This window comes from Natrix helvetica (assembly GCF_964273705.1).
Source record: "Natrix helvetica genome assembly, chromosome: Z".
NCBI classification, from domain to species: domain Eukaryota; kingdom Metazoa; phylum Chordata; class Lepidosauria; order Squamata; family Natricidae; genus Natrix; species Natrix helvetica.
This window is the reverse complement of record NC_138554.1, coordinates 33,919,294-33,981,012: the sequence shown is the minus strand read 5'-3', so window position 1 is coordinate 33,981,012 and position 61,719 is coordinate 33,919,294. Positions and strand designations below refer to the sequence as shown.

The following is a 61,719-nucleotide window of genomic DNA, read 5'->3' as shown; positions in this document are numbered from 1 at the left end:
GATATAGATATAGATATAGATATAGATATAGATATAGATATAGATATAGATATAGATATAGATAGATAGATAGATAGATAGATAGATGATAGATAGATAGATAGATAGATAGATAGATACATAGATTTAAATTTAAATAAATAGTTCAATATTTACCTAAGTATGAAATATTTTGTTAGAAAAGTAAGTTACTTTTGTTATGATAATCACTTAAATATGTTTCAATTATGAAGAGCATGCAAATTATATACTAATAATGAAATGTTAGGGGCTAAAGTTAGGATCTTGATTTGCAAGACTTTTTTTTCTTTCTTTCTGGTTTTATTGAAATAATTAGTACATAATCACAAATCTTACTTGCAATGTTTCTATAGCCGATATTTCTACTTTCATTATATGCTAATATATTATAACTTTAATGATGAAAAATAGATCCAGATCTCTGAATGTTGTAGGTCCTTTGTCTTTATTATGTCTTCATTGAAAGTCCAACCTTTTATCTTAATATATAGGTTATTAAGTAATTAATGGATGGCATCTAACATGGAACATGATTTATCTGACAAATTAGAGAGATATCCCAAGATATTTGGAAGCTAAGTTCTACTAAAAATATGTATAATAGGAGATCTCAAGGGGAAATCTCCAACAAATATTGAAGCATCATAATCTTTCTCAGCATGTTTCTCTGGAGTTCAGTACTTTGGGTGTAATTGAGATATGGACCTCTATTAATCTGTGTTATATCTGGTTTTAATTGTTAAATTCCATAGGTTGGGGTGAATGGGAGTTGTTTTTACAATTATGAAAATAAACACAACTCCAAATAATCATACTGAGAAATCTTGACAATTGCTGGAAATTAAAATTTTAAAAGTTGATGGGGAAACAATGCTATTCTTTTGACTAAGTCTATGGTTATCAGAATGTGTTCCTAAATATACCATACAGGTAAGAGAAGTTCACGTTTGTTTGTTTGTTTGTTTTTTTCCCATCTTACTCACAAGGTGGCTCTGAGCAGTGTACAGACAAAAACATAAATGTCTAAATACCATATAAAATATGATGAATAAATAGAGTTACATGACAGAAGAATAGAATAAGTTAAATGTTAAATGTTAAAAAGTAGGAAAAGGACTGTCAATGCTGTCAACTCCATTGAAAGCCCAAGATAGTGGAAAACCCATCTAGAGGGAGGATATTCCAGAGGGTGGGGAGAAATGGTAGATGAGGTCCTCTTCCTGAACCATGGCAGTCAATCTACTAAATGCAAAGTACAAAATGTTCTGTGCTGACCATCAATGTTCTCAAACTTTTGGGTACAATGCAGTGTAACATAACTTCCTGTCACCAAGAAAGAAATAACATGCATTGTTTTGAAGTCTACATAATTTTCTTGTCTCTGAAAAAGAAAACAGAGAGAGAGAGACACACACACACACATTTATTAAGCTGCAGAAAATAAGAACTTTTAGATTGTGCAAATTTCCTTCTACTCCTTGTTAAATAACTATTTCTAATGTGTTTCTGATAGATTAAAAATCCATAAGTAAATCTGTATTATAATAGTGGAAAAGTAATATTATTGGTTGAATGACTTTTTAATGAAAGGTGGGGGAAAATATAAAATTTCATTTACATGCAACACTTATATTCAGTGAGTGAAGAGATAGAAGGAGAGTCTTAAATGTTTTTTTTCAACAAACAAACAAACCCGGCAGTATTTTTTCCATGAGAAAAAGAACAAAATATTTCACTTCTCATTGAAGAAGCTTCAACAGTTGTAATGGGTTGCTGGTGGTTGAATGGAACAATAGATACAGTCCAATAGATACAGTCCAGATTGTCTCCAGATCGAGACAACTATAATCTGGATGTCTGAGAATCTCCACAGAGGGAAAGGGAGAGGGAGAAGGGAGAGGAAGAAAGGAGACAGGGAGGGAGGGAAGGATAAACACCTGGTGGTTCGAAAATGTGTAATGGCTAGAAACATTTAACTAGTCAGAAGATTTATTATAATCTGTCATTTTCCATTAACTTTGAATATACAGGACATTCTTATCTAATTTGCATTGTGGATAAAAAAATAAAAAATATAACATAAAACATATGTACAGTATATGGAAATGTGTTTTTGTGAGATTAATAAAATGGTGTTGAAGTCCTTTTCTGAAAACAGTCCTGAATACTAATAAGAAATTTAGTGTTGTTTTTTTTTAAAAAATCCTAAAGTGGTTTTATAAATCTAAACTATTACACATAAATAAATGAAAAGATTCTACCATATATTTAAATTATTATCAAAGAAATGAATCTTTTTTAATGTAAACACTACTGTGGTCTAGTTATTAAGGTGTTAGATTAGGAGCAAGGACCAAATTCTTTAAATACACCAATGAGCTGAATAATCTTTTTCCAGTCAGTCTGTCTCAACCCTAGGAAAGCAGTTCCTAAAGCCTAGAGCCGAACCATTCTTTTAACAATAAACTGATAACTTAATATCTTATCACAAGCTATCTTCTGTTTTTCAGGATGATTTTGAAGGGAAATTTGATTATCTGTTCAAGAGTGAACTCCTTCATGCATTGTGAATATCATAATGTTAAAGTAACTTCCACAATAGTTTATTTTAACATTCTGTACAAGAAATTAAGTGGATAAAGAATTTGTGGGACATATGGTCATTCCAATGTTAAACGTTCCCTCTCAGCACAGGGATAGGACAGTTTGTTTGATAGGTTCCCTATTTCCATTCACAGGATTCTCTATCTAGTTCCAATGTATTTAATTTAATGTGTATAAACTTCTGAGAGCTATATGGAAAAAAACAGTTTATCTATGTATTGTATTTCTTTTTTTAACAGAACATGAAGTTCTTATTTCCATGATGATCAGAAATCAAACAAAAATTGCAGAATTTGTCCTTCTGGGATTTGGGGAATACAGTAAAGCACAGACACTTCTTTTCATGACCTTCTTAGTAATTTATGCAGTATCTGTAACTGGAAACAGTCTCATTGTGGCACTAGTTATCTTTGATCATCACCTTCATACACCCATGTACTTCTTCCTGGGGAACCTCTCCTTCTTGGAGGTTTGCTACAGCTCCAATATATTTCCAAGATTGCTTTTTGCTCTTCTTACAGGAAACAACATGATTTCCCTTAGAAGTTGCTTTACACAGTGGTATCTCTTTGGTTCCTTAGAGGCTACAGAATGTTGCTTACTTTGTGCAATGTCTTATGACCGATATCTAGCTATCTGTAAACCACTGCACTATGCAACAATAATGCAAACCCAAACTTGTATCCAATTAGTTGCTGCATCTTGGATCAATGGATTTATAACTATTGTGACATTATTTCATCTCATGTTACAACTAACATTTTGTAACTCAAATGAAATGGATCACTATTTTTGTGATTACTTCTCAGTTCTTAATCTTTCTTGCACTGACACTAGCTTGATAGAAATTATTGGTTTTATTATGGCTGTCCTATTCACACTTCCACCTTTTCTCCTAACTCTGATTTCTTACATATATATCATAGCTGCAGTATTGAAAATCCCTTCTATCACTGGAAGACAGAAGGCTTTTTCTACCTGTTCCTCTCACTTGGTTGTGGTTTCCATTTTTTATGGTTCACTCATGATTGTGTATATGCTACCAAAGAATGATGTCAATAGAGAAATGGAAAAAATTTCCTCTCTATTATACACAGTTGTGCCCCCTCTCACCAATCCTTTCATATACAGCCTAAGGAACAAGGAAGTCAAAGAGGCACTGAGAAATAATATTAGAAAGCTTGTGCAATGTAGAGAAAAGTCCCCAAAACTAATTAATATAACAAAGATATAATAAAAGGGGCATGTCACATAAGTCTCTTTTTTCAAACTTCTTAAGCTTGACAGAATAGAATAGAATAGAATAGAATGGGATGGGATGGGATGGGATGAAAGGACAGAGAAAGAAGAGAGGAGAAGAGAGGAAAGGAGAGGAGAAGAGAAGAGAAGAGAAGAGAAGAGAAGAGAAGAGAAGAGAAGAGAAGAGAAGAGAAGAGAAGAGAAGATACTTTATTTGGCCAAATGTGATCAGATGCACAAGGAATTTGTTTCCAGTACAGAACCTCTCAGTGTACATGCAAATCAATTGAAGAGTAATAATCATAATTCTGATATAAATAATAGGGGGTTATAGAGAAGATAAGAATGTTATTAATAATAATACATCCATACAACATGGAAGAATCTACTTAGACATAACATTTTATGTGTGGGTTAGGTGTTCAGCAAAGTGATGGCATGAGAGAAAAAAATGTCCCTGTGTCTAGTTGTTTTGACATGTAAGCCCTATAACAGCATCCCAAGGGGAGAAGTTCAAACAGATTATGTCTAAGATGTTGGTCTGTGGTTATTTTCTCAGCCCTTTTTCTGACTAATGCAATATGCAGGTCTTCTATGGAAGGCAGACTGTTTGCAATTATTTCTTCTGCAGTCCTAACTATCAGTTGGAGTCTGTAACTGTCCTGTTTAATTGTTGTACCACACCAGACAGTTATAGAAGTACAAATGACTGATTCAATAATTCCTGTGTAGAACTGTATTAACAGCTCCTGAGACAGCTGACAGGGCAACACCTCACATGCCCAAACAAATGGCTCCTCATGTCACCTCTGGCACGCATGCTGTAGGTTCCCCAACACAGGCCTACGGGGTCCTGGAAGGCTCTATGTGGCAATGGGCTTAACAGTATCCATCTCTACACTGTAATATCCCAGTAGAAATTTAAAATCACTGTTCCCACCTTGACTATATATGATTATCACATAGACATAATGGGAATCTTCCTGTAGTCTAATGAAGCTAATCAGTTGTAATTTCTCTTTGTTCATGCTTATTATTAAATAATAATTTTCCATTCCTGCATAGGTTTAATAGTATATTTGTGTATATCTACATAATATGTTACATTTGTTTATCTGTATTCCTTCTAACATACTTTATTTGTTTTGCATCATGAATGTATTTGCAGAGCAGTTTTTCCTAATATAAATTATCCTTGGTAATTTAATATATATCATTATTATGTTTTGAGACTTCTACAACATAAATACCTTTTTTATTTAGATAGTTTTGGAGAGCTTCTCAAATTAATGCATACTATACATAGTGTTTTTCACCCAGCCAGAAGCTTCACATTGTGGGTTTGCATGAACAAGCCTTTTATCTTTTTTGAGATTGAAAATTCTGGATTCAAAAGCAGATTCAAACTATGTGAGTCAACATTAAAAGCCAAAACCTTTTTAAAGGTATTTTATGATTTCAAATTCAATCTGATTTTTTAAAAAAATCCACAATCCAAAATGGGGAATTATTAGAAAACAAATCATCTTTTGTTTTGTTACATGAGATTAAAATAGCAGGGAGAATGAATCCTTTAGACTTTAGCCTATTAACCTTTAGATATTAACTCTGTCAAGTTTTCACAGTTTCATTACATTTTAATTGCTATTGCTATTGCATTCCTCTGCAGACATGCAAACTTTCAATATATCTTTCATGAAAAATGAATGAACAGTACATTAGCTTGAAATCATACCATGTTTCCCCGAAAATAAGACAGGATCTTATTTTCTTTTTACACACAAAATATGGCTTGGGCCTTATTATGATGGGAGGGTTTATTGTTTTGAGGTTGCTGGGCAGCTGCTCTCTTGTGAGCGGGCTCCCAAAGAGCCGGGCACAGCCTCATGGGTGAATTGCTGTGTTGTGCTGTTGCAGCAGCGCAATACAACAGCCATGAAGTGACCACACTCACAAGCAGCCACTTGGCAAACCACCTTTCCAGCCAGGCACAGAGCCATTCACTGACCTAGGGGTATTGCCAAGCACCTGTTTGCCACCACCCGGAGTGGGGGGTTGCGCGAGCAGCTGTTCCGCTCTCACTCATGTGCCTCCCAGCCTCATGATGCCCTGGCCCAGCTCTCCCTGAAGAGCCAGCACACCTCCACTGATGCTGCCGCTGTCACCGCCATCACCATCCCAGCATGGCTTTTATGGCGACTTCCAAACCGATGGCCGCTCTGGGCGTATGCTCTATGGTTGTACGCTCTGCCGACAGCCAGCCCACAACCATAGAGCATATGCCCAGAGTGGCCACTGCCGGAAGACTCAGTTTGGAAGCTGCCGAAAAAGCCATGCTGGGATGGCGGCAGCGGAAGTGCCCTGGCTCTGCAGGGAGAGCTGGGCCAGGGCATCGTGAGGCTGGGAGGTGCACGAGCGGGAGCAGAACAGCTGCTCGCACAACCCCCTTCTCCAGCCGTGCAGAGCGCCATTCACTGGCATTTCAAAGGCTCCAAGCCGCACGTGGCTTGGTGATACCCCTAGGTCAGTGAATGGCACTCTGCATGACTGGAAAGGGGGTTTGCTGGGTGGCTGCTGTGCCTGGCTCTTTGGGAGCCTGCTCGCAAGAAAGCAACCACCCAGCAAACCCCCTCTTCAGCTGGGCACAGTGCCGCTCACCAACCTAGTGGTATCCCAAAGGCATCAAGCAACGCAATCACATCCCCCCCGTTCCCACCGCTTGGCACCTTTGGGATACCCCTAGGTTGGTGAGCGGCGCTCTGTCTGATCGGAGATGGAGGGTTGTCCAGGGAGCTTATTTGCGGGGGAGGGCTTATATTTTTGCCCACCAGAAAAATGTGGCATGGCCTTATTATCAGGACATGTCATATTTTCAGGGAAACACGGTAAGTCTCCCATCATCACAGTGGAGGAAAAAAGCATAATTCATCCTGTTTATGTTTAGTTTTTGTGAAAATCCTGGAAGGATCTCACAATGCAGTTTAAAATATATTGGTTATTCATAAAACTCTGAAAAGAAACAGATTGCTTGCCTAATAGATTCAAGATCTACTGTGTCTTTACTGTTGGGATAAAACAAAACACCCATTTTAGAGATTTTTTAAAAATGTGAATGGCAATTAATTCTTATTTCCTAAATGGCAGGTCATACAATGTGATTATCAGAATCTGATAATCCTGAAAAGAAGGAATGCCATTTTTTAAATAGTTCTCCCATAAACTTTTAAAAACAGTTTAGGGGCAAATTGTCTATTATTCGTCCATTTAGCTTTCTCCTCTTAATTATGCTGATGCATGTGCTTTAATTATATCCCTGGGATTTGTTTATTTTTTATCACTCTTAGCTGGCAGGCTAGGAGTTCTGGATATAACTAGCCAATAAAATGAATAGGCTGTAACAGCCATACGTTTTGCAGTTTTGTTTATCATTTATTTTTATCACTCACATTTATGAACTGTTTGCTTCATTTGCAGCAAAAAAAAAAAAAAAAAAAGGTTAGAACTGTTTTTCAGCTATTCTGGCCAAATATATGAATTACAGAGGCCTTAGGTTTGCATAGTGTTTAAGGGATTTTCCCATAAGGGCTTTGAAAAATGCACAATGATGTAATATTTTACTTCCATTTTAAGCTATGGTTTGTTTCCCATCAAGTTCATACTTGTTTGTTTTCAAAATAGATATATGTTGGCTGCATAGCTATCTAACTTCTCTTTAGTAAAAACCAACATTCTTGGATAGTAATGTTATTCAAGTATCACTAATTTATACTTTTAGGTTAAATTTTATCACTTCTAGATAATAATATTTCTTATTGGTAGCAATTCTTCTGCATCGAAAAATAAAAACAAAAAGCCCAGAAGAAATTATTTTAAATTAAAAAAACTAATGAAAATAAAAGGCAGATTGGTTCACATCTTTATATATTAACATCAGGTAGTACATATATATTCTGAATAAGATAAGAAGGAGGAGTTCAACAGAAAATATCAAGCAGCGACAGAATGGTAACTATCATTATATAAACTTTGCTTGTTATTTGGAAATAATTAAAGAACTGGTATTTCAAACAAGAATGTTCTGTAGAATATATTTCCAAATATATAGCTAGCAATTGCTTCAGTTACTTCAGCAACAACCACAAGTATGGTGTTATTAGTGTCATTTTAAAATTGGCAGATTAACATGGCACATAAATATTTAAATAAAGATAGCTACATAGGTGCTGTAATGGTATGTGGGAATGGCCTTGGAAGACAAGAGGAAGATTAGGCAACATTCAGGCAAAAGATATATCCATTTGAAAATGCAAAGGGAAGCATTCCAGAAGAGATCTTCCTTCATGTTCCAGACGGCGAAATGAAAGTACAGGAGGAGTACATTCAAACTTGCAACCATGATCTTAACCTTTCAAGGTAATCCAGATGCATAACCATGAATACTATCTGAAACATTAATGTAAGGTTATATTAAAAAGAATCTTGCTTCGGATAATGCTTTGCATGATGTTTGTCTAGTCTGCAGCTCTTCTCCTTAGGTCATTCCCACATACCATTTCAGGTGTCCAACTATTAAAACAATTAATTTAAGTAATTATACTTTTGATATTCTGATATATCACTATTAGAATATAATACAGAGAAACCAAAAACCTATTCATTATTATATTTTGGGCTTTGGAATTATATAATTTATGCACCAGCTTTGCCACTGAATATCTATTTTATCCTACACATTATAAACAATGTACAACATGTAGTTTTTAATGTTTTTTGACTTGTTGAAATATTTTCTTCTGTTTAATATATTTGTGTATGAAAATGTGAAAGTCTGATTATATGTCTAAATATTATTCAAAATAATAGAAAGCAGAAATGTTTTAAGCAGCATATAAACAATAATTTTTTTCCAAAAAAGTGTTTTATGTTCTTATAATAATGTGTCATAATGAAACATATCTATGCTTCTTTTTAAAATACAGTACAAAAATAAATATTCGTGCACATAGTTGTGTTCAGAACAGTACTAGTTGAAAAGACACTAAACTGTTTTTATTTACATTAGATTAATTTATAGATTCACATTCTATCCTTCAAAATAATATATGAAAAATAGAGTTTTTGATTAGTTCCATGTTTTGCATCACAAATTCATTTAAATACAAGTATCAGGAAAAGCAAAATATACATTTTTCATAAACATAAATATTTTGTGAGTATAACCAAATGAAATACAGAGACATAACATCTTCCAGCTATCCCCGTCGATCCTATTATTATAGATTTATCATCAAATATGGGGAAAAGTGTATCAGTCAAATGATAGATAACACATTAAACAGTTTGATGTTGGTCAAAATAAGAACAAACTAAGGAAAAAGCTTAAATATGATTATGACAATATCTTTAGTATGTGCATTTTCTTTCTTTTTCTGCTTTTAAATAGGACATGGATTTCCTAGTTGCCACGATGCTGGAGAATCAAACAAAGATAGATGAATTCATTCTGCTTGGATTTCATGAATTCTATGAATTTCAAACATTTCTTTTTCTGAGTTTCCTAGTAATTTACATTGTAACCATGATTGGAAACTTTCTCATTGTTATGCTAGTCATCTTTGATGAACATCTTAAAGTGCCTATGTATTTCTTCCTAGGAAGCCTTTCTTTTCTTGAAATTTGTTATAGTTCCAATATATTCCCAAGGATGCTTTTAGCTCTCATAACTGGAAATGGAATAATTTCTTTCAGCAATTGTTTTATGCAGTGGTATCTGTGTAGTTCTTTGGTAGCTACAGAATGCTGCTTACTGTGTGTGATGTCTTATGACAGATATCTAGCAATCTGTAAACCACTTCATTATTTGACAACCATGAATTCTCAGACTTGTATTCATTTAACAGCTTCATCTTGGATCAATGGATTTGCTGTATTTTCAATATTGCTCATTTTGATGTTACAGCAATTAAAGTTTTGCAGATCTAATGAAATAAATCATTATTTCTGTGACTATTTTGCCCTTCTAAGCATTTCCTGTAGTACAACTTGGTTATTGGAAATTATGAGTTATATTGTAGCTGCTGTCTTCACACTTCCTCCTTTTCTCTTAACACTCTTATCCTATGTATATATTATAGGCGCTGTCTTAAAAATCCCCTCTGTCATTGGAAGGCAGAAAGCTTTTTCCACCTGCTCTTCACATCTGGTTGTGGTTTCTATTTTCTATGGATCTCTCATGATTGCTTACATGCTGCCAAGAACTGAAAAAGCAGATCTGCCAAAATTTTCTTCTTTTTTATACATAGCTTTGCCTCCACTAGCAAACCCGTTTATATACAGTCTAAGAAATAAGGAGGTCAAAGAGGCCCTAAGAAAGAAAATTGGTAGACTGATACTGTACAAGTCAACCTCCATTTAGGAAAAGAAAATGCTACATCTGGGAAAGATTTGATAATTTTCAGGTTTTCTTAAAAAAACATTATTGATTTGTAGATTAAAATCACAATATTATATTTCTGAAACCCCATCAGGTCCACCTGTATAAAAAAATCTTTACTTAGATGAATATATTAAGATGTTTATACCTATTCCAAACAATACCGATAAAACTAGAGAAAAAATTCTTTGAAAGTATGAACAAAACAGTGGGGAAATATGTATGGCAAGGGAAAAAGCAAGAATTAATATAAAAATGTTACAAGATGCAAGGATTTGAGGTGGATTTGGATTATCAAACTGGGAATTGTACAATCAAGCGGCGGGTCTAGCTTGGATGAAAGAATGGATTTTATTGAGAACTACAAGATTATTGACCCTGGAGATGCATGATTTGCAATTGGGTTGGCATACTTTTTTGTGATATGATAAAAGTAGGGAATATGGCTTATTAACAATATGGGAAAGAGTGAAAGGGAAACATTATTTAGAAATACCAATGTGACTTTTAACAATGGAAGCATTGACACATCCAAATATTAGTAGTATGAAAAATATTATTAGATACAAAGATCTCTTAACAGAAAGAGGGGAATTTAAAAAAACAAGAATATGAAAAACAAGGGATTGATATAGGTTGGTTTTCACAATTGCAAATCCAATAAAGATATGAAAAAGATAAAAGGGAGTATGTTTTTAACTTAGGAAGCTCGGAGTTGGATAAGATACTTATGGCAATGGGAGAAATAATAATCAAGGAATTATATAGCTACCTATCAAGAACTATGTTAGAAGAAGTGGTAAAAGATACAATATTAACTTGAGCAAATAATTTTGGCCATATGATTGAACTAGAAAAGTGGCAACAACTATGGGAAAGAAATTATAAACTAACCATGTCAACAGCTTACAAAGAAAAGTTATATAAAATGTTTTACAGGTGGCATATGTCACCGGGAAAACTAGCTAAGAGTTTAAAGACAAATCAGCAAAATGTTGGAAATGTCAACAAGCAATAGGTTCATACTACCACATGTGGTGGACATGTGCAGAAGTAAGTAAATATTGGACTAAAATAAGAGTATGTTTAAAGAAAATGTTACAACAAGAAAGAATTTAGACCAGATATATTTTTTACTAGGTATTATTCCAGAGAAATTCAAGAAAGAGGTTATCTATTTGATTATACATGTTAACTACACCAGCGAGAATTGTATTTGCCCAAAATTGGAAATTAAATAAGCTACCAACAGACGAAGAGATAATAAAAAAAGATATCAGATTGTGCAGAGATGAATAGGTTGACAATGAAAATAAAGGATAAAGAGGAATCGGAGTACTTCAAGACATGGAGAAGGTTTTATGACTGGCTAGAGAGAGCAAACTAGGAAAGAGTAGGGAGAAGATAAAGTACCCAGATGACACATTATTAAATGGAAGGGGGGGAAGAAGGGGAAAAGAAAAAAGAAAATATTAAACATATAAGTATATACAAGAATGAGATATAAAGGGGGGGGAACATACCTAGAGTAGACTAGTGAAGGTAAGGGAATAAGAAATGGTGCTAAATTATATTTGGGCTAACAGAAATACCATCCCAAGGAAACATAAACTGAGTTTTGAAATATACACCAACAATAATAGAAAAAGAAAGGGAGAGAGGAGGAGAGAAAGAAAGGAGGATGGGGGAAAGAAGAAAGGTAAGGAGAGGAGGATGGAAGGGGGAGAAAGAGAAGGAGAGAGGGTAAGAATGGGAATAGGAAGAGCAGGAGTAGGAGAAAGGGAAGGGAAGAAGGGAGGAGAAGAAGAGGAGGAAGGAAGAGAGTTAAGAAGGGAGGATGGGAGAAAAGAAAGGGAAAACAAGGAGGTGTTACAAAAGGAGGAAGGGATGGTAAATAAAGCAACCCAAACTGTATATTGTAACCTATTAAATGAAATAATAAATGTATAAGAATGATAAATGTAAAGAAGAATAACAATTATGTGAATGTACACTTAAAATGGTATGTAAGAGAATAAAAAAATAAAAATTCTTTGAAAAAAAGATCTTTACTTAATGCCAAAATAGCTAAGTTCTTTATTGAGTACACATTTATCCCATCTTAATGTAGAAGTATACTCAAAGCAGAGCCTCTGAGAATAATCTAACTACATAGGATGGAATGTACATTATGCATCACAATATTTGCATTGCAATATTGCAAGGCAGTTTTTGTATTTGTATGTCTTATTCAACTTCTATATATACGAAGGCAGTGAGGTGCAGTGAGGTTTATGGCTGGTGAGGCACTGATGTCATCACAATCAGATTTACAAACATTAAAATCCTACAAATTATCTTATCCAATATTTGATTGGCAGCAGTTAAAGGGTTATGTTTAAGGGCTCATATCAGCATTCTTTACACATACTGTAGCACACAAAAAGCACATTTGCCCTCAGAGCAGATGTTGGGGAGGGGGAAAGGAGGGAAAGGGTCCACTCCCTCTCCCTCAGACCTCCAGGAAGGAAGGAATGGAAGGAAGGGGGAGGGAAAGGAAAGGAAATGGGAAAGAAGAAAAAGGAGAAAGGAAAGGAAAGGAGAAAGGAAAGGATAAAGAAGGGAGGGAAAGGAAAGGAAAGGGAAAAGAAAATAGAAGGGAAAGGAAATAAGGAAAGGAAAGGAGAAAGGAAAGGAGAAAGGAAAGGAAAAGAGAAAGGAAAAGAGAAAGGAAAGGAGAAAGGAAAGGAGAAAGGAAAAGAAAGGGGAAAGGAAATGGCAAAGAAGAAAGGAAAGGATGAAGAAAGGAGGGAAAAGGAAGGGAAGGGAAAAGAAAAAAAGAAGGAAAAGGGAATGAGAAAGGAAAGGAAAAGAAAGGAAAGGAGAAAGGAAAGGAAAAGAGAAAGGAAAGGAGAAAGGAAAGGAAAAGAGAAAGAAAAAGAAAAAGAAAAAGGAAAGGAAATAGAAAATAAGGAAAGGAAAAAGGAAAGGAAATGGCAAAGAAGAAAGTAAAGGATGAAGAAAGGAGGAAAAGGGAAGGGAAGGGAAAAGAAAAAAAGAAGGGAAAGGAAATAAAGAAAGGAAAAGAGAAAGGAAAAGAGAAAGAAAAGGAAAAGGAAAGGAAGAGAAGGACAGAAAGGGAAAGGAAAGAGTGGAATGGATTGGTACTGCTCAAAAATCAAGTCTCAAGATCCCGTTGACACTTTGGCTCAGGCAGTCCAATTCCACGCTGCTTCCCTCTCTCCACAAAGCGAAGGGAGAAGTCGAAGCAATGCCTGAGAAACGCCGGATGTACAGAGAAATGCAGGCTACAATCAGCGAATCACATTTTCCCAGGAACCAATGAAGCCCCAGAGGACCAATGGGAATTCTCCCTTTGGTAGTGTCATCAGTCTCCGGGCAGTCTTCCTTTACTTCAGGAGAGAGTTGGAGGCAGAAGAACTGCGTGCCTCTCCTACCTCGGGATTTTTTAGGCTTTTAACCCTCACTTGACTCTGCTCGAGCGATCATAAAACACCTTAGAATTCAGATTAGATTAACTGAGGTACACAGTTCTCCTGCCTCATAGTAGAGGGCACTTTTTAGAGGCTTTTTTAAACAGACAGTCATTCACAGTGAGGCAGCAGCTAACTAGCCTCACTTCAGCACTCGCCTTTTTCCTTTTACATTTTTTTTTCCTTTTCATAATGACAGTGGTGAGGCTGTGCCTCCCCTGCCTCCCCTGGCTGCAGTTCACTGCACGAAGAAGCTTTTTAAAAGTAAGTGGGTGGTTGATGAAACTGCTTCTGAGTGATGCTTCACATGTTAATTTTCCAAATATTTATTCCAAAATAAATATACATGCATGATTATTGTTGTGAGGAAAATAGGAATAAGGAGCATTATGGAACCCAAATAGCACTCATGAATGTACAATGGAATACAAAAGAGAAAATAAATAAATAAATCTTTCAAATAGTGTTTGCTTCTTTGTTTGTTTGTTGGTTTGTAACACTGACTAATTAAAAGGATCAAGTAATTTAGCCAGCCACATGCAGTTCCATTAATATAAATTACAACATTCAGTTTCATTAAAAAATCTTTTTTAATTAGTAATATTGTAGTATTGTACATGTCTGAAGGCTATTCCTGTTGATAAGAATCAATCCTTGAAGCACCCAAGAGGAGCAATAAGCATGATCTTTCCCCTTCTCATTGGGCTTTACTGTTAAAATAGAAAGCAAATCAATGAAGTGCAGTGTCTTCCATTCCCAAAGAAGCCTCTGATCTAGAACGGTATCATAGTTGATAGTTACGGAAGTTGCTAAGAGTTCAAGGTACCCAAGGAAAGATGCACTGCCTCTATCTCAGTTCTGCCAATGATTATTTAAGTATAAGCAGTGCTGTCTCTGTACTGAATGCCATTGATTATATGGACCCTACTAGTTCTGATTTCAATATAATGCCACTGGATGCTAGAAAATGAGTGTGCAATGTTTTCTATAAAATTTGCTTTAGTTTTTCCTCCCTAACATTTTTTTAATTTTATGAATGTTTGTATATATTTGTCCAAAGTAAAAATTGGAAATATAGAAAGCTGATGCTTCTTAGATCACAAGGTTGCTTAAGGGGCATGCATAAGTGCACCAGTGTGCCTACTGCCCCTGTCCTAATATTTGCTTGAATTCATATTCATTTTATGTATTCATAATCATGTTTATACATATCTAATCAAATTCATGCTTGATGAAATAAATAAAAAATAGATTTTAAAAAATAATAAACATATCTCTGTTTATAAAAAAAAGATATGAAAATAAGATTTATGGCCTAATACTACATGGGAGAGGAACAGAGTTTTCTTCAAATACTTTGTTATGAAAGGTAGAAGAAATTTTTCAGGAAGAACAGCAGTATTAACATGATGAATTGAAACAGTAGGCACCATATTAACTTTTCTCTTGTGGGATAATTAATGACCTCTTGAGAAAGAGAGAGAGAGAAAGACAGAGAGAGAGAGAGAGCAAGTTATGATTCTGTAAACTCCCAATCACCAGAAAGACAAATATTCAAAAAGTGTGGACATAAATAAGGAAATGCTGCAACAGTCATTCTGAATCATAAAGATGCCCTTCTTGTTATATCACAGAGGTGAGCCTCTTTGTATTTCATAATTTTTTTTCTGACAATCTTCAGTGAAAAAAAATGTAATCATTTTTTTAAAAATGGGTTTCTTGATTAAAAAGTTCATGTGGCGTTGAGGACAATGGTTTGCCTTTTATTCATACAGTATATTTACAGCTCTAGTAAAATAAAATAAAAGAGTGTTTGCATTGCAAAAAGCAATACTCACTTGCCCTTTAACATAAAATCATTATTGCACAAGTAATCATGAAGAAAAAAAAGAATTGATTACCAGTCCCCTTTTCAGACGAAATATATTCACTATTGTTTTATCCTATTTCTCTTTTCCCCCCAGGATGAAGTAGAAGATCTGTTTATTCAAATGATATGCATTTGTTAAAAATAAATGGCCTGAAGAAATTAGATGAATATAACAGAATTTATAATTTTGGGGTTTGGAAACTTTGGACAATGGCAGTCTATTCTTTTCTTTACTTTCCTAGTATTTTATATTGTAGCCATGGCTGGGAATATTCTCATTGTAATTTTAGTTGCTGTTGATCAGCATCTTCATACACCCATGTACTTTTTCCTGGGTAATTTGTCATGCCTGGAAACTTGCTATATTTCAAATATTTTACCCAAGATGATGGTTGGCTTTTTGACTGATGAAAATACCATTTCATTCAATGGTTGTTTTTTGCAATTTTTTTGTTTTGGTTTGCTAGTGGCTACTGAATGTTATCTCCTGTCTGTAATGTCATATGATCGATATTTAGCAATTTGCAAACCATTGCATTATGCAACAAATATGAATGCTCGAATTTGTATCCAGCTAGCAGCTTTTTCATGGATAAATGGCCTTATAGCTGCTTTGATCCTTTTAAGTTTAATGCTACAACTTACATTCTGTGGTCAAAATGAAATTAATCATTACTTTTGTGACACACTTCCTTTAATAAAACTTTCCTGTAGTGATACCAACTTAGTAGAATTTACAAGTTTTATCTTTACCTTTGTATTTACTCTACCTCCCTTTATCCTTACTGTGACTTCCTACATATACATCATAATTACTATCTTGAGAATCCCTTCCACTATTGGGAGGAAAAAAGCCTTTTCCACTTGCTCATCTCATCTGATAGTAGTTTCTATGTTTTATGGAGCAATCATGATTGTATATTTGTTACCAAAATCTGAAGCACTTAGTGAGGTTAGCAAAATATTTTCTTTGTTATATACAGTCCTTCCCCCTGTTGCAAATCCTCTCATTTACAGCCTGAGAAATAAGGAGGTGAAGGATGCCATGAAGAAGATATCAAAAAAGTTTATATCTTGCAGGTTTTACAGAGGAAAATTGTGAAGATTAAAAGCAAGAAAATTGCTAAGAATTTTACTTTAAATCTTTGAACTTTCTGCCTTCTTCATATGATAATTCATTAAATATTTATTCAAATATGTCCGAGCTGTTAGTTAATATTTCAATTAAATCCTTGTGGATTATTTCAGTAATTTGATGACAGATCATACTGACTAGTACGAGACAAGTATTGAAAATGTTGTTATGTATAGCCTTTGATCTCTCCTATACACTTTGTTTTTATTTTCAACAATCATTATATTGTTTGGATCTTTGTGAATGGTATCAGTTTCACCTGATAGTACTTTAACATTTTACTTAAAGCATTTATTTTGTAAGGATTTTATTCAGCTATAAAATCAGCTACCAAATGTTTACATTATTTTTGTACCTATACTATTGTTTTTTCTCCCTCTCTTCACATATATGGATCAAACAGGACATATCCCACATTGGTGCAGCCATCATTATCCTCAACTTCGTGAAAGTGAACAGAGCAGATCTGGCTAATTGATAGATTTATTAGTTTTTATGCATAATTAGTAAGCTGTATGCATGTCCTCTAGACTGTAAATTGCAGGATTGAATAAAGAAGGAATCTATTCTCTGAGGTAATGAAAAAGCAGGTTTTCATTCTAATTTTTCTACCTATGTTCATGTGTTGGTTTTATACCATTAAATTGAAAGATATACTCATTAAAAGGAATAGCACTATGGAGTTGTATAGCAATAGCATTTAGTATTAACATATTTCCCCCAACAATCTAGTTCCTCATTTTACTGACCTTGGATGGATGGAAGGCTGAGTCAACCTTGAGCCTGGTGAGATTTGAACTGCCAAATTGCAGTCAGTCAGGAGAAGTAGCCTGCAGTACTGCATTCTAACCACTGCACTACTGTGGCTCATTATGAAGCAAAGTATGCTATTATTTTTGATCTTGATACATTCAGATATACCTGATTTCCTGTCCACAGAAATCTAGTGGTGAAAATTGAAAAACACTAGCATAGACATTCATTTTCCCCTCATTTAATATTTGTATGAAAAGTAATATTTGAAGTAACCTGACAGGTGCTAATGTGTCAGAAAAGAGATGGACAAAACTGTACTTTTGGCTTCCTGTTATTTATCTTTTACCTAAATTCCCTAACAACTTATCTCACTGATTTAATTTGTATCCACTTCAGTGTACCGGTGTACTCTTTTACGCTGAGGACATTACTATTATCTGATACATTTCAGTTGGCCTTAGTCAATCACTTTGTTAGCAACTGCAAAGAATAATGTTGGGTGATTAACTATAAAAAACTACCATAGTGGTTTGCTTAAAAAGATTTTTAAAAGGTGGACAGTTACAGAAAATAAAATTGATCATGTTAAATGTTTTAAACATTTGTGAGTGGCCCACATGCTGTTGGAACTTGGAAATTTCATAATTATATAAACCTAAGCATTAAGGAACTCAATAATAATAATAATAATAATAATAATAATAATAATAATAATAATAATAATAATAATAATAATAATAATAATAATAATAATAATAATAATAATAATAATAATAATAAGTAGATGAGGCCCACTGTTCAAATCTATCGAGATCTTTGAACATATATTCTGGAATATTTACCATACCTTATGAATTCAGTGTCATCAGTAAATTTGATGAGTTACCCTTCAATCCCCTCATCTAAATCAGAAGATATGATGAAGATATTGAATAGAGACTAAGACAGAGTCTTGGGGTATCCTATTGCATACTTCCTTTTATGTAGATGCAATTCCATTAAGGACTACACGTTGAATGTGGTTAGTCAGCCAGTTACTACTCTGACTGATGGTAATACTGCCTTCTTATAGAAGTAGTGGGTTGTAGTCTACATTATCAAATTCCTTGCTGATGTTCAAGTAAATCATGTCCAGAACATTTTGCTGGTCTACTAATTTAGATATGTTGTCAAAGAATGCAAGAATGTGGTTATTGAAAGGTGAAAAAAGGTAGAAATCTGTACCTTACATACAGCTCTTGAAAGGAAAATAGATGTATAACTAATAAATTAACCCTCCAAGTAATATTTTTTAGTATGTTTGAAATACAGACATATGAAATAGGCCACAACAACTTGTTAATCTGATCACATTCAAATATTTAACCCTAACTAAGGATTAAGATTCTGTTTCACAAGAAAAATATGAATAATTAACTTGCAAAAAATAAATTTCTGGTGATAGTAATAAAAATAATAATTTAAGAAATTACTTCTTCCCATATATACATACATTCATGCATGCATGCATTTACACATACACTGTATGTACATTAAAAGAAAAAAAAACAAGAAAGAATATTTCAATGCAGTAATATGACAAATCTCCCTAACCTATGACATATTTAAAAGGCCATATTTTTGAAGATTGTCTAAAAAGCAGCAGGGTCTGGGTAAAATGGACTTCAAGAAAATGGTATTCCAGAGAATGAGAACAGTAGAGAGATTTCAATGTTCCAAGGTACCACGTATTATATTTGGCTGCAAATGTTTAGTTGAAATCTATACCATATCTTTGATATCCAATGCTACCTTATAGTATGTACTAAAGTAATCTAGATCTTGGTCTCAGAAAAACAATTTGTTTTCTCCTCAATCTTTCTATCTCCTCTACATCAGCTCTGCACTGATTCACTGAGATATGAAGACCTGTTAAAGTGAGATGGCCAATGGTTGAACTCTTTTTACAGCAATGGAACCAATTGGCTATCCCTCCCAGTTACATCTCCAGTTTCACTCATATTCAGACAGCACTGTTGAACATACACAAGTCTGAGAGTGAGATTGCATACCTAAATTTGATGGATGAATAAATAAATAAAATAATATCTTTTCTATATCCAATGTGGAATATTATTTTATTTTAATAATAAGCCACAAAAATCTGAAGGAGGCATTGCACAAACATCATTATGATCATCATGGTAATATCACAAAGCACACCGCCAATCATAAGAACACAGAGACAAAGTAAAAAATAACAACAAGTTGGGGAAGTACAAAGCAAGGATATTCCATGAGTCAAAGGAAATGACAAATCATTTTGACATTTTACCTCTTGAAAAGCCTTTTTTTTAAAAGTTTATGCCAAAAGGAGATGGTCTGGGGTCAAGCACAGCCTGGGTTAAATGATATTCAAGAAGACAAGAGCAGTGAAAGAAAAGAGATAACTGTAGGATTCTTAACATCAGCATTTATCTTTGGATGTAAAAGTATATTGGGAATTAAATTAAATATACCATGACCTGGATAATACCTCCAAGTTTATGTTATATTCTAAAGTAATATTTAACTGGATTTTAGAGGATCAATTATTAATTTGTTTTGCTGTGTGCCTGTTCCTTACTCATTTGATGAGATAAATGGAGATTGTTAGATACCAGAAACATTGGTAATGGTTTACACCAAGGTCCTCTGTTCCGGTGGGAACAGAGATTCAGTCTGATTGGTCGAAGGGTCTGACAGCTTCCTATAAAAGGGCTGCTGTCAGACAGAACCTTCACTGGATTGTACATAGTTGACTTGTGCTAATAAAGAGCTGTTTGTTACTCTGAAGCCTGAATGTCCCTTCATTCACTTGATCTAACAGAGATGCATAAAGGTAATGGGAATGATGGGTGAACCATTTTACAACAATGGAATCAACTCAATATCTTTTTTTCTGGCTCTCCAATTTCACACATATCTAGGCAGTACTGCAGAACACATATTAATCTCCTTATATGAACTTTTACTTCCTAAATTATATTTTTTTTCTTTTTGTTGTTAATTCTTCTACTAAGATCAAAGACATTAGAGACTCATAATTGCCATTTTTTTTCCCTTGATCATGCAGCCTTTATTGCTTTGCAATCAATTAAGAATATCAGAAAATATTGGGGAATTATTTATAAGCTGATGCTTAGAACATTAATAACTTAAAAGTGATGGACAGTAAAAATGTTTTTCACGGGCTCATGAGAAAATCATCTTTCATTTGTAAGTCAATTCTGATAGGATTTAAATGCAATTCATTAGTGAGTTTTACCTCACTGTGTTTTAGAATAAAACCAAAGGAAGTAAATGAAGATATATAAAGTGAGATAACAAAGACAGACATAGGCAAAAGAGATAGGATGGAGATATGGAAATAGAGCTTTTGTCTCCCTCAAACAAACGACATAGGCACAAAGAAATATTGTATCAATGGTATCATTGCAGTGATAGCTAATTGCATCACCCTATTTTACAATTATTATAAACTCTTGTTTCAATTTTATGTTTTCGTGTTTACATGTATTACAAGATTTTTTTCCCCTGTATTGCTATGAGATGTATTTGAAAATAACAAAAAAGGATATCTATGTGCAGTCTGGTTTGCTGAAATTGCTTACATATATACCAGTAACTCCCCTTGTTCTCCAGTGCATTTTACAACAACAGTCTTTCTATGAGTGCTAAAAAAAACAAAAAAGTCATAATTTTTAACTCAGTGTCTTGGGTAGGATCCCAATTAATAAATTTAAGCAGAAAATACTTAAGATCAAAATTATTTTTATAAGCATTTTGCTTTGAATAGGGCATTAATTTAGCTAAATTTCATCTTCCCATATATATGGATTTACCTATTTCTCCTTTAACTATATTTCCCATTCTTTCAGGACTATCATCTACCATATCTATCATCAGAAACCATACAAAGATAAAAGAATTTATCCTGTTGGGATTTCAAGAATTATCTAAACTGCGGATTCTTTTTTTCTTGACCTTTTTAACTATTTACATTTTGACCATAATGGGAAACATTCTTGTTCTTGTGTTGATTATCTTGGATCCACATCTTAAAAGCCCTATGTATTTTTTTCTGGGGAACCTGTCCTTTCTGGAGGCTTGCTACAGTTCAAATATATTTCCAAGGATGATCTCAGCTCTCTTGACTGGGAACAGGAGAATTTCCTTCAACAGTTGTTTTACACAACTCTATTTCTTTGGTTCATTGTTATCTTCAGAATGCTGTTTACTTTGTGTGATGTCTTATGATAGATATTTAGCAATCTGTAAACCATTGCATTATGCAACCATCATGAAAAGCTGGACATGTATCCAACTAGTAGCTGTGTCTTGGATCAATGGATTTGTGGCTTTGATGGTACTCCTCATTTTGATGTTGCAGTTAAACTTCTGTAACTCCAATGAGATTGATCATTACTTCTGTGAATATTTTCCCATTCTAAAACTCTCCTGCAGTGATATTAGCCTGGTGCAAAATTTGAGCTTCCTGGTGGCTTCTGTATTCACATTTCCTCCTTTTCTTCTGACACTTACATCTTACATTTATATTATTATTGCCATCTTAAACATTCCCTCTACTAATGGGAGGCAAAAGGCTTTTTCTACATGTTCATCTCACTTGATTGTAGTTTTTGTTTTCTATGGATCTCTAATTATTGTATATATGACACCAAAGGCTAAAATTGGGAGGGAGATACAAAAAATATCCTCTTTGTTATACACAGTTTTGCCTCCCCTGCTCAACCCTTTTATATACAGTCTGAGAAATAAGGAAGTCAAGGGTGCGCTAAGAAAAAATCTCTGCAGGAATTTTCATTTACTTTCAAAGAAAATCAGAGGAAAGTTGCTTATGTAAAAAAAAGCAGAAGACTGAAGGAGGACATAGTGGAGGATGAAAGAAGGATTAAATACTTGATTCATTTTCTGAATATATATAGACAAGCTTTTCAAATTAACAGCTGTCAGGCCTGCAGTCATATTCTTTTTTTAGGATCTTTGGCCTGCCACATTTCTATTATTTCACTATGCTGTTTGATTATAGTATAGTAATTTGCAGTAGCGAATAGAAAGGAGTAGAGTTGTGGAACATGTTGTTGTAATTCCTTTCTAGAAGCCAAGGTCATCTTTTGTCTCCGCACCTCTCTACCTAACCGGAACCAGATGGGTGGAGATGCCAGCATGGCCAAAGAAGATTGGACCATGTGATGGATTTATGAGTGTGGGGATAAGATCATGAACTTTAAACTGGGTGGAATCCCAGGAAGTTTTCAGATTTCAGATTTGGGATTCCACAGTTTGGTGCCAACATGTCTGTCTTATTAAATTGGAACTTTAAGGATAGCTCTGCCTTGGACTCTAATTTAATTCTGCATGATATTTGGAACGCTGACATTATCCCAAATTCCAAGCTGGGGGAGGAAACTAATTCACTGCACGGAGGGAGAATTAAAGTCCCAGATCAACTTGGGCAACTAAACGTGAGTGCATGATCCCCCTCCTTCCCTCCAGCTTGGAAGCAAGGCTTGGGAAAAAAACTGGAGTAGAGATTTTGACTCCTTCGAAACAGCAATAAATGAAATGACCCATTACCCTGCAAGTGAGTTAAAGACAGATTCCCTATAAAAATGGTAAATTCAATCCAAGCCAGCAAGAAGGGATTTGGCCAGCATCTTTCACTTGCCAACCACTGGAAATTGGACTGCAGCTTGTGAATGAAGCACCACCAAAATGGGCTTTCTTCCCAGAGTATGGATGGAAAAGATTCCAGTGGTCAACTCCTTGGCCATCAGCATGGGAAAATCCATCAAGCCAGCAGAGAGGGCCTTGGCCCATAACTCCTCCAAGCCAGCAGAGGTGGCCTTGGCACACAACACCACCCCTGCCAACCATTTTTGGTTGAATTGTAACCTGTGAATCAGGAACTCCTGGGATAGGTCTTAACCCAGGTCATGGATGGAAGGGATGACAGTGGGCACCTACCCTCTCTCAACAGGTGGCACCATGGCAGATAACTGGGCAGTGGCCAACTGAGGGATTGACCTCCCCACCAGTTCCAGTCTCTCCTGCAATGCCCCAACAGGTTCTTACCCCACCTTCCTACTGAGAAGAGTTCTCATCAATGGAAGAAGGGATGAATGAGGGGAAGGCTGCAGGATGACTGGCAGGACAATGTGCAATGCAATGCCCCAGTAGGTTCTTACCCCACCTTCTTACAGACAAAGATTCTCAACAATGGAAGAATGGGTTACCAAGGGGGAAGCTACAGGATGGATAGTGGAACAATATGATGAGGCGGTTCCTAAGTTTAGAGATGTAACAAGGTTCCTTTCCTTGTGGGGGCCAATAAAATGCCACCATTGCTTTCAACTTGGCCACAGAGCATCACAGTGCTTGGCTCCAGTCCCAATGCCACAAACATGTGCACCAACTGCCACAGCAGTAAAGAGAAGGCCCCAGATGCCACCAGAAAAGAGTCATCTGGGCGAACAATCTCTGGAAGAGGATCCCCTACCTAAGGTGATGAAAAGTCCTACCAATGGGGAGACCTTGGAGGAGGAAAATGCTGAAGATGACCCAATGGTGAATGCACCCATCTGCCCCTTCACCTTCCAAGTCAACCTCCAAGTACCTGAGATGGGGATGGAAGGGGAAGTTGAAGCAGTTGTGGACACTCGTTGCACTCGATGTTTAATCAGCATGTCGATTGTCAAGCAATTAGGCATAGCACAAGACCTCTAGCCTGTCCCATTTGGGTTGAGCAGGTAGATGGAACCCTAATTGGAGGGGCCCCAGCCATGCTAATAATTGAACTGGTGAAGTTACAAGTGGGCCACCACTATGAGATTTTCAGATTCATTGTGGCTCCAGAGATGCCGAAAAAAATAATCTTGGGGCTTGCATGGCTTCACAAGTGGAAGCCTACAATAAAGTGGAAAGATGGTGGTAGGAAATTGATGATTGTGTTTGGCCGCAACCACCGGTGGAGGAAAAGGGCCAGTCAGGGATGATTGAACCCAAGAGCCCAGAACCTGCAGCACCAGCAGCAGAGATCAAAACCCCAGGGGTCCAACAAGTACAAAAAAACTGGTGAGGGGATGTTTTGTCGAGAAAACCGCAGTACGACAGTAACCAAAGCCAGGATAAGCTGATGACAGCTATGAAATTGGTGCTCCCAATAGACCAGTGGCTCAACAATAACCAGGAAATCCTAATGATGGAAAATGGATTATCCAATCTGTACGTCCCTGTGAGTTTGAGGCTGAAAGTTCTACAGCAAAGCCATGAGGTGGAACTAGGAGGTCACTTTGGATTCCTAAAAATGCTCCACCTTGCCAGGCATCAATTTTGGTGGCCAAAGATGTAATCGGAGGTGGAAGATGATGTAAAAAGCTGTACTACTTGATGAAACCACTACCAGAGAAGTCCCCTGGATTGCTACAACGAATGGCCAGCCCTAACCGACCATGAGAAGAGGTCGCAATGGACTTCATTGTCAAACTCCCAGACAGCAGTGGGAACAGAGTAATCTGGACAGTTATTGATTTGGTTTCCAAGCAGGGACATTTCATTGTTTGTTCAGGATTGCCATGAGCAAAGAAATTAATGAAAATGTTCATGAAACACATTTATTGCCTGCACGGAGTCCCCAAGAGGATCATTTCAGACCACGGAGTCCAGTTCACAGCCAGGTTCTGGAGAGTGGTCCTGAGATCCACTGGGTCCACACAAGAACAGAGCTCAGAGGTTCATCCCAGCATGAACTGCGCAAATCCAATGCGGTGGTGGAACAAAACATCCGGTGTTATGTGGACTATCAGTAAGACAACTGGTCGGACTTGCTACCCTTCGCCGAAGTGGCGTACAACAATGAGGTCCACAGCAGCATGGGATTAATGGCTTTCCAGATTACCAGAGGCATGGAATTTGTTGCTATGCCTGACCTGCCTAGAGAAACTCCCTCCTTCATGTCTCTGAATGAATGGATTGGGATGGGAAAAATGAAGGATGGGAAAATACGAAGAAGGCTCTAGCAGATATGGCAGAAGCCTACAAGAAGCATGCTGATAAACATCGCTCGCTCCAAAACCCCTTTTGTGTGGGGGACAAAATTTTTGTATCTACCAAATAAATGAGATTAAGAATGCCTAGCAAGGAATTTGGTCCAAAATTTCTAGGTCCATTCCCAATAGTGAAGATACTTAACCCAGTTACAGTTCAACTCAGTCTTTCCCAGATGTCTGGGAAAAATTGACCGAGAATTTCATTGGAGCTTGTTGAAACCAGTAATTGGGTCTAACAGAAGAGCATCCACCCAAGCTAAATCTTCTCCTGTAGTGATAGAAGGGGAAACACAATTGGAGGTGGAAAAAACCGTAAACTCCAGGCTGAATAGGAGTCGCTTGCAGTACTTAGTGCATTGGAAGGGTTACCCTTTGTCTGAAGCTACTTGGGTGAAAAGTTGGAACCTAAAAGTGGAGAAGTTAGTAAAACAATTCCATGAGAAGTTTCCTGATAAGGCAAAGGGTCCCCCTGGGGGGGGGGGAGATGTGGTTAATTTTGTTATGTTAACTTTTATGTTATTCTCTTTTCAGGAAACATTTTTCTTCTGAGGAGAGGCTGCCTGTCAGACCTGCAGTCATGTTCCTTTTTTAGGATCTTTGGCCTGCCACACTTTGTATTATTTCACTATGCTGTTTCATTAGTGTAGTAATTGGGAGGGGGGAATAGAAAGGAGTGGAGTTGTGGAACATGTTGTTGTAATTCCTTTCTAGAAGCCAAGGTCATCTTTTGTCTCCACACCTCTACACCTAACCAGAACCAGCTGGGTGGAGATGCCAGCATGGCCAAAGAAGATTGGACCATGTGATGGATTTATAGGTGTGGGGATAAGATCATGAATTTTAAACTGGGTGGAGTCCCAGGAAGTTCTCAGATTTCAGATTTGGGATTCCACAGTTCTTTGCCAACATGTCTGTCTTATTAAGTTGGAACTTTAAGGATAGCTCTGCCTTGGATTCTGATTTAATTCTGCATGATATTTGGAACGCTGACACAGGCTGGAAGTGTTACATTATTAAAATATATCATGTTGTAATATATTGTAAATTATTAAAATGCATTACATTGTAAATTAGAACTAATTTTAGTATGCCTGAAACTACTTCCAATGAGATTATGATTTGATGCCCAGAATCATACAATAAATGTCACAATAAATATCAGACAGGAAAAATCTCATTTAATTTTTCAGAACATGGGAAGCTTATTGGCCAGCAGAAAGAGACGTTTATGAACACAAATACCATTTTGAACAAATAAGATTATGTAGCATTAGAAAATGACTGTAAAAATAAGTCTATTTTAATTTTGCTTTAAAAACTCTTCCCCTTTTAAATCTGTGTTATTTTGAATTGCAGGCCAGCTATTGGAAGATAGTCTATAGGACTATCTGCTCTTGCTCACCAGACTCCCAGCCTCAGGATACATAGCCCAGCTCTCATTACGGAGCCAGTACACCTCCGCCACCACTGCCATCCCAGCCTGGCTTTTTCTGAGGCTTCCAACCTGAGTCTTTCGGCAGTGGCCGCTCTGGGCGCATGCTCTATGGTTGTGGGCCAGCTGCCTGCAAAGTGTACAACCATAGACCATGCGCCCAGAGCGGCCACTGCTCAAAGACTCGGGTTGGAAGCCATGGAAAAAGCCAGGCTGGGATGGCAGTGGTGGCAGCGGCAGAGGTTCCCTGGCTCCTTAATGAGAACTAGGCCATGCATTGTGAAGCTGGGAGGTGGGTGAGCAAGAGCAGAACAGCTGCTCATGCACCCCCCCTTCAGCCATGCAGAGCGCAGCGGCAGAGGTGCTCTGGCTCTGTTATGAGAGCTGGGCCATGCATCATGAGGTTGGGAGGTGGGTGAGCGAGAGCCGCTCATGCAACCCCCCCTCTTCAGCCATGCAGAACGCCATTCACTGGCATTTGGAAGCTGCGGGAGCCAGGTGGCAGTGAACAGGTGCTCACGCGGCTTGGCAATACCCCTAGGTCAGTGTATGCTGCTGTGCCCATCTGCAAAAGGGGTTTGCTGGGTGGCTGCTTGTGAGCTTGGTCGCTTCATGGCTGTTGTGTTGCGCTGCTGCCAATAAGGAAGTCAAGGGTGCTCTAAGAAAACATATCTGCAGGAATTTTCATTTACTTTCAAAGAAAATCAGAGGAAAGTTGCTTATGTAAAAAAGGTAGAAGACTGAAGGAGGACATAGTGGAGGATGAAAGAAAGATTAAATACTTGATTCATTTTCTGAACATATATAGACAAGCTTTTCAAATTAACAGCTGTCAGGACTGCAGTCATATTCCTTTTTTAGGATCTTTGGCCTGCCACACTTTCTATTATTTCACTATGCTGTTTGATTAGTATAGTAATTGGGAGTAGGGAATAGAAAGGAGTAGAGTTGTGGAACGTGTTGTTGTAATTCCTTTCTAGAAGCCAAGGTCATCTTTTGTCTGCGCACCTCTGTACCTAACCGGAACCAGCTGGGTGGAGATGCCAGCATGGCCAAAGAAGATTGGACCATGTGATGGATTTACGAGTGTGGGGATAAATCATGAACTTTAAACTGGGTGGAATCCCAGGAAGTTTTCAGATTTCAGATTTGGGATTCCACAGTTCAGTGCCAACATGTCTGTTTTATTAAATTGGAACTTTAAGGATAGCTCTGCCTTGGATTCTGATTTAATTCTGCATGATATTTGGAACGCTGACACAGGCTGGAAGTGTTACATTATTAAAATATATCGTGTTGTAATATATTGTAAATTATTAAAATGCATTACATTGTAAATTAGAACTAATTTTAGTATGCCTGAAACTACTTCCAATGCGATTATGATTTGATGCCCAGAATCATACAATAAATGTGACAATAAATATTAGACAGGAAAAATCTCATTTAATTTTTCAGAACATGGGAAGATTATTGGCCAGCAGAAAGAGAAGTTTATGAACACAAATACCATTCTGAACAAATAAGATTATGTAGCATTAGAAAATGACTGTAAAAAATAAGTCTATTTTAATTTTGTTTTAAAAACTCTTCCCCTTTTAAATCTGTGTTATTTTGAATTGCAGGCTAGTTATTGGAAGATAGTCTATAGGAAATGAAAATGAATATTGTTTTATCTTAATAGTAGAGAGTCTGGTAGCGTAGAGATTGGAAGGATATCTTTTTTTCTTCACATTTTTAAATAGATTGAAGTTCTCGACTATTATTATATTTATGTATACATGTAATATTTTTATATTTCTATTATTTAATGTTCTCTATATTCAAACAAGCATTTTACCATTGCTTTGCTATACCATGGTGGCACAGTGGTTAGAATGCAGTATTGAATGCAGTATTGAATGCAGAGTTTGATTATGACCAGCACAAGGTTGACTCAGTCTTCCATTGTTATTTTTCACTCAGCCTAACATCGTTATATGTTATTTCACTTTACAAAGTCTTGATATGTAGTTTTTAACCTATCTTGAAAGTTTCACATACATTAGTCACTAAATGTTGGATTAACTGTGATGGAGTCCCAAATAAATTTGACCAGATGATTTTCAAGAAGCATTCCAACGAATATTGGGGGATAAATATACCTAATATGAAGATATTACTGTGTTTTTATGTATATGTGGCTTGGGGTTGCCGGGCTGCTGATCTCTTGTGAGCAGGCTCCTAAAAAGCCGGGCACAGCCTCATGGGCGAATGGCTGTGTTGCGCTGTTGCAGCAGCACAACACAACAGCCGTGAAGCGACCATGCTCATGAGCAGCCACCCGGCAAATCTCCTTTGCAGCTGGGCATAGCACCATTCACTAGGGGTATTGCCAAGCCACGTGAGCACCTGTTTGCTGCCCCCAGCTCCCGCGGCTTGGCACCTTCCAAATGCCAGTGAATGGTGCTCTGCATGGCTGGAGAGGGGGGTTGGGTGAGTGGCTGTTCCGCTCTTGCTCACCAGCCTCCCAGCTTCAGGATGCATAGCCCAGCCCTCATTATGGAGCCAGTACACCTCTGCCACTGCCGCCATCCCAGCCTGGCTTTTTCTGCGGCTTCCAACCCAAGTGTTTCGGCAGTGGCTGCTCTGGGCACGTGCTCTATGGTTGTGGGCCAGCTGCCTGCAAAGTGTACAAACATAGAGCATGCGCCCAGAGCGGCCACTGCCGAAAGATGCAGGTTGGAAGCCATGGAAAAAGCCAGGCTGGGATGGCGGCGGTGGCAGCGGCAGAGGTTCCCTGGCTCCTTAATGAGAACTAGGCCATGCATTGTGAAGCTGGGAGGTGGGTGACCGAGAGCAGAATAGCTGCTCGTGCAACCCCCATCTCCAGCCATGCAGAGCGCGGTGGCAGAAGTTCTCTGGCTCTGTTATGAGAGCTGGGCCATGCGTTGTGAGGCTGGGAGATGGGTGAATGAGAGCGGAACAGCTGCTCATGCAATCCCCTCTCCAGCCATGCAGAGCGCCATTCACTGGCATTTGGAAGCTGCGGGAGCCAGGTGGTGGTGAACAGGTGCTCACGCGGCTTGGCAATACCCCTAGGTCAGTGTATGCTGCTGTGCCCATCTGCAAAGGGGGTCTGCCGGGTGGCTGCTTGTGAGCATGGTCACTTCATGGCTGTTGACAGTGCAACACAGCCATTCGCCCATGAGGCTGTGCCTGGTCTTTGGTTGCCAGCTCGTAAGAGAGCAGCTGCCCAGCAATCCCCCTCTTCAGCTGGGCACAATGCTGCTCACCAATCTAGCGGTATCCCGAAGGCGCCAAGCAACACAATCACCTTTGCTTCCCCCATGTTCCCGTGGCTTGGCATTTTCGGGATACTGCTAGGTTGGTGAGCGGCACTCTGCCTGGACGGAGGGGAGGGGTTGTCCATGGGGCTTATATGCCTGGGAGCTTATATTTTTGCCCACCAGAAAAATGTGGCATGACTGTATTATGATGACATGTCATATTTTTGGGGAAATAAGGTAGATAGATAGATAGATAGATAGATAGATAGATAGATAGATAGATAGATAGATAGATGATAGATAGATAGATAGATAGATAGATAGATAGATAGATAGATAGATGATATACATATAGATATCACAGAGAGAGCACATGGTGATTATATATATGTACACTCATACATATACACACACATGTACACACACATACATATACATACATACATACATACATACATACATACATACATATGTAAAGGTAAAGATTCCCCTTGCACATATGTGCTACTCATTTCCAACTCTAGGGGGCGGTGCTCATCTCAGTTTCAAAGCTGAAGAGCCCGTGCTGTCCGAAGACCTCTCCATGGTCATGTGGCCGGCATGACTAAATGCTGAAGGTGCACAGAACACTGTGATCTTCTCACCAAAGGTGGTTCCTATTTTTCTACTTTCATTTTTACATGCTTTCAAACTGCTAGGTTGGCAGAAGTTGGGACAAATAACGGGAGCTCACTCTGTTACACGGCACTAGGGATTCAAACCTCCGAACTGCTGATCTTTCTGATTGACAGGCTCAGTGTCTTAGCCACTGAGCTACCATACACACACACACACACACACACACACACACACACACACACAGTATCTGTCTGTCTGTCTGTCTGTCTGTCTATGCCACATATATATATCAGTTTCAGTACAATATATGCAGTATTTGTATCTTCTTTACTTGATACAGTGAAAGGAAATGGCATAATTGAGAAAAACAAAGCAAAACAAAATTGCAGCCTTACAGTTTCTGATTGGAATCAGCTACTATCAAATCCAAATTTGCCAGTGATATTTCCCTGCCTACTTTCCATATAATAATATATAAAAATATAATAATACATATGCCTTTTGTCCCTATCCTACCGTCCCAATTTATTTGTACTCATTTCCCTTGTTTATGTCCATGTCCATGTTTATACTTATACCTGTTATCTTGTACATGTTTGACAAACTAAATAAAATAAAATAACAAGGGACAACATGAAAAAACTAGAATATAGTATTTCTTTTAAAAGTTTAAACATATTTCAAAAGTATCCAATTATTTGAAAAGCCAATTAAGTCATGTATCTAGAAAAGCATTTTCCATGATACTGAACAGAAGCAATGAGCACCTGGTTAACACTTCGCCTCTGGGGTATTTAACGTCATTAAAAAGATATTGTAAGTTATAATTTCCTGAGCTCATATAATCACCCATAAAAGTGAATGCTCATAAAATGAAGGTGTGAACAATGGCACTGTCATCTTTATTCTGGATCATGATGATGTCCTTGATCTGATATCACACAGGTAATCACCTTCTTTTCTCATAACTCTTTTTGAAATGAATTGGTGTAAACAATGAGTTTATCAATGAAAACTAATACCATGTTGAAAGAAAATCAAATAGCATTGAATATATTGTCATCCATGAAATTCAGCTACTTGGTGACTTAGTAAATTAAAACAAAATAGTATGCTTTGCAAAAGTCAGAAATAATTGCAAAATGATCCAAATTTCTGGCTGGGAAACAGTGTGCCTTCAAAACTAAAGATGAAGAAATGTTGCACTTGAAACTACTCAGGATTGTCCGGTTGAATTTTGGCTGTTCCTTCCTGTCCAGAACCTGCCAGACTCCAGGCATTGGGATAAGATCTTGATAGTATTACAAGTATCAAGATCAAGACAAATAGATGAGCCAAACTTTATTTATTTATACAAGCAGGTGTCTATCAATGTTTTATATTTTGAGTTGTTACTTATTCACTCAGAACTAGAGAAACTGCTTTCTGAATGCAATTCTTTTAATATGAAGTAGAAGAGTAGATAGCATATTCATGACCTGGAAAAGAAATCCATGTATGATAATTGTCATGATTATCTTAAAGTTACCAGTCCCTGTATTAAAAAGAACTGATGTTTATTTTATAATATACAAATTTTGCTTATTTTTCTCTCTTCCCCATCCCCCCATTTCCACACCAAAGATGCATGAGATGATCTATGCTTTCCCTGCTGTATGCATATTTCAATGATAGAAGAATGAACATAACGATGAATGTCACAGAATTTATCATGTTGGGGTTTGGAAACCTTGGACAATGGCAATCTCTCCTCTTCTTTGTTTTCCTAGTGGTTTATATTGTAACCATGGCTGGGAATGTGCTCATTGTGACTTTAATTGCAGTTGATCAACATCTTCATACACCCATGTACTTCTTCCTGGGAAATTTGTCGTGCTTAGAGACTTGCTTCATCTCAAATATTGTACCCAAAATGATGGCTGGCTTATTGACTGATAAAACCACAATTTCTTTCAGCAACTGCTTTGTACAATTCTTCTTCTTTAGCTACCTCATGGCAACTGAATGTTATCTCCTATCTGCAATGTCATACGATCGATATTTAGCAATATGCAAACCTTTGCATTATACAAAAAGTATGACTACTCGAATCTGTATCCAGCTAGCAGCTTCTTCATGGATAAGTAGCCTTATAGCTGGTTTCATCCTCTTGAGGGTAATGTTGCAGCTTACATTCTGTGGTCCAAATGAAATGGATCATTATTTTTGTGATACATATCCAATTTTGAAACTTTCCTGTAGTGACATCAGCTTTGTAGAACTTATAAGTGTTATCCTTGCTTTTGTTTTTACTCTACCACCTTTTCTCCTCACCTTGACTTCCTATATATACATTATATCTACTATCTTGAAAATACCTTCTGCTATTGGGAGGAAAAAGGCTTTTTCCACTTGCTCATCTCATCTGATAATGGTTTCTCTGTTTTATGGAACCATCATGATTGTGTATACGTTACCAAAGGGTAAAATACTTAGTGATGTCAACAAATTTTTTTCTTTGTTGTACACAGTTTTAAACCCTCTTGCCAATCCTTTCATATATTCCCTGAGAAATAATGAAGTAAAGGATGCCATCAAGAGATTAGCAAGAAAACTTATGTCCCCAAAAATACATTAAGGTAGCTATTATGATTTATAAAAATCAATTGGGAAATGATGAAAAATCATGTTATTGTTCTATTGATATATATTTATTATACTCTGTACCTACAGTATACAGATAAACCTTTTACTATTTGTTGGTTCAATTTATATTTTACCTTTCTTACAGCCCTTCAAGAGAGTTTATAAACTAAAATAGTTTTTTTTTATTAAAAAAAACCTGCTGAAATGAAGGAAAAAACCTGACCATTTCAGTCATACATTAAACAGAAGTGCTAAGCTATATTTTCAATAGTGTTTGTCCTTCAAATAATTTGGCCTTACTTTTATAATAATAAACATTTTATATAAATACATGTAACTATGCTTTGCCATTGCATATTTATTGAAATCAATGCACTATGTTTATGTTTACTGCAATACATATACACACACACACATACCCTTCCTAGTCAGATTAGATGAAACACTATTCAGGCAACTGGTCATTGCCTGAGCACTGTCTACATAAACATCCAGGTTTTTTTAATAATCTTAAATTCAATACTTAGTTACCTAATTAATTAAAAATAAAATATCTATACATCCTCAAAATATTCTAGTTTCACATGACGTTTTAGCAAGATTTGAAACTAGTTACATGAGCTTCAAAGGTTTTCTTTAGTTTCTCTATAGTGGAAAGGTTGCAGTAGCTCAATGTCAAATCAAATGAAATCAAATCAAGTTACTTCAAATCAATTTTGAGGTTGTTAATGAGTACAGATATTCCAATATAAAACCAGGAGACAGAGAGAAAGAGTGGTGGGGGGGGGAGAGATCTCTCACAAACATAAAGGTTTTATACATATAGGAAATTTGCAATTATCAGACTTAGATATACCGAAGTAAATTCTGAGGTGCAGATGTTTATCTTATTCTGTGTCAGTGCAAAGTCTTCAAAGAAATTCTCTAGCAATGACCATGGCAGTAGATAAAGCAGGGAGAGGTTGTGATTTTTTAAAAAATTTACTCTAGATGAAATAACTATAATAAAGTTATGAAACTTTATTATAGTTATTTCATCTAGAGTAAATTTTAAAAAAAATCACAACCTCTCCCTGCCTTATCTACTTGACCTATTAAATTTTGCAGGACAAGCATGCTCTGGATCTTGTAGCAGGTTTCTGCTGTCTGGGGAAACCCAGAAAGACAACTTCTTCTATCATGTCACACGGCCTCTGCAACATTATTTTCTGGGAGATTAGATTTAGCTCCACTGGCTTTCTGTAAGGCATCAAATACCTGGTTATGTATTAAGTCTTGGTCTAGGTTTGTTGCTGAGCCTGTATTCTGATTTTGTTAATTTTCTTTTATATTGGATGTTGTCTGTTATTTATTATTTTGTGATGAGGTTTGTTAGCCAGAGTCATATATTTGAGACGAGGAACAAGATAAATTGAATATGTAAAATGGCACCTCCAACCAAGCATAACAAAAACAGAAACAATCATATTCCACCCAGCAATAGGTTGGCAAGTTACCAGCTTTAGGTGAAGTTTCAGATCCATATTTTACAATGTTTCTTGCTTATTACAATAGCATGTGGTACAATAATATATGATCACTATGTTGCTATTTGCCACCCTTTACACTACAAGGTGTTCATGGAGTGGACTGTGTTTGTGATGTAATCGCTGCTGGTTGCTGGTAAACATTATTGTCAGGGAATTGTGCAGAAAATGTCCACATGAAGGCAGAGACACTAACACAAGCTTGTAATTTTATATGAATGCATACATTTAACATTCAAATTTAGCAAAGAAGATAGTCAGGAACACAAGAGCATCATGGGGTAAATCAAACAGCACACAGAAGAAAAAAGGCTCCCTCTTTACTCCCACAGCAACCCAGCATAGTATAGATTGCCTCATGCATGAGACAGCACTCTTCAACCAATCAACTACAACTGTGTGTTCTGGTCTATTGTACACTTTAATGTTCCAGCTACTAAATTAAATATCAAGATTTGGTATTTAATTTAACAACAATGATTCTATTGCAGATCTTTTTATCACTCCAATATCATTGGGCAGTTTTACTGTGATATCCCATAGCTCCTTAAGATAACCAATACTGCTACATATGTAAATAACATACTAATGTATGTCCTTGGTGATAGATTGGCTTGTACGTGTTTTCTATTATATTTTCCCTATCTAAAACAATTTTCATGCATTCATTAGAATATTTTTGTACTGAAATTTCAAATAATGCTTTTTGGCTGAATTGAATCAATCAGTTCCATGTTATTTATCTCTCCTTAAGTCATTTTGTGGGAGTTTACTTTCATCAACATGTCAATGATACCCAATTGTATTTTTTGACCCCAGGATAAAAAATGAAGTTGTCAAGATTTTGATTATGAAGGCTGGCTGATTTGGATGGTGAGCTCATAGGAACTCTGTCCTGTGAAGGCCAAGTAGCTGTCAGCATTTGTACCATTCAGATTTGGAGACATTGAATTTTTGACCTTGTATGGAGTGGCCGCATCTCATTCAAGAGAGTCACACATTACTTTTTGTGGGAGGGGTTTTCCTGGATTCAAAGTTACTAGTTGATGAGCAGATTGTGTTTGTGACAGGGAAGGCCTTGACACAACTGGTGACCTTTCGTACCCTTTCTTAGATTGGGAGTGGGGCTTCAGGCAGTCACTCATACCCTAGTCCAGGTATCAGCAACCTTAAACACTCAAAGAGCCGCAAAGTTCCTAACCGGGATGAAAGAGCCACATGCAGGAACGAAAGAGCCACATGCAGCTCCAGAGCCATGGGTTGCTGACTCCTGTCCTAGTTATCTCATGGTTTGACTACTGCAATACATTCTACATAGGCTACCCTTGAAGACCACCTGTAAACTTCAGCTGCTCCAGAAGTTGGTGGCACAAGCATTAATGGGTTTACATCCCAATGTAACACCTCTTCTTTGCAAGATGCAGTGGTTGGCAATTTGTTACAAGCTACAATTCAAAGTGTTGCTTATTACCCATGAAGCATTCCTTGGTATAAGGCCTGGTTATTTGATGAACAAGTGTCCTTCATACATCAGCCATCAAATTCAATCCTGCAGGGTTGGCATACTCCAGGTTCAGTTCAGTTCAGGCATCTATTTGAGTCTCTGGAGGAATGCTTTACTTTATAATTTAAATATTTTTATTGATTTTATTGTATTTTTTGATCATGTTATAATTATGGTTGGTTACATAGTAAAACAAATCTCCTAAAATCCATTTAAAGAAATATTTTCACCTGAATCTTACAAGTTGCTTCATTGGCCAAGGAATGTGTTTATCTTGCAAATGTTAGAAACAGTGGAGACTTTTTCTGATAGAATTTCTATCTCTAAAGTGGAAAACATTATCATTATTATTTTTATACAGGTCTCCAAAACATTTAACATTCTCACACATCAATTAAATTATAAAGTTAAAAGTTGGCAACTATAATGAAGCAAAGTTGTTCATTTTCTCTCACCAAATCCTGGATAAAAAAGTAGGTTTTCATGGGCCTTCTAAACAACAGCAAAGTTGAGGCCATTGGAACTTGGGATACCTCATTCCAGTAGGGAAAACACACCTACCGAGAAAGCATACCTTCAGAGACTCAAATAGATGCCTGAACTGAACCAAACTGAACTGAACGTGGAGTATGCCAACCCTGCAGGATTGAATTTGATGGCTGGAGATGCATTTGGCTCTTTCATCTCTTCACTGCAGCTCCCTGTTGCCAGTTGGCACCACAATTTATAGGGCTTTCAGTTAGGAAAAGTAGAGGAAAAAGGATGCTAGCAGGAGACTCTATGGTGGGGGAACCGGACTTCTGGCCAGCTCCAGAATTGCACAGGGGGCTTCCGGTTAGGATCTTTGTGGCTCTTTGAGTGCTTAAGGTTGCCAATCCCTGGACTAGGACATGAGTGATTGTCTGAAGTCTCTCTCCCAATTTAAGAAAGGATACGAAAGATCACCAGTTGTGTCAAGGCCTTCCCTGTCACAAACACAATCTGCTCATCAACTAGTAACTTTGAATCCAGGAAGATCCCCCCCCCCCAAAAAAAAAAGTAATGTGTGCCTCTCTTGAATGAGATGTGGCCACTCCATACAAGGTCAAAAATTCAATGTCTCCAAATCCGGATGGTACAGAGGCTTCCCTGAAGGCTCCAGAGGATGAAAAATGACCCTATGAGCAAATCAGAAGTGACTTCTGGTTTGTCCATTGGTTCATTTTTCATCCTCCGGAGCCTTCAGGGAAGCCTCCTGCAGGTCCCTGAAGGCTCTGGAGGACTAAAAAAAGCCTTATGAGCAAACCAGAACTCATTTCCCAAACTTCAGGTTTGTCCATAGGGCCAGTTTTTTGCATTCTAGACATTTCAGGGAAGCTTCTGAAGCCTCCAGATGTCCTCCGGGGGTGGTGGGGGAGGCTGTTTTCGCTCTCCCCAGACTCCTCTAAAACTTCTGGAGCCTGGAGAGGGCAAAAAATGGCTTTAAAAAGGCTGAATTCAGCTGGCCAGCATGTGCATGTGTGCTGGCCAGCATACAGGGCAACATCTTGCATGCCCTAACAAATGGCTCCACCTGCCTCCTGTGGCACGCATGCCATGGGTTCACCAACCCAGACCTATAGAGAAGTTTTGTTACATGTAAAAATCTACTTCAGATTCTCAACTGCCCATAATCAGTTTGCTCTAACTTCTAATCTATTACATATCACCATACTATAATTTCCTTGACCTAATGGCCTAAATTGGAAATATTATCTGACTTAACAAAGTGTCAGAAAACATCAGCCCTTAGGTTCTGCTAAATTTTGTATATTAAAATATTTCAACTTAAATATTGAAATCTGAAATTTGTCTGTCACATAACTTTATCTGCGCCTCAGGGACTTATGCACATAGTTCAGACACAAATTTGGTACCAGGCTGCATCATTATCACCAAGGCCTTTGAGTTTGATAAAATAATAATTAGTCCTCTTGTGTTTGCCTTAAGCCGCTAGAGGATTTTACATCACTTTCCCTCCCAAAGAGAAAAAAATATTTCATCTTTGTAATTACCTATGTTGAACTTTTTAATTAGCCACACCGCTGCCTATTAACAACTCCACTATGTATGAAGCATCTCATTAGCCTAATTGCCTAAAATTGCCTTGAAAAACCATAACATTAGTTTTTTAATGAACCAGCTTTAGATGACCAGAAAAAGCTTTTTACTTCTAAAGAAAATTACTGAGGAGTTTTCTAATGTGTTGTGAGAACAAATTGACTTTAAAACAATTAATTTCCATGCAATGATTTGTATGCAGAATAAATTTTTAAAAATGTACTAAATTCAATCACATTTCCCTTGTATAACACCAAATATTACTATTTGTTGAGCAGAGTCCCTTTCGGGAGAAGGGGCGGTCTATAAGCGATAATAATAATAATAATAATAATAATAATAATAATAATAATAATAATAATAATAATAATAATAATAATAATAATAATAATAATAATAATAACTATTATTATTCATCCTACTCAGCAAATAATAACATTTGGTGTTATTAGTTGCTATGGAATAATTTTATTTGATTTTAATTTATAAATAATTATTGTTCACTCAAAAACACTCAAGGAAATGGTGAATGCTAAAAAGACTGTCTGCGGACAGTGTCAATCCAGAAGTGGGTTCCAGTGGAAGTTAAATCTCTACATTTGCACATAGATTATTTTCTGAGATTTCTATACATTTTTTCTCCAGAACTTTAATGTATGATTTTATACGTTGATTATGAAACACTAGAATTTTGAGTATCTTGTTTTTCACAGAGGCAATATCTCCCACTTCTTCCATAGTCAAAAGGGGACAAATTGAATCTCAACAACAGTTACAGCTGTAATTGTTACAGCTAAAGAAGTTGACCTACTCATATGTATCCATGTATAGTATACAACTTGGCCTCTACACAAATGTGAGGGCTTTTGAAACCATTTAATCAGATTTTCTTAGGATTTTGTTTGGTATCTCCTAATCCAGTGATGGTGAACCTATGGAATGCATACCCAAAATTGCACATGGAGTCAGGTTGCCTGGTACACATGATGTCAGCCATTCCTATTCTGGATTTCTGGCATACATGCACATATGCCAATTAGCTGGCCTTTGTGCATGTGGCAGTGCTGAAAACCTGGTTTTCTGTTTTTCAGTATGAGCATGCGCTTCCGATCAGCTAACCAGAAAACTTGCCAGCCTGTATGTATGCGCATGACAGAAACCAGAAGTAATTTTTTAGTGCACACATGCCCCTTGGCAACTCCTCTTCTTGGTTGTGGCATCGATGAATGTACATGCATGTGAAGTGCTCCCTTTTTTGCACTTGGGGCCCTGTACACACAATCTCTTCTCAGCACTCGAAAAGGTTTGCTGTCCTAATGCATTCTCAACATAGTATTCAGGCCTGAAGCTAACATGCCAAGTATTAAGGTTCAGGCTTAGTCTAGAGTTTTACTCAGCACTTGTTTGACTCTAAAGGTCTGATGTCTCTGCTTGTTTCAATTATCTCATTGGCACAGTGTTATTGTACAGAACTTTGACTTCTCTCCTGAATATTTAGGACAGGGGTGTCAAACTCAATTTCATTGAGTGCTGCATTAAAGTTATGTTGGACTTTGGGGGAGTGGGGTAGGCGTGGCCAAGGTGGACATGGCCAGTTGAACATCATTTGTTGTTGGGGGCACCTGTGGTGGCTTGAGCATCTGCCAGTGAAAACAGGCTCCTGAGCTCCATTTTCAGCTGCAACGGATTCCTGTAACCCTCTGCCAGCAAAAATGGAGTTCAGGAGGATTACACAAGGTCCTTGCAAGCTCCATTTTCATCTGCAGTGGCCTCCTGCAACCCTAGGCTGGTCCTTCACTATTTCCACAGCAGCCCTGAGGGCCTGATCTAAGCATCTTGAGTTTGACACCCTGATTTATGCAGTTAACCCTAGAGAATCAGAATTAATTGCCTAAATGACATCACCAATTCCCCTGAATTCTATCACCAAATGTTAACAGTCATCACCTTCTACAGCAAGGTATCTGTAAAACTACAAGTTAATACTAAGCAAATATAGATGGGTCTTTTCCAGGGTCTGCTTTGATGCTCTCACATTAGCTTTACTGGTGAGAGATTTCATGGAATTCCTTATTTGACAGATTTGCTCCTGTGAGAGTCAGAGTTAGAAACTCTTGTTAATATCTCAAATGGACATCTTTTTTATAATATCACAAAACATGCTATAATCATCCCAATCATTTACAAATATATAAGCCATATATTTTATAGTCATTATTTTTAGAGAAGCTAACTCCATAATCATATACCAAGTGGCCAAATATTTTCACCAAGTTATACAATTGTGCAAAACATTTAATTAGATGTGTTGACTTATTATTTTTCCCTTTCCCAGTAACAAATACAAATAAATACAATAGAAGAGTTGGAAGGCACCTTGGAGGTCTTCTAGTCCAACCCCTTGCCTAGGCAGGAAACCCTATAAAATTCCAGAGAAACGGCTATCCAATATCTTCTTAAAGATTTCCAGTATTGCGACATTCACAACTTCTGGAGGCAAGCTGTTCCACTGATTAATTGTTCTAACTGTCAAGAAATTTCTCCTCAGTTCTAAGTTGCTTATCTCCTTGATAAGTTTCCACTCATTGCTTCTTGTTTTACACTCAGGTGCATTGGTGAATAGTTTGATTCCCTCTTCTTTGTGGAAATCCCTGAGATATTGGAACACTGCTATCATGTCTCCCCCAGTCCTTCTTTTCTTTAAACTAGACATACCCAGTTCCTGCAACTGTTCTTCATTTGTTTTAGTCTCCAGTCCCCTAATCATCTTTGTTGCTCTTCTCTGCGATCTTTCTAGAGTCTCCACATCTTTTCTACATCGTGGTGACCAAAACTGAATGCAGTATTCCAAGTGTGGCCTTACCAAGGCAATATAAAGTGGTATTAACATGTAATGTGATCTTGGTTCTATCCCTCTGTTGATGTAGCCTAGAATTGTGTTGGCTTTTTTGGCAGCTGCTGCACACTGCTGGCTCATATTTAAATGGTTGTCCACTAGGACTCCAAGATTCCTCTCACAGTTACTACTATTTTGGGGCAAGGTACCACCTATACTGTACCTGTGCATTCCATTTTTGTTGCCTAAATGTAGAACCTTACTCTTTTCACCATTGAATTTCATTTTATTAGATAGTGCCCAATGTTCAAGTTTGTCAAGATCTTTCTGTATCTTAAGCCTATCTTCTTGAGTGTTGGCTATTCCTGCCAGCTTGGTGTCATCTACAAATTTGACGAGTCCCCCATTTATTCCCTCATCCAAATCATGAAGATGTTGAAGTGTACTGGGCCCAAAACAGAGACTTGGGGTACTCCACTGCATACTTCCCTCCATGTAGATGCAGTTCCATTGAGGACCAGACAGTGAGTGTGGTTGGTCAACCAGTTACGAATCCATCTGGTGGTGATGCTGTCCAACCCACATTTTTCTACTTCATCTAGTAGTAGGTTGTGGTCTACCTTATTAAATGCCTTACTGAAGTTCAGTAAGCTATATTGACGGCATTCCTCTGGTCCACTAATTTTATCACTTTGTCAAATAATGCGAATTCATTAGTCTGACATGATCTGTTTTTGACAAACACATGTTGGCTTTTCGCTATCACCTTGTTCACTTCTAGGTGTTCACTATTTCTTTGCTTGATTATCTTTCCAGAATCTTTCCTGGTATTGAAGTCAGGCTGATAGGCCTGTACTTCCTGGATCTATTTTTTTTCCTTTTTTGAAGATGGGAACCACATCAGCTCTTTTCCAGTCCTCTGGTAGTTCCCCGGTGTTCCAGGATCCCTGAAAGATGTAGTTCAGTGGTTCTGAGATCTCATCTGCTAGTTGCTTCAGAACCCTGGGGTGTAATCCACCCAGTCCTGGTGATTTGAACTCGTCTAAGGTAGACAGGTGCTCACTTACCATTTTCTTCCCTATTTCAACTTGTGTTCCTCATCTGATTTTTGTGGTGTTGTTTTTGATAAATTGGACTGTTTTATTCCTTTGTGTAAACACAGATGCAAAAAATGAATTAAATGATTATGCTTTCTCCCTCTTGCTTGTCACCTTCTTGCCACTTTCTCCTAGCAATGGACCAATTGTTTCCTTAACTTTTTTCTTGTTTTAACATGTTGGAAGAAGCTTTTTTGTTATTTTTTACTTTTGTGGCAAGCCTTTCTTCATTGTTAGCCTTAGCTTTCCTCACTTCATCTTTACAGGCTCGGGCTATTTGCTGATATTCTGCCTTAGTTTTGTCCCCCTTTCCACTTTTTATATTTATCTTTTTTGTCTTTCAATTTGTCAAGAGTTCTTTATGCAGCCATGCTGGTTTCTTTTGGGAGCTCTTATTTTTCTTCTTCATTGGTATTGTGCTAGACTGAGCTTTTGTAATCTCATTTTTCAAAATTTCCCAAGCTTCCTGAGTTGTTTTCCCGTTGAGGATTCTCATCCATGGAATTCTTCCCAAGCTCTCTCTAAGTTTATTGAAATGAGCTTTCTTAAAGTTTGACTTTGTTCTACTTCTTGTGTTTGCATAATGTTGAATTCTAATATTGCATGGTCACTTGCCCCCAGGGTTCCTGTGGCTTCAACACCTTCTATCATTTCCTCTCTGTTAGTGAGAATTAAGTCCATTATGGCTGATTACATTGTTCCCTTCTCTACTTTTTGGGAAACAAAGTTGTCTGCTAGGTTCGTTAGGAACCTGTTTGATCCTCCACTTGGTGCAGAGTTTGTCTTCCAGTTGATGTCAGGGTATTTAAACTCCCCCATTACTATTATGGTGTGCTTCCCAAATACCTTAGTTAACTGACTAGCAAATAGTTCATCTACTTCCTCTGCTTGGTTGGGTGGCCTGTAGTATAGACCTATGGCAATGTCATCCCCCCCCAAAAAAAAAAAAACTTTAATGTTGACCCAAATGCATTCAAGTTAGTTCTCATCATTGTTGTGCTCTATTTCTGTGAGATGTAGTTATTTCTTATATATAGTGCAACTCCACCTCCTCTTTTATTTGTTCTATTTCTTTTAAATAATTTAAATGCTTCCAGCTGTATGTTCCATTCGTGGGATTCATCCCATAAAGTTTATGAAATGGCAACAATATTGTATCTGCCCTCATTTACTTAATAATTCTGCCAAATGAGATCACTTCCGGTTTCTGAAGGTGATGGACGTTGGTCCGCTGCTCGCTTCTCTGGTGGGCTCCTTTTAGGAGCACAGGCGGTCTTGGAGGGACCATCTGCCATAGGGCGGCTTGCTGTAACCTCCAGATCAGTGGCAGCCATGGGGGGGGGGTTTCCAGCTTCGCCTCAGGAGCCGGAGAGCGTGGGGGGTGCATAGCAGCACCTTCACTGAATGGATTCTGAAGGAAGTAACTAATTAGAAGTAGTGGCTGAAGTACTGGAGGTGAGAAGCTCCAATCTCCCTAAACTCTTTTAATTGATGAGCACCAGCCATTGTAAGTTGTGGATTCAATCTATTTGAAGTTGGAAGATTAGAGGTTTTTTTTTTCACCCCTCTCAGGCAAAGCGGCATTGGACTATCTCTCACTCTCGGAATGGAGGGAGAGAGAAAAAAAAGTTGAATTAGTCACTTGTATTAACTATGTGAAAATATTTATGTTACAATTGCAAGAGGCGATTGCTAAGTTGTTTTAAAAACTTTTTGGAAATTTTTGATGTTCTGCTCCCTGGTTCCCTGTGAAAGGGGGAGTTAAGATGGCCTGCTTCCGTCTTCTTCTTCACACTTATAAATGAAGTCTGCCTTTTGAAACTACCTTTGAAGAAAGTCTGGGTTTATATTACTATTCCCCCCTGAAGGATTCCTGGAGCTTCTCCTGTTATGTGGTCTTTCTGGATTTGGATTATTTGATTTTTTTTTCCTTGTGACTTCTTGGCTTGGAACTGCGACTGAGGATTAACTTTCACTTTTGGATTTGCCTGTCTTCTCGGACTTGCTCGGCTGCACGCTTCACAGACACCATTTCTTTTGCAAAAGATTTACAGTTATCTCTGAACTCAGACAAATGGGGCCCAGAAAACCACCTTCAGGCAAGGCAGCTTCAGCATCTACATCTTCTACATCCAGCCCAATGACTCAACAGACAAAAATTTCATCATTCGCAGAACAAGAAGGGCCTGGAGAGAGCTCAAAAGATTATCTGTTATACAAATATATAGAATCTGACGTGGTCCTTGCTGACCTGGGCAATGACCGATGCAATGTGGAATTTTGTTGGTTTTTTCTTATCATTAGTGATAATAATAATAATAATAAATATTTATTTCTTAGCCGCACCCTCTCCCGAAGGACTCGGGGCGGCGTACAATAAAACATATGAAATAAATATATAGACAAGACATACATATTACAAAAACATATACCAAGACATGTACAAGGAGGAGGTCGGCTAATGAATAAAAACAATAAAATACAATGTTTAGAAACCCCTAAATAATTGAATACAATTAAAATACCCAAATAAAAACCCATCAGGAGCGATATAGTTAGATCAAAGTTGAGCCAGGCCAGCTACTTGGAATAGGTGGGTCTTGAGCTTTATACGAAAGGAGCGGAGGTCAGAGGTATTCCTAATATCCGGAGGGAGGTCATTCCACAGGGCTGGGCCCGCCACAGAGAAGGCTCTACTCCTAGGCGCCGCCCCTCGACACTGTCTGGTGGACGGCACCTGGAGGAGGCCCTCTCTGTGCGAGCGGATTGGTCGCAGGGATGTATGGGGCAGAATACGATCCCGCAAGTAACTAGGTCCTGATGGTAGGTGCCTAGGTTGGTTCTCAGTGCTAAGCCACTACTGATTCAATGACAATAATCCCACAACTGTAGGAACTGTACCAAATAGCTGTCCATGCCCAGCCATGGCAGGAAAGTGATCTATCTTCCTGTTTGGTAGTAGGAAGGTAGGATCAGGAATGTGGGGGAGGAAAGAGGCCTACCTTCTTGTTTTTACTATTATACTTTATTCATTAAACATGAAACTCAGTCAATTGAACATTCAAAAATGCCTCACAAATACCACTGACTAGTGCTAATGGCTGAGTCGGATTGCTGCCAGCATCCTAGGTATCAACCCAGTACCTTCTTAAAATATATGATGTTCTGAGTAGTACAGTTTTTTGCAGTTCTGCTGGTGTTTTTGCAGGAAGCTGCAATTTGTTGATCTATCTTATACAATTCTTGTACATGGTACCAAGTGTCCCAATGACAGTGTGTATCACTGTTACATGTTTCATCCATAATCGGGTAGTTCGATGGCCAGGTTATAGTATTTCATAATTTTTTCCCAGTTCCTTTTCTTCAACTCTGGCACCTCCTGGTAACACGATGTCAATAAATTGCATGTTTTGGCCCTCTACAACCATGATATCTGGAGTGTTGTGTTCCAATGAAGATCCTTCTTGTTCTTGAGCTGCCAAAATAAAGCCTTATGTTTCTTTTTCAGTACTCCTTTTCAGTTCCAAGTTAGCTTTTGGTATTTGAAAGTGGTACAAGATGATGTTGATAATGATGGTGATGATGAGTTAATTTTTGGTGAGATTCACAGCCTTTGGGACTGGTTGGTAGCTCAACAGCTCGAGTCCTAACCAAGGAGCTAGGAACTGTTAAGGTAACATTGGAGGATGTAAGCTGTTCCAAGTAGGGTGGCTTTTTGTAGAGTCAGAATGTTCAAATCTAATAAATTTAGAATTTTCAAATAGCGAGGTAGCCCTTTAGGTATTGCTCCAAGGGCTCCAATTACAATTGGGACAACACTTGATTTCTTTTTTCCACAGTGGCTCAACTTTAATATACAAATCCTGGTACTTTAATATTTTTTCTTGCTGCTTATCTTCAATTTGCGTATCACCAGGTATTGCAATGTCAATGAACCAAACTTTTTTTTTCTTTTCAACTAGTATGTATGTATGTATGTATGTATGTATGTATGTATGTATGTATGTATATTGTAAAACTTTGCAATTTCTTCTCTTTCTGCCCTTACATCAGGGGTGTCAAACTCAAGGCCAGGAGGCCAGATCTGGCCCATGAGGCTGTCCTGCAAACATACTTACCTGGGTAAGTATGTTTTTGATCTGAATGATGATTCAGCATACAACTTTCAAAGTTTTTATATTGCTCTCCTACACTACTTATAAATATTTACAACTCCAGAAGCTGAAATTGTGCCATCACTGGAACTTTTTAAGAAGAAATTGCACAGCCAATTGTCAGGGATGATATAAAGTCTTCTGTTTGAGCAAGGGGTTGGATTAGAAGGCCTCCAAAATCCCTTTCTACTCTGTTATTTTGTATTCTATTCCTTTCTCTGAAAGGGTATGTAGCAGTTCTCTGTACAATTCTCTTAATAGCATTTTTTATCATTTGCTGCCATCTAGTGGAAATATGTAAATATATTGTCAGACTAATTACTTGGTGTAGTGAAATTGCATGTTCATAGTAATCATAAAATATTATTCTAACTTTTTGGATTTTGGGAGAAGGATTGAATTGTGATGCTTATAATTCAAATTGTTATTATTCTTAATATATAATTTTAATGACAGTATTTAATATAACATTAATGAAAGGACATGAATGTTCCTTCTAAAGGGCAACTTTATTAATAACATTAAAAATAGGACTGACTACTAATGCTAGTAGTAAAATTGTGGAAAACTCTGATTCATTTCATGCACAAAGTATATCTAACACATTTATATCTGACACATAATTACTGTATATCTGAAACATAAACTTTTATGAAACATAGATAAAAACTAAAATAGTCTTACAAGCCTGACTAGCTTCATTCAAAACTAGCCGAAAACTCAGCATTTATTTATAGGGGGGAAATGTCCAGACCACATGTGTTAGATACTTATACCAGCTACAGTGGTTTCACCAAGGTCCTCTGTTCCGGTGGGAACAGAGGTTTAATCCTATTGGTCAAAGAGTCTGACAGGTTCCTATAAAAGGGCTGCTGTCAGACTCAACCTTCGCTGGATTGTTCTTACTTGTTGTGTTATAATAAAGAGTTGTTGTTACCGTTAAGCCTGTGTGTGCCTATCCATTACCCAATCTAACACTGGCGATGAGGATGGGATTGGAAGGCAACTAGACTAACTAAAAAAGAGTGAAGAATCCAGCAAATGCATCCAGCCCAGAGCTCAGCGGGGTTTTTGAGCAGCCATTTTTGAGCGGCAAACTCAAAACGCCCTCTGAAAACAAAATGGCCATGAACGCCCCACCGACTCCATATGACCCAATCACCAAACACTGGGAGTCAGAAATGCTACGATTTGACTGCTTCCTTGAGGCAAACGACCTCATGGGCCTTTCTGAAGGCCGCAAGAAGAACATGTTCCTTGGGTACTGTGACCGGGAAGTGTTCGAGATAGCAAAAGACCTCTCCAAGCCGACACCACTTCAGTCAGTTGCCTGGTGCTACAGCAGACACTTAGGACTCATTAAGGGCCCAAGCCGTCTAAGCATGTTCGCTGGCATGAGTTCAATATCAGGAACCAAAAGGAGGGTGAGTTGATAAATGAGTACATTGCCACAATTCGTAAAGCTGCAGTGTACTGTGGTTGCTGTAGGTTGCTGACAAAATCAAACTTCACTCTGCAAATTGCCTTGGATGAAGCCAGGGCATCAGAATCAGACGTGAAATCAACTGAAACCCTGCAGCGCCAAAGCGCGCCCCAAGAAGCACAGAAAGCAATGTGCATTAATCGCGAGGCTGCAGAGCCTGAGATTCTGAAGAAGAAGATGACACTACCACATGCGCAGTAGCCATGCCCAGAGGATGCACAAATTTAAACAGCATCTTCCATCTTGCGCAAGCTGTGGAGGAGACCATGCTAGAACAACTTGCCATTTCTGTGACACACCCTGCAAGTGCTGCAAGTGGAAGGGGCATATCGCCAAGGTTCCATGTCACCACCTGGCAGCCTAGAGATGCACCAAGCCACCAACCAAGGCCTGACCAAGGGGCTTGGACAAAGCCACCACAGAGCTCAGAGGGCGACGACAGAGTCACCCACCACACATCGATTGGTCAAGTTCGCACCAGGCGCCTTAAAAAACTGAAGGTCGTGGTTCTCATCAAGGACTCTCCATGTGAGATGGAGATCGACAGCAGGTCATTGCTGACCATCATACCATGGTCTATCCTGAAACAGGCTATCCCTAGCCTCAAGAAGCAGCACCTTCGCACCCCTGACATCCGCCTGCGCGATTACCAGGGAAACTGAGTCCCCTAGGTGGTCTTCAAGCAATTTAGTGTAAATCTCCCAGTGACAGTGGTCAGCGGCAACCCACAGAGCCTCCTGGGGCTAGACTGGTTTCAAGCCCTGGGCCTAGAAGTGACCAGCATCAACGCCTTGAAGGACGATGGTGCTGAAGCCATCTTTAAAGACTTCAAGGACATTTTCGGCACCAGTCTGGGTAAGTATGTGGGGACCCCAATTTCATTTAATTTGCACCCCAACATAGCCCCAATAAGGCTAAAACACAGGAGAGTGCCTTTTGCTCTCTGCCCCAAAATTGACAGGGAAATTGACAAGCTTGTAGGCCAGGGAATCCTAGAGCCGGTCGATCATGCATGCTGGGAGACCCCTATAGTGACACCTGCCAAATCTGATGGGACAGTACGCATCTGCGCAGACTACAAATGTACAATTAATAAAGCACTACAACAAAGCGTCTACCCTGTACCCATTGTACAGCATCTCCTCCATTCATTAGGCCCTGGAAATTTTTTTGCGAAATTGGACATGGTGCAGGCATACCAACAATTGCCTGTAGATGGTGCTACGGCAAAGACCCAAACCATTGTGACGCACAGGGGTGCATTCAAATGTCACCACCTGCAATTCGGGGTTAGTATCGCCCCTGGACTGTTCCAAAGCATCATGGAACGGCTTTTGCAGGGGATTCCAGGAGTCATCCCCTATTTCGATGACATCTTGGTATTGGCTGCAAACGAGGTACAATTTTTAAAACGAGCACTAACAGTTTTGGTTAGAATTAGAGAAAAAGGCCTCTGTCTTAAAAAAGAAAAATACCAAATAAAGGTGCCAAGGGTTGAATTCCTAGGGTACCTGATTTCACAAGTACCTCTATGAATGGGACTTCACGAGTACCTCTATGGACGGGATTTCAAACTAATCACATACCACAAGCCCTTTTTGGGTTTACTGACTGAGAACCGATCTACTCCAGTATCTGTCAGGCCTGTAGTTATGTTCTTTTTAGGATCTTTGGCCTGCCACACTTTCTTATAATTTTCTATGCTGTTTCATTAGTGTAGTAGTTGGGAGGGGGGAATAGAAAGGAGTAGAATTGTGAAATGTATGTTGACATTCTTTTATAGAAGCCAAGGTCATCTTTTGTCTCCGCATCTCGACACCTGGCCGGAAGAAGATGGGTGTACATGCCAGCGTGGAAGAATATGATTGGAACATGTGATGGATTTGTGGGTGTGGGGATAAATCATGAACTTTCAACTGGGTGACCCCACAGGATGTAAATCCAGAGTTGGAATTTCCATAGCCGTGCTAAATTGCCTGCGGAATAAATTGGACCTTTAAGGATGTTTTGCCTTGGACAATGATTTATTTCTGCATGGTATTTAGAACCCTAACATTATTCCAACTCTCCCCTTTAAAATAATTCACTAGCACCCTCCCCCTCTCAAGGGGGAAGGGCTGGTGATGGAAGATCTGGTGATGGGGGTCTCGGCATTCCCAACGCTGACCGGGACAGCGTAAATGTCAGCGAAGAATTAATGAGAAGCTTTTGGTGATAAGAAGCTGAGTGCGGAACTTCAAAGGCAATTGAATGCTGCTTCCAGTTTAATTGCATCTGGAGGAATGCAGGAGGAGACACGACAAGACGAAAGAAGGTCTCAGACATACTTCTTCAGCAAAATGTGAGTGTATACTCCCCCTCCTTCCCCCCAGCTTGGAAGCAAGGGTTGGGAAAAAAAAACCCCTAGAACAGAGGTTTGGGCTCCTTCCAGACGGCAATAAATGAAATGGCTTATCACCCTGCAACTAGCTGGCAGAAAGATTCCCTTTCAAAATGGGAATTTCAAAGGAGGCAGGAAGAAGGGTTTTTGCCAGCATCTGTCACTTGCAAGCCACCACAAATGGGGCTGCAACCAGTAAATGAAGCAAATTGGGCAGTAAATTGGGCTTTCCTCCCAGGACTTGGATGGAAGAGATGCTACTTACCAACTCCTTTGCCATCAGCATGGGGAAGTGCTCCAAGCCAGCAGAGGGCACCTACTTGGACCATAACTCATCCAAGCCAGCAGAAAGCACCTACTTGGCCCATAACTCCTCCAAGCCAGCAGGAGGGTCCTTGGCACATAAAACCCCCTAGCCAGCCATCATTGGTTGAGCTGCAACCTGTGAAGCAGGCAACCCCGGGATGGGTCTTAACCCCAGGTCATGGATGGGAGGGATGCCAGTGGGCACCTGCCCTCCCTCAGCAGATGGCACCATGGCAGAAAGCTGGGCAGTGGCCAACCGAGGGATTGACCTCCCCACCGGTTCCAGTCTCTCCTGCAAGGCCAAAAAGGTTCTTACCAGATCTTCCTACAGAGAAGAAATCTCCATGGAAGAAGGGATTACCAAACAGAGGCCTGCAGTGTGGATGGCGGGAAAATGTGCACCTGCAAGGCCCCAAGTGGTTCTTACCCCACCTTCCTACAGAGTAGCAATCACCAACATGGAAGAAGGGATTACTAAAGCCAGGCCTGCAAGATGGGAAGCGGGGCAAGGTGCATCTGCAATGCCCCAAAAGGTTCTTACTCCACCTTCCTACAGAGAAGCAATCTCCACCATGGAAGAAGGGTTTACCAAGGGGGCAGCTGCAAGTTGGAGAGCTGGTTCCTAAATTTAGAGCTGTAACTAGGTTCCATTCCTTGTGGGGGCCAATTAAATGCCACCATTGTTGTCAACTTGGCCACAGAGCGTCAGAGTGCTTGGCTCCAGCCCCAATGCCACAAACGTGCGCATCAACCACCACAGCGGTAAAGAGAGGGTCCCAGATGCCACCATAGAAGAGTCATCTGGGCCAACAACCTCTGGAAGAGGATCCCCAACTTAAGGTGAGGAAGTGTCCTACCAAGGGGGAGGCCTCGGAAGAGGAAAAGGGCAGACAATATCCGGAGGAGGATCCCCTACTTAAGGTGACAAAGAGTCCAACTAAGGGGGAGGCCTTGGAGGGGGAAAAGCTTAAACGACCTCTGGAAGAGGATCCCCAACTTATGGTGATGAAGAGTCCTACCAAGGGGGAGGTCTCGGAGGAGGGAATTGCTGAAGAACAAACGTGTGTACCAATTGCCACGGTGGTAAAGAGAGGGCCCCTGATGCCAGCACAGAAAAGTCATCTGGGCCAACAGCCTCTGGAAGAGGATCCCCAACTTAAAGTGACGAAGTGTCCTACCAAGTGGGAGGTCTCGGAAGAGGAAAAGGGCAAACAATCTCCGGAAGAGGATCCCCAACTTAAGGTGACAAAGAGTCCAACTAAGGGGGAGGCCTCGGAGGGGGAAATGCCCACCGACCTCGGGAAGAGGATCCTCAACTTCAGGTGACGAAGAGTTCTACCAAGGGGGAGGCCTCGGAGGAGGAAAAAGGCCAGCCGTGGATGATTGAATCCAAGAGCCCAGAACCTACAGCACCTGCAGCAGAGAGCCCTAAACGGCAATGGGAAGAGGTCGCAATGGACTTCATCGTGGAACTCCCAGACAGCAGTGGGCATAAAGTAATTTGGACTGTTATTGATTTGTTTTCTAAGCAGGCACACTTCATTGCTTCCTCAGGATTGCCATCCGCAAATGAATTAGCGAAAATGTTTGTGAAAAACATTTATCGCCTGCACGGAGAACCCAAGAGGATCATTTCAGACCGCAGAGTCCAGTTCACAGCCAAGTTCTGGAGAGAGGTCTTGAGATCCATTGGGTCCACACAAGAACTGAGCTCAGAGGTTCATCCCAGCATGAACGGCGCAGCAGAGGAAGTCAATGCAGTGATGGAACAATACATCCGGTGTTTTGTGGACTATCAGCACGACAACTGGTCGGACTTGCTACCCTTCACCGAAGTGGCATACAACGATGCGGTCCACAGCAGCAGAGGATTAGCGGGTTTCCAGATTACCAGTGGCATGGAAGTTGTTGCCATGCCTGAGTTGCCTAGAGAACCTCCTTCTTTCATGTCTTTGAGTGAGTGGATGGACATGCTAAAGAAAGGATGGGAGAGTATGAAGAAGGCTCTAGCAGTTGCGGCAGAAGCCTACCAGAAGCAAGATGATCAACATCACTCGCTCCAAAACCCCTACCGTGTGGGGGACAATGTTTTTTTTATCTACCAAATACATAAGATTAGAAATGCTTAGCAAGGAATTGGGTCCAAAATTTCTAGGTCCATTCCCAATAGTGATGATAGTTAACCCAGTTACAGTTCAACTCAGTCTACCCAGAAGTCTAGGGGAAATTGACCCAGAATTTCATTGGAGCTTGTTGAAACCAGTAATTGGGTCTAACAGAAGAGCATCCACCCAAGCTCAATCTTCTCCTGTAGTGATACAAGGGGAAAAATCTGAGGTGGAAAAAATTGTAGATTTCAGGCTGAATAGGGGTTGCTTACAGTACTTAGTGCATTGGAAGGGTTACCCTTGGTCTGAAGCTAATTGGGTGAACAGTGGGAACCTAAAAGTGGAGAAGTTAGTAAAGCAATTCAATGGGAAGTTTCCTGAGAAGTCAAGGGGTTCCCCTGGGTGGAGAAGAGGTGGTTAATTCTGTTATGTTAACTTTTATGTTATTCTCTTTGCAGGAAATGTTTTTCTTTTGAGGAGAGGCCGCCTGTCAGGCCTGTAGTTATGTTCTTTTTAGGATCTTTGGCCTGCCACACTTTCTTATAATTTTCTGTGCTGTTTCATTAGTGTAGTAGTTGGGAGGGGGGAATAGAAAGGAGTAGGATTGTGGAATGTATGTTGACATTCTTTTATAGAAGCCAAAGTCATCTTTTGTCTCCGCATCTCGACACCTGGCCGGAAGAAGATGGGTGTACATGCCAGCGTGGAAGAATATGATTGGAACATGTGATGGATTTGTGGGTGTGGGGATAAATCATGAACTTTCAACTGGGTGACCCCACAGGATGTAAATCCAGAGTTGGAATTTCCATAGCCGTGCTAAATTGCCTGCGGAATAAATTGGACCTTTAAGGATGTTTTGCCTTGGACAATGATTTATTTCTGCATGGTATTTAGTACCCTAACTGTATCATTATCTCCTCATGACCAGATCAGAGCTGGGTTCCTACCAGTTTGCACTGGTTCAGTAAAACCGGTTGGTCAAATTTACCGAACTGGTTAGAAGAGGTTCCACCGGTGGACCCGGAAGTAAGTTCCGGAACACTCTGCCTGGGCTGGCCCTGTCACTCGCTCGCCATGCCCATTCCATCGCAGCTTGCTCGCTCCCCCACCCGTCCGCACTAAACAAGCCCAGCCCACCGCTCACTGATTGGCTGGAGTCCAGCCAATCAGTGAACAGGCTGGAGTCTTAAAAGTGTTTAAAAGTGCAGTGCCAACGGCCAACATTCCTCTTTTGAAAAGAGTCCTTCTCCTTTCAAAAGAGTCTTTCTGTTCCTGAGCAGCCGTCACATCGCACTTGCTGACCGGGTCTTCCCTTCGTTTCAGTTTTCTTTCCCTTCACCTTCCAGAAGCTTGCTGTTTCTGTCAGGTAAGAAACTAAGAGCGAAGCGGGGCAGCGGTGGCAGGGCAGCAGAGGGCTAGCTGACACCAGCTCACTGCTTTCATGATGAAAGGCCTTTAGGCCTTCGCTCGCTAAAGCAGCATGCTTGTGCATGCTGCTTGGTCTTTCGGAGGTGGGCGGAGGTGATGGTGGAGGTGGCAGCAGGGGGGGAGAGGCTAGCTCACACCAGCTCGCCACTTTCACGAGGGAAGGCCTTCAGGCCTTTGCTCACTAAAGCGGTGAGCTTGCATATGCTGCATGGCCTTGCAGTGGTGGGTGGAGGTGGCAGCGGAGGCAGTGGTGGTGGGGGGAGAGGCTAGCTCACACTGGCTTGCCGCTTTCACGAGGAAAGTCCTTCAGGCCTTCGCTCACAAAAGTGGCGAGCTTGCGTATGCCACATGGCCTTTTGGAGGCAGATGTTGGTGGCGGCGGAGGCAGCGGCGGGGGGGAGACACTACTTCATGGCAGCTCGCTGCTTTCATGAGGGAAGGCCTGAAGATCTTCGATCGCTAAAGCAGAGAGCTTGTGTATGCCGCGTGGGCTTGCGGAGATAGGCGGAGGTGGCGGTGGAGGTGGCAGTGGAGGGGAGAGGCTAGGTCATGCCAGCTTGCCATTTTCATGTGGGAAGGCCTTCAGGCCTTCGCTCGATAAAGCAGTGAACTTGCGTGCGCCGCGTGGCTGAAAGGTGGTTTCCTGCTACCCCCCGTCTCCTCCCCCCCATCTCCAGTCTCGCCTGGCTGACTAAGCCTACCAGGTAGCAGGCCTAGCTGACCCGGTTGTCCCTTGTCCCTTCAGTGCAGCTTACCTGCTGCCTCGTTGCCTGCCTGCTTCCTGCAGCATCCAACGCATCAGAGAGCTGCTGATTCTGCCTGCTGGTAAGTGACCTGGGGTTTTTTTCTTTTATGCTTTTAATGTTTTTTTAAAAAGAATAGTTTATTTATTGTGCATAGAATTTTTTAAAACAGTTTTATTTAAAGGTATTGAGTATAGAATTTTTAAAAAATGTTTTATTTCAATTTATTGTTTGTAGAATCTTTTTAAAATTGTCTTAGACTATTTTAAAAAATATTCTATCAACAATAAATTGAAATAAAACATTTAAAAATATTCTATACTCAATACATTTAAAAGTATTGTGTATAGAATATTTTTAATGGTTTTATTGTAATGTATTGTGTATGGGATATTTTTAATGGTTTCATTTTAAATTATTGTGTGTGGAATCTTTTTTAAAATTGTCTTAGACTATTTAAAAAAATATGCTATCAACAATAAATTGAAATAAACCTTTTAAAAATATTCTATACTCAATACATTTAAAAGTATTGTTGATTTTCTTACAGACATTTCATTACCAAACTAAGTAACATCATCAGTGCTAAAAGGGAGTGGGGTTGGGGGGAAGGAGGAGAAAGATGGGACAAAAAGGAGAAAGAGAAGGAGAAAGAGGAGGATGAGGATAGCGGGATATTTGCTACTTTCTGGGCTTGGTGGTTTTCTTGCAGGCATCTCATTACCCGACCAGGTGTCATCATCAGTGCTAGAAAAAATGGGGTATACAGAGAGGAGGAGGTGGAGGAGGAGGGTGATGACTGTGTGGTGGTCCTTTGTGCTCTCTGAGCTTGCTTGTTTTCTTGCAGATGTTTCATTACCCAAACCAGGTATTATCATCATCATCAGTGCTAGAAAGTGTGGGATATATTGAGAGGAGGAAGAGGAGTGGGGGGGAGGGAGACGATAGCGGGGTCCTTGGTGTTCCCTGAGTTTGGTGGTTTTCTTGCAGACATTTAATGACCCAGCTAGGTATCTCACACCAATGACAATAAAACATCTGCAAGCAAACCATCGAGACAACAGGGCATTTATTTCTTCATTTATTAAATTCATATGCGTCCTGCCTCATGGTCATCATGAACTTCTGATCAGGACCTTCTACAATGACCGGTCTCAGAATTACATCTCCACAATCTCAAATTTTATTTATTGTGTATAGAATATTTTTAATGGGTTTATTTTAATTTATTATGTATAGAATATTTTAATGGTTTTATTTTAATTTATTGTGTGTAGAATATCTTTTTTATTATTTTAAGGGATTTTTTATTTATTTATTGTTTATAGAATGTTTATTACAAGAAATGTTATTTCTTTTTTTTTCAAATGTTTTATTTGTGATGCAATATGTTGCTTTTAAGTGTACAGGTTGGTGCATGGTTTATATGTCTCAAGGTGGCTGTTTTTCTATGGGCAGGCCAGGTTTGTGCAAGGCAGCTTTGCCAGATTTTGTGTGTTTTTGTGTGATACCTGGTTGTTTGGGTAATTGTGAGGTGGTTGCTGGTTCTATGAGCTTCCTGGCACTGTCCTTTATAATTTCCCACAATGCCTTGATGGTTTTTATTCCAGTGGCTTTGTCTTTCCTGTCCTTAGGGTTAAGGAAAAAAACTGGTTTCATTTGCAGTCTTTGGGGGGGGGGGGAATTGTTATTTTTTGGTATTTTCCTGGCACTGTCATAGTTTGTGCGTGTGTGTGTGTAATGTCCCACAGTTATCTACACATTAATAATGATCAAGTACTAATAATATTTCCTTATACATTTTAGTGACCTTTCCTTACATAATTGGTGTTTTCTTTCATACTTTTAGATTTCTAATTTCTGTTTCTGTTAATTAGCAATTGCTAAAACAAATCCCACGTGAAAAAGTATTCAAAGTCTTCTTGATTTTAAATAGTCAATTTATTTATTCCTGCACATTCTAATATTTATTCATTTTCATATCTATTTTTCCATTGTTGTGCAAACATAATTCCAGCAGCTGCTAACATGTATAAAATTAAATATGTATTGTATTCTCTTTCAAATAGCCAACAAAATATTTCTGGTTTTAAATCCATATCTTGCTTTACCATTGCTTCTAACCACTAACTCTTGAATAGCTACTTGGACCAACCTAAGTACTGAACCTAATTCATATATTTCTGTTTTTTTGAACTGAGAAATAAATTTCAGAAAAAGAAATCTGTATTGCTCTGTGAATCTATCTATGACATTCATTCTTGATCTAACTTCTTGGATGAAAGACTATATGTTTCCTGTTTGTTGGGGGACATCCTTCCTGAAAAGACTGTACATTTTAAGGTGAAAACAGAGATCCCTTCTGTTACCTTTAGTGTAGTCCTCAGCTTACAACCACAATTGTGTCCAATATTGTTTTATTTCTTCTGCAGTTAGGATTATTTAACAGGATTAAGAGGCAACAGAGTATGACCGCTAGGACAGTCATCTTTCCTATGTAAGTAGCAGCAATGTGCAGTGAGGTTTATGGCTGGTGAGGCACTGACACAGTGGTGGGTTTCAAATATTTTTAGACTTGTGGACTTCAACTCCCAGAATTCCACAGCCAGGCATGCTCAGTTCCAATTTAAAATGACAGCATTTGTTTTTCTCCTTTGCGAAATAAGTTTCTTTTTTTCATTTTCTTTTTCTTCTCCCTTCCCCTCTTTCCTCTCTCTCTCCCTTCCTCCCCCTCTCTCAAACACAAACACACACACTCATACACACACACACACACACACAGACACAGACACACACACACACACACACACAGAAGTTGGATTGGACTATCTCTCCTACCCCCTTCCCTCTCTCACTCACTCTCAAACAAACAAACACACACACACACACACACACACAAGAGGCAGCAGAGTATGACTGCTAGGACAGTCATCTTGCCTATGTAAGTAGCTTTTTTATTGCTTTGTGTGTTTGTTTCATCCTTAATATAGTAGTGCAAGCAATTAAAGTCTTCCTTTCTATATCTCTTTGTGCAGGCCATTCATTGGAGCATGGTGGTCAGTGGGTGACTTCAACACACAAAAGGACAGTAGCCTTCCTTTTCTATTATTTTGTGTGCTTGTTTCATCCTAATACAGTGCATGCAATTAAAGTCTTCATTTCTGTGTCTATTCTTTGTGCAGGTTATTGGAGCAAGGTGGTGAGGTGGTGGTGCAGAAGATGGAAAAAAGGACAGTAATCTTCCTTTTCTATTATTTTGTGTGCTTGTTTCATCCTAATGTAGTGCATGTGATTAAAGTCCCCCTTTTTGTGGCTCTTCTTTGTGCAGGTTATTCGAGCAAGGTGGTGAGGTGGTGGTGTGCAGAAGACCCGGCAAGGCAGTAATCTTTCCTCTTTAAGTAGCTGGCTTTATTGTTTTGCGTACTTGTTTCATCCTAATGCAGTGCATGCAATGCAAGAGTTCATTTCTGTGTCTCTTCTTTGTTCAGGCCATTCATTGGAGTCAGTGATACTGAAGACTAGCAAGGACAGTCATCTTCTTTCTGTAAGTAGCTCTTTTATTGTTTTGTGTATTTATTTTAATCTTATTGTAGTTTATCCATTGGGCAAATAATTCAGTGATATTGTCTTGGCCAGTCCATCCGGTCACATGAGTGGCAAGCCACTCCTACCCAGTCACATGGGCGGCAAGCCATTCCCACCCGGTCACATGGGCAGCAAACCACTCCCACAAAGCAGGCCACACCTACAGAAGAGGTTCCAAAAATTTTTGAAGCCCACCACTGGACCAGATGGACTATTTTCCTGGCTGCCTACTCCTACCGCCTTATCCACTGACATGGCTCCACTTTGGGGCACACTGACGCTCTCAGCCGCTGCCCGTTACCAGAACTTCTTGCTGACCCTAGCCCTGAGACACCAGTCCTTCTCATTGACTGCCTGGAGACTGGGCCTGTCTCATCCTCTGATGTTGCCCATTACTCTGTGAAGGACTCCACCATCAAGCAAATTTTGAACTGGGTGTGGAGGGGGTGGCCCAAGGGGCCTGTTGGAGCTGATTTTAAAATGCATTTTGCTAAACGTGATGAACTATCAGTGGTTAATGGCTGTCTACTGTGGGGGGACCGGGTTGTTGTTCCACCCAAATTGTGCATTGCAGTAATAGAGGCTTTACATGTAGGGCATCCTGGAATTGTCAGGATGAAGTCTTTGGCTAGGATTAACGTGTGGTGGCCTAACATGGACAGGGAGATTGAAGAATGCGTGGCTACCTGCACACCATGCCAGGAGTCCAGACCAGCTCCCCCAGAGGCGCCCGCTAAGGAGTGGGAGTGACCTCAAGCACCATGGTCTAGGGTGCACATTGACTTTGCTGGCCCAGTTCATGGCCAAACGTTCTTAGTAGTTGTGGACGCCTACTCGAAGTGGTTAGAGGTAGTCCTGATGACCTCCACAACAGCAGAAGCAGTCATCAAGATGCTACGGAGACTTTTCTCCACGCATGACCTGCCTGACATCTTGGTCTCTGACACGGGCCCCAATTCACAGCTATGCAATTTGAGACCTTCCTAGCAGCTCAGGGAATCAGGCATGCCCTGGTCACGCCATTCCATCTGGCCTCCAATGGTCAGGCAGAGAGAATGGTGAGATCTGCAAAAGATCTAGGATGGGCCTGGGTGATTGGCAAATAGGGGTTGACCATTATCTACTAATTCAGCACATCATGCCCAGTGCCACTACTGGAAGAAACCCCTCCGAGCTTCTTATGGGTTGCCAGCTAAAGTCCCACTTAGACCGGCTATACCCTAATTATTCTGCCTCATTGCCCCCAGACTCCACAAGCAAGATTCGGGGATTTGGTATACTCTCTGCCGGGGGAACTCTGTGGATTCCTGCCATAGTCACCAGCCCTCGCTCTTACCTCCTAGAGCTCGAGGACAGTAGGAATTGGAGAAGGCATATTGACCAGCTCCGTGGCTGCCTCTCCAACTCCAATCTTAGTCAACCAGAGGTAACTCCTACACGAGTTAGACAAAGCCCTACCCAAACGGAGCAAACGATCACTCCTTCAACATTCAGCTCAAGCCCGAGGGTATCGGGAAACTTACCAGGTTTTGTTGCAGGCCCACAGCGAGCTCCGAGCAAACCAGCTCCAGAAGCTCCAGCCGCGGCCTGTGGAAGCTTCCAAGAGCTTCTACCAAGCGGAGCTGCAGAGCGAACAGGTCCACCCAACCTGTCCAAGGAAACTCCTCCTACTGAACTGCACAGGTCAGGCAGCGCTACCCCAAAACACGCCTACCTGCATGACTATGTTACCAGTAGGATTGTTCCATCTAAGAGGGGAGATGTGTTAGATACTTATTCCAGCTACAGTGGTTTCCACCAAGATCCTCTGTTCTGGCGGGAACAGAGGTTTAATCCTATTGGTCGAAGGGTTTGACAGCTCCCTATAAAAGGGCTGTTGTCAGACTCAACCCTCGCTGGATTGTTCTTACTTGTTGTGTTATAATAAAGACTTGTGTTACTGTTAACCCTGTGTGTGCCTATCCATTACCCAATCTAACAAAATGTAATTTCTAAGGTTGGATTTTCCCTCTTACCAGAGGGAGCCCCCTTGTGGAGTACTGTGAAGCCGTTACTATGACAACTCTACTGTGCTGCACAGTAGAAGACATTTTATGGCAATACAGTAGAAGCCATTTTAAGGTTGTATCTTAACAGAACACACCCCAAGTGGTTTTAGGGATGTCTTACCCCCACAACATTAGTTTCTAGCGGGTAAGACATCTGTGTACCAGGTTTGGTTGAAATTGCTCGATGCGTTCCAGACTTATACTTGAACACACACACACATACATACAAACATACATTTTTATATACATAGATTTAGCTCTAAAGAGAATAAAATGTTGGAAACTAATCTTACACTATTTTGCTTCCAAAACTGCTCAATTTTGTACCTTGTGTGGACTGTTCTGCCCCATTCCATCCCCAAAGAGAATTTTTAAAACTAGACAACAGTGTCATTTCCTGGATCTATATTTTTAAAATCAAGAGAAGAAATTTCTTTGCAGTTACATAAAATTGTTCTCTTTTATCCACAACCAAGTTCAGAATAGACAGCATTTTTCCTCAGAACTATACAATTCCATGTTTTCGAATATAATAGAGTAACACATTATAATCCTTAACTATATTTTTTTCCAAAATTATATTAGCATATAAAATAATTTGAAAGCAGAACAAAGCTATAAAAGGACATGACAAAAATAATACAAATTAAAGAACCTTGACATTTCTTATTTGGCTAATTAAATAAATCTAATGTACAAACCTTTTTCTCCAAAGAGCTCTGGGCACCATAAATTTTCTGATGAATTAGTTCATTTTTAAATCACAGGAAATATATTTCACATGTTTTAATACCTATATTCACTGAGTTTCAAACTTCAGTTATGTCATCAATATGACTTTAATTTCACATTTCAACCCCTTATAGAATGCAAT

General features: G+C 39.2%; 3 protein-coding genes across 3 annotated transcripts; all 3 read left to right on the top strand.

Annotated features, from left to right (window-relative positions):
* Positions 1-2,887: 2,887 nt before the first annotated feature.
* On the top strand, positions 2,888-3,859 carry LOC309401515 (olfactory receptor 2AP1-like; the record flags this gene model as incomplete). Its single annotated transcript, XM_081970576.1, has 1 exon — positions 2,888-3,859. The coding sequence occupies one exon, from the start codon at positions 2,888-2,890 to the stop codon at positions 3,857-3,859; it is 972 nt and encodes a 323-aa protein (XP_081826702.1).
* A 12,040-nt stretch (positions 3,860-15,899) lies between these two features.
* On the top strand, positions 15,900-16,742 carry LOC309401514 (olfactory receptor 8U3-like; the record flags this gene model as incomplete). The annotated part of the gene is made up of 1 exon (XM_081970575.1): positions 15,900-16,742. One exon carries the CDS (start codon positions 15,900-15,902, stop codon positions 16,740-16,742), a length of 843 nt encoding a protein of 280 aa, XP_081826701.1.
* Positions 16,743-32,726: 15,984 nt separating this feature from the next.
* Positions 32,727-33,557, top strand: LOC309401513 (olfactory receptor 2AP1-like; the record flags this gene model as incomplete). Its single annotated transcript, XM_081970574.1, has 1 exon — positions 32,727-33,557. The coding sequence occupies one exon, from the start codon at positions 32,727-32,729 to the stop codon at positions 33,555-33,557; it is 831 nt and encodes a 276-aa protein (XP_081826700.1).
* Positions 33,558-61,719: the final 28,162 nt, after the last annotated feature.